The sequence below is a fragment of the Molothrus ater genome, chromosome 2, assembly GCF_012460135.2.
Source record: "Molothrus ater isolate BHLD 08-10-18 breed brown headed cowbird chromosome 2, BPBGC_Mater_1.1, whole genome shotgun sequence".
In the NCBI taxonomy this organism is placed as follows: Eukaryota; Metazoa; Chordata; class Aves; order Passeriformes; family Icteridae; genus Molothrus; species Molothrus ater.
This window is the reverse complement of record NC_050479.2, coordinates 32,525,789-32,597,877: the sequence shown is the minus strand read 5'-3', so window position 1 is coordinate 32,597,877 and position 72,089 is coordinate 32,525,789.

Sequence of the window (72,089 nt, the reverse complement as noted above, 5' to 3'; positions counted from 1 at the left end):
AGAAGAAAGGAATTGATTTAAGAAGAAGAAGGAGAGGATCTACAATAACTCTAGAGGACTCAGCATTATGTGAGGAAGGGCTTGCATTTGATTTCTTGTTTCTAGTGGCATTTGCAAAGCCTAAGCGGTCTGCTGCATCACGAGCAGTTATTCATCCCAATGGTGAAGACCTGGGCTCTTGATATTTTGAAGCAGATGAAGTCTTAAAAAATAGAGCTACAGGTCCTTAATCTGTTGCATATTTCTTCATTACTTTCTGAGGAAGAAAAGGGTTTCCAGGTTAATTTATTATAGCCATGAAAGAAAAACAAAAAAAAAAAGATGATAATAATAGGGAGTAATTTCCCCTCAGTTCAGAAGGAGCTCTGACTTGGACTAAATGGAACATGTTTTATGAAATTCCCTTTCTTCTTTCTTTAAAGAAATCTGTTCTGATGCCCTAATGATGTACACCTGTTGAATTACTGAATTACTGCGTCGTCCTTGATGGTGTTGAGAGCAGGAGTTTGAAACAGGAGAACAGGAATTTGAAATAAGAGAAGGCAAAGAGTGACTAAGTGGGGCTGACACCAGAAGGGGCTCAGAGAAGAGCTGAGCCATAGGATCGTAAGTCCTGGTCCTAACTGATAAGCCAGGAAGCCCAGAAATTGGTCTAGCTTCTTTTGTTTGCCTCAAAATTTTGGAAGCATGACAAAAATCATATCTTTCAGACGTAAGGAGAGACAGGTTTCAAATTTCAGGGCAGACAGGGTATGTGTTCAGGACTATACTAATTACAGATTCCATGAATGAGACAAGTCCTGAGACTGAATTGAGAGATGCAGCAAGGCAGGTGGTATCTCTCACCACTGATGGCTGGGATGGAAGCCATCCTTGGGTTTTTAACCTCTTTAACCTGTAACAGTTGGAGGTCAGCTCTTTGCTCTGCATACTCCCTCAGGTTTTTCTAAGAAAAATACAATCACCTCCTTAAACTTAAACTGGAGAAATAAACCTTGACTGAATATATATCCAAATTTAGTCATTTTGTCTAGAAGTTGTTTCTTGTGAATGGTGCAACACTGAATTTCATGCTTATGTCAGCTCTCCAAAGTGGCTGTTTCCCACTGTCCAGTGCCATCATTTACTTGAGAGTAAGCAGACATACTGCACTTCTTATTACTAAAAATACCAGAGCAAGGATGGCTTGAAGGTCACATTAAATCTGAACACAAATGTTGGAGTCTGTCACTCTCTGGCCCAAGAAGGAGTAGTGTGGTAAAGGCAGAACAGTTTGGAGGACCTCAGAGAGAAGACAGAGGAGAAACCTGGACTCCTGTGTGTGTGTGTGTGTGTGTGTGTGTGTGTGTGTGAGACTCTGTCTGTGATGTGCAATGCTTTGGGAATTAGTGTTGTCTTTTTCTCAAATGTTTGCATTCTCCTCATACATGATAGAGCTCGCTCTTTCTTTCTCTTTCTTTCTTTCTTTCTTTCTTTCTTTCTTTCTTTCTTTCTTTCTTTCTTTCTTTCTTTCTTTCTTTCTTTCTTTCTTTCTTTCTTTCTTTCTTTCTTTCTTTCTTTCTTTCTCTCTTTCTTTCTTTCTCTCTTTCTTTCTCTCTTTCTTTCTCTCTTTCTCTCTTTCTTTTATTCCTCTTATTTTTGGGGTTTTTTTGTCACTCTTCTCTTTTTTTTACTTCTTTTCTCATGTCATTGAGTCCATGGTAGTCATGGACTTCAGTTTGAAATCACAAGAGTAGCCTTCAACTTCTGTCATTTTGATGTATGACTTTTCAGGGAGATTCAATTTAAGATTTTTCAAGGACTTTGAAGAAATGAATGCTTAAATCCTATAGATGTAGCAGCATGAAGCTTAATGCATCTCCTTATTAGTCTCTCTGCTCCTAACTTGTGGTTCTTGGAAGAGTATATTTAAATGTTTTCCTCTTTCATGCTACATCTTTCAGTGGACTTCTACTTTAGTTCAAAATGCTTCCTGTTAATACGAAATATGGCTATTTTTTTCAGCTTGTGGTGTACCTCATTCATTTAGTGAAACCTTATCAGCAGAACTGTAGATGAGTTTCCACTGAATGCCCAGAAATAGATGACCAATCTAAAGTATCAGACTCAGTCCTCAGCATAAAACACCTGACAGTCCTGAGACCCAGACAATAGAATGTGGTCTCATCTGAAATCTGATTAATAAGCTTGATGTCCCTGTGAGCTGGAGGCTTGCACTTAACAATGACTGGGAGAGGCAGCTAGAAGTGAAGCGAAGCAAAGCATGGTCTGACCCTGAAGGGCAATATTAAGTATTTTGGTTTGCTTCCATGAACATCAGAGTGACAGGATGAAATATTTTAATTAACCTAGCTTTTGGCTTTGCAAGCTTGGTCCAAACTTTTTCCCTCTTTTAGAATCAGACTTGCTCTTCATCCAGGCTCTTCCACCAGATGTCTCTCCCCTGGCCTTCCCCTGAAGTAACTTCAGCAAAGGTACAGAAATCTACCTTGGCAAACAACTTGCACTGCTAAAAATAGTCTCCCCTATGGACTTAGCAGACAGGCAAAGACTATACAGAATGTGTACATATTGATCCTATCATTCATATGCCAGAAGTAATTGCTCCCTCTGAGCATGTTTATAGATCTATACTAACTCCTGGTTTCCTCACAGCATGTCAGGACTGTACAAAGTCTTCCATAAATCCATGTGGTTTCTGGAGCACATGGAGAACCACCGAAGCTGCAGTGGCAGGTCTGGCAGAAGCTGATCACATAGGACAGACTCTTTGGATAATCAGTGTTGACACAAAGCTTCACAGGCAGCTGGAGGTGCAGGAGTGACCCTGCAGCTGACAGAGTGCATAATTTCTCTGGGCTCTCACAGGACTGCTGACATGCTAAGCACAGCAGTTTGTTTCAGCCAAGTTTTCATGTTCTGGACTTTTTTCTTCAGGGAACTGTGAGCCTAGCCTCTCTTCCCTCCATTACACTCCAGGCTCAACTACAGTTTCTGTGGGGTTTAGAAATACTTGGAAAACTGGAAACTGATTTTTTTTTTCAGATTTTGCAGAGACCTGATAAACTTCAGTCTCATCCTGGCCGACTTATGTGGAAGGCAAAAGCTCACCCCAGGACACTTGGTCTCTCCATTCCCCACACTGGACAGAAACACATTTTTCTGATGTCTCTCTCTGTGGCTGACAAGATCAGTCCATGGCCTGTTGCAATTCACTGGTTGTGTTATAGTGCATAAGGAGCCAGCTGCTCTTATCAGTGCAATGTGAGGCTTCCCAGGGATTATAATTCTCAAATCTCCTCCATCCCTTCTCCAATGTCTCCACAAGTCAGAGCTACCCAAGCCTATTACTGGTGGAAATGTGCAGCAAATAGTATCAAAGCCCAGCTCACCCTGGATATGTCTGCAGAGCTAGAGAAAAGCTGGAAAAAGGTTGACTTCTGGTACCATAGCCAAATGGGAGGCTTATAGCACCCTTACAGGAAACTTGTATTAAAGACAGACAGTCTGAGGACATCAGAATAGAGTTAGGGAGTCAGCAAATAGTTAAACAAAAAGATTTAGAAAATATTATTTTTAATTGATCCCTGGTTCAAGAACCTGTCACCAAAAGAATCAAGTTTTCCAGCTCTGGCAAAACACCTAGCTCTCTTGGGTAATGCAAAACTCTCCTTCTCCCTCCCCCCAAATGCCTAAAGACAGAATAACAAAGCCTCTTTTGAATGAAATGAAAACTTGTCCCTTGGCATGTTTGTTCTAACCTTCTGAATCAGCCTTTCTCATAGGACATGGTACCTGACACTCTGATGTGACAGGCAGCAATAAGACAGCAGCAGGACAACTGCCAAAATAGCTGCCTACAGCTGTGTGGCCAATGAGGATGCACATTGTTTAATGAGCAGTCCCAAAGCAGGAGCACCTTGAACATTTGAAATCTTCTCAGGTGTCTCTTTACTACCAGAAGTGCTTGTATGCCATGATCTAACTTCAAGTCTCAGCTGAGCTCCTGGGAGAGGTTTGGCTGCAGCTTATAAGGCAGGAATGAGAATAAAGAACTGACTTGGTTTTGAAATATAAAACATTTACTGTTGAATTCGTTGCTGCCATGGCTGACTGAGAGCACTGATGAGTGGGGAACCACAGGACATGAGGAGGTGACAGATGACACTTTGGTTCTGTAGCAGCCCATTCCCTTTCCCGGAAGCGTTGGAGTTGGAAAGGATTTCTGGTCCCCTGGTTCCTCCCTGGCTAGTTGGATCCTCTGGTCCAACCCTCCTGCCAAAGCAGGATCACATAGAGCAGGTTACACAGGAACACATCCAGGTGGGACTTTCTGCCATTGCTTTTAAATTGTCTGTAGGGAAGCCACAGAACCAGGAAGACACAAAATAAAAATCAAGAGAGAGCAAGAGGCCCAGGTTCAAGAGCAGGTAACTCAAGAAATTACCTCTGGCTGGGTCTGTTGAAGAACTAATTAACCTTAAGCCATTCTAGTCAGAGTGTGTGAACAGGAGGGATTTGCAATTTGGTATATGCCTGAGGCTCTGTGAATGTAAAATAAATGTAAGTGAAAAGGTCAGAGTATTAACTGGCATTTAGATGGGAGAGATTTAGAGGTGTTTCTACCATTGCTGTTCCAAGAGCCAAAGAGATCATTTGTCTAAAAACAAAAACTTGCTGACCCCAAACCTAGCAAACTTTGCCCATATCCAAAAGATTGGTGATAAAAAAATTGTTCCCTCAAAAATACAGAATTAGTGTGATTAATTAGCATCAAAATACTCGTTAAACACCCTTCAGTAAGGGAGGGTTTTTTGCTAAAATTTTGTATGAAGAATTATATCAAATTAATTATTGCCAAATATAGAAGAAAAACAAAAGAACTTCTATATACGTATTAAATTATCATCCTCTGTTTCCTTGGGGATTTGGAATGCCAACAGTATGATAAGGATGAAGGTGGCTCTTTCAAGTATCCCTCAGTTTCAATCACAGAACAGATCCTAACCTGGCAAGGATGTCCTTGCCATGTGAGGTACGTGGTCAAGAGACAAACTGGTGAGAGTGTGTGTGTGTGTGCCAAGTAAATAACTGCTTTGAAGAGCTGTTGTGCAAGCAGGTGCTGTGAAAAATACACTGAGGCTGACATGGAGCAGCCATTTTGCTGAAAAGTTAGACTGACATGCTTCCACTCAAGACCAGAAAAAGATCCTTCCTGCACATGGTATGAAGACCCCCATTCATGTATCCCACTCTAAGGAGGGGTTGGTTGTGAAATGTGCTTTTAACCAGTTCTGGCCCACAGGTCAACTACAAGAAGGTAGGAATTTACTTACTAATTTACTTATAGACATTCATCTTCTCCATGTCTCTTATCCTGGGGGACTACTAGGTGACCATGTTGATACAACAGTCCTGAGTCTTTCTCTCTATCTCCATACAATTTGTCAATCAACTCACACTGTGGTAAAATTGAGATCTTCAGCGGTAAATGGAGTACACACAGTACTCTTGGGAAAACACACCTTCGTGTGTATAATCATTTAAACTCTCTCTTTCTGCAGTCATGAGATAGTTTATCTTTGTTAAGGGAAATACAAACACCAAACAGCTTTGGCACTTGTCTTGTGTGGTAGAGGGATTTTTACATATCCCTTTAGTTTTGATGGGGAATAGGAAAGGAGATCCTTCTGGCTCATTGTGATGGTTTTATTTTTAATTGCCACAGATTTAAAAATGAAATAAATGCTGTGATATTATATTATGATTTTTGGGTGATATGCTTGAATTAGATATGTAAAAGGACCTGCCTGTCTGGGGAAGGAACACAGGTTCAGTAACTGGTATTCTGGTAGAGCTTATGCTGTCCTAGACACTACAGTGATTTAGTCCTGCAAGGTTTACAACTGGAATTCAATGCCCACTTGAAACAGTAATTTATTTCATATGCCAGTCTTCTGGGGTTTGACTTTCATTTGATTTCTGTTGTGTTTTAGTGCAGATTTACTTCCAGAAAGCATACAACAATCAAATGCCCACACCAAGAATCACATAGACTGGGACCAGTAACAGGTTTGTGAGTAGACCCTCTAGGGCATAGAGTGAAGAACCCCAGATTCCTCCTATAAAACTCCTATACAAGTCAAATCTCATTCTGAAAGGTCTGGAGACACCTGATGTTTACACTTCTGAAAGTTGTTGCAGGTCATTGGTGAAGGTCTTTATGTAAGGTTATGTTTATAACTGTCTATTTTCCTTTAGAAAGGCAAAATACTAGAAGCTTTTGTAATTTTTTTTGTAAAAGTTTTGAAAACAGCTCAAGGTTACCTTACACCTGCAGTTCCAATGAAGATGCAACATTATGGATAAATGATAGTAAGTGGTAAACTTCTTTACAATCACAGTTTACAGTTTATTAATTTTGCTGTTAATAATGAAGTACAACTAAATAGAGTATCTGATAATTTTTTGCCCATGAATGAAGTAGTTTTGTGATCTACACCCAGGAAAATTTTCAAAGTGTACTTATTAACCACCTTTGAAGACAAAAATCAATTAAAATAAACTAAAAATAATTTAAAGAGAATGTAAAAGCAGGTGTCATCACTCTCTACTGGGAAATTAAAAACAGATGCTTTACCTACTCTTAAAATATTTCACATAGACCTCAACTATACCACATGATACTAAACCCCATACTTAGTGTTGGCTGGTTTAAGAGAATCAAGTATGTTAAAATGGCATGATTATATTAACAAATCTATTTTTGGATAGTTACTAGTTTATTCTGATGTTGTGTAAAAATGCACATATCCTGAAGGTCAGGCTGTATTACATGTGTTCCAAACAGGCTGAATCCACCCTGGCAATATCACGATCCAGACAGTTCACTGAATTAGGCTTGTAGATACAGATAGATTCCAAATTTAAATTAGGAAAAGTTACTACAGAAATACAAACACAAACTTTTTTGAGTTAAAGCCACTTGTGAAATTTTTTTTTCTTGCATCTAACAGAGCAAGTTAAAAGTCACTGTGATAAATAGAATATGTAGTCCTTAAAAAATCCAAATGGTCCTTATTACCTCTACATCATTAACATTTCCTTCTTATAGGCTATTTCGTAAGCACTGTGGGCTCTCATCTTCTGATCAGTGAAGCCAGCTACATTCAGTGAAATACCATCATGCTCACACTTGGGATAAATTCTCCTCAGGTCATGAATAAAATATATTAGGCTGCTACTGTACTGATTCCCCAGAGAACACTCATGGCAAAGCCAGCATCTAATTCTCCACTCTAAACTTCTTACTGCAGCTTGTAGGGTTTTTTTCTAGTTCAGTTTTAACTTTCATTTTCCAGTACCTTAGGGGTCAGATGCTCCCCCCAAATAATTCTTCCAAGAGATGATTCACATAGGGACAGGACCATTGCTATCCCAGCTTTTGATACCATTGCTCCAGCATCAGTGTGCCCCCTTAACATATTCCCACAGGATGATCCAGCCACCTGCACGTAGACAATCCAGTAAGAGTGAAGGTTGTAACAAGGCAGGGGCGGGAAAAGGGATTTAGTGTCACATACATTTGGATTTATGTTTCTGCTAAGACTGATGGCAGGGTCTTTATTTGCCCCCAAAGTCCACTCAGTAGTCAGAGTTCATTTATAGAAATACATTATTGCAGGGACAAGTGTAGTAATGTCCTACATAACCAGGGGAACTCTGTAAGCTTGACTGGATAGCATGTGATGGACATGACCTCAGAAAACTTGCTTAACTCATACGGCAATAAATTCTGCCACTGAAGGGAGCCTAAAGTGATCAACCAACCTGCTGGCTTGGTGAGTCTTGAAAGATGAGCTTGCCCACACACTCTTTTCTGATTTCCTACAGACACCAGTTAATCTATTGGGAGGTAGAAAGCACTTTAGCCAGCATTTTATTTCATTCAGCTCTCACTCATTTGGGGTAGCCACATTGGTCTAACCAATAAGGCCAGAACCACACTCTATTCTAGGTATTAGCTGCAAGAGCAGGGCTGAAGTAATTCTTGCTGATATCCACAGATTCCTCTTCCATTCAGCAGAACCTCAGGCTCACAGGAGATTGTGCAGCAGTTTCTGGGAGCTTCAATTCCATTGGAGTGGCTTTGAACAGTGTTGGAAGAGAAAAAAGGGAGTGATGGCGTCAAATAGGCATACAACTGTGGTGGCAAGTTAATTTCTGGGTGTCCTTGGGCTGATGCATATTGCAGGATTTTTTTAACAGAAGCAGTTTCCCACGTTATGGTACCCTAAATGCTGCTATATTTAAAATGCAACATGTCACAGCCCTACAAATATTATCTGAGAAGGAAAGAAGCAGCTTGTGAATCACCAAACTTTATTTGCAATCTGACCATGGTTTTAATGTAAATGGCATTCTCTTAGCATTTATTAGTTTGGATAAAGCTGAGAGAAAATTTTCTTGCCAAGCTTTCTCAGCATGCCCTCTCCCCACTTACCTCAGTTGTCTGCCTCGTGCACCTCTTTATCACACAGTTTGTTCATTGTGCAAACTGGATGGAAAATGACAGAGCCTCAGCCACAAGCTTGCTTGGCTGAAGTGACATTTCTTGTGAATGACCATAATGCAAGTGGCATTTACACGACAGCATTTTGAAAAGGCAACTACAAATGATGTAGTGCTGCCAAACAACTTTTTTTCCTGCATTAAAGAAGGATGGACAGTTGCCATTCACTTCATGACTATCAAAATATTTCTATTTAGAGTCAAAACATCTGCTGCTTTTATCTTGCTTGATTTTCTGATCTACTTAGCCCCATCTGATTAAGTGCTTGTCGGAAACTGATGTTGAAAGTGATGTGTTTAACACATCATTCCCCACTCTGAGATTCAGAGAGATAATTTCCTTATTTTCTGATAGGAAGAAGGAATGAGGCATGTTGATCTGAGCTGGATTCAGAACTGTACCCAACCCAGATGTGTTTGGTCTCTTGGTCTCATAGACCACAGTCAAGAACAGTTTGCCAAGGCTCCTGTGGCTCAGACCACAGACCAAGCAAATACACGTTGCCTGTAGTTTTCCATTTAGAGGGATGGCTACCTTAATGAACTAGGGGAAAACATGAATTCTTGCTGAAAGTGTGCATTTTAGCAGGGTCCTGGATTCACCCTGGGTGTGACTTGGCCTACATCAACCCTTTTGGCCAACTTCTTCTCAACCTTCTACAGAAAAGAAGTCCAAATTCTCACTCAGGCTGGAAAAAAAAAAAAAAAAGGAAAAGGGAAAAAAATCAGCTGTGTCCCAAACCATATCTTGATGTAAAGATTTGGGATTGAGGACTAGTCTGCCTCAGGCCATGAGTGTCTGGGAGAAAAATGGCATTCTAGGATCTAACTAACCTTTGGATCCACCTTTTTTGCCTTAATTCTTCCTCCTGTGATTTAGCCAAGTTTTATGCAGATATGTCACTGTTAGACCTGAAGTAATTAGAGGGCTTGGAGCTGCTGCTGTGAATAGAATTTTATTCCAATCATTGTTCCCCATTACACCAACCCCTGTAAAAGGCTTTATCAATCATTTCCTATGACAGTGTCTAATTCTCAGCTTCCTTGACCACTGCTGTATGTCATTTCTTGTCATGTAACTAATTAGGACATGACATTAGCAAGACAGAGGCCTATAACTTCAACACATTTAGCAGAACAGAGTATTTGCTCAATTAGGGCCTTAGCTTCTTCACTGCTTTATGTAAACTAGAGGGACTATTGCCCCAGCTATATTTCTAGGTGAGGTTGTGTGCTGGGACTGCTCTCTGTGGAAACAAAGACTCACAAATTCAGCCACACCTGAGCTCTTTCTAAATTTTATTGCTGTACCAGTTCAGTTCCACAGGATGACATCTGGTAAAAGGATTTATTTTCAGGTACATCAAGGTACATCAGGTACTTCACTCTTTTCAGCTAAAGCATTTAGAAGAGATCAAAATGCTATACCTCTTACTTCTAACTTGCTAGTTGCAACTCTTAATCCAGGTTTTTAAAGAAATTTGACTGACTGGGTTATTTCATTTTATAAAACTTGAGGGGTGGGCATATGCTCAAACAAACTTAGTTCATGGCAGGCTAAACTTCCTGCAGCTGTGAGAAAAAAGGCTTTAGCATTTTGTTATCATGGCAAAGAAGCTGTGACAACAAAGAAGCTGTAATGTTGCTTTAAGATACTGGTGTCAGGAAAATAAGGTAGGTACTGCTTCTTTGGAAAACAATCCAATGGAACAGGGTGAAGAACAACTAGAAGCCTGAATAATAGTTAAAACATAGAAGAAGACAAGATTATATCTCTGGCTTTTTTTTGCAATAAGGATAATTCTCTACAAGTACCAATCCATGCATGTGCTGGGAAGCTGGGGAGGAGGATTTGATACACATCACAACTGAAAGAGATGAGTGATGATGTGGTCACTAAAGATCTTGGCATCCCCCTGAAAAACATCCTTAGTCCTGCCAGATAGTTTTACATCTGTGTTTCTTATATAATATTGCATACCAAATATCTACCTGTGTATTTCTAGTCCTTGTTGTCATAATATTGGTGCCTCTCATAGCAGAAAATTCCCATCTCAATCCTTATAGTGTCTCATTGTTGAGTCAGAGAGACAGACAGGTTTTCTAAATAAGGATGCTTTGCAGCTGTAATAAAAGATTCAATTGCAGCTGTCCCAAGGGCTCATCCCAACACTGCTTATACCATTCAAGAAAGTACACAGTAGGGTTGTATTCTCTTTTGGGCTTATGTCAGCATATCTATATGTTGATTCAAAAGAGTCCCACAGCTGTCTGGCACTGGTTAGGAAGTCCAGTTAGGGAAGAGGACCATGTCTATCAGGACTGGGAAATAAAATCACAAAACTAAAACCTAATCCTTTCCCCAGACAGTTTTCACACTATATGCAGAAAAGCAACAAACATATCAGGTAAATGAGAGAGTTGTACTGCAAAGGCACTGGATGTACTGGCTCCAGCACACCAGCAGGGTAGATGTTGCCAAGGTCTTTGCTTTCTTCACAAGAAAGAGGAGGAACTGAGGGATGTAACTTTGCAAAGGTTTAGAGGACTGTGAAAAAATGCAGGTGATGCCATAGACTGAAAAGAGTTGCAAGAAATCATTTTGATAATGAACAGAACTGAAATGAAAAGTCAAAGATGTTAAGCTCCTTGCATAAGATCACAAGTGGCCTGTGTCTGACAGAAAAGAACAGAAAAAAAAAGCCAGTCAAAAGTTTCCAAACCAAGACTATTATGATCAAAATTAATGACTCATAGAACAGCACTTTGCAGCAGCAGTCTGAATGGATATGCAAAGAGAGGGATCTCTTAAAGCAGAAGAAAATAATTTTGTACTATTAAAGATGTAAGATAGTGAAAGGCTGGATAAATCATACAGTGTAAAGGAACTTCAGCAGAAGTGTGCCATGGCCAGAATGTGAAAACAATAAACTGAAAACACTACAACTGAACAATGACCTGGATAGGGTTGGCCACAATAAATCAGAGGAACATTGTTGTGAAGGAAAAAAAGTGTGGATCCATAAATTGGTTTTCACTCTAATCAACAGCCTAATGGTTGGATTTTCCAGATGCAAACTTCAGTCTGCAAATAATGTGCTAACCACATGCAACCACACAGCTCCTTCCATAGAGGAGAGGCCAGCTGTGCACTCGTGGACAAGCTGTAAAGGTATTTATGCTGGGTGTTGTGTAAGAGACAACAGCACCACAAGATCATATTTTGATAAAATATATTCATATTCCCATTACTGTGTTTGTGCCTGGGATATCATCATAGTCTATTAGACCTTATTCACAATGAAGCAGGCTGAGACATCAAATTATCCTAATGTTCGGTGAAGGGTAGATTTGTGCTTCCCTGTGCAGAAATACAGCAAACAGGCCAACTTCAGAAATTAAAGGGAAATTGAAAGCAGAGTAATTGCCTCAGATGGAGTTCATATTATTGCTCTAGCAATAGTGTGGATGGAATGAGGTAGAAGGAGGGCATTTAGTAGAGCAAGAATTCAGCATATGTGAGAGTCACTGCGCAGCATTGGCCTCAGTTGAGGCACACATATTGCTCACCCATGGAAATTTTACTGCAGGGAGCAAACTACCCAGCTGGTGCTGAACTGAGAAATGTGTCAGTAGGCAGGAATGGATGAAGAGCAAAGTGAGTGCAACAGATATCAAGGGGACAAGAACAATGGGAGCTTGGGCAAACCTGTCTGCTCTGAACAGTAGGCAGCTGTGCCATCCAGAGCATGATCTAGGGAGCTGCCTGAAACACACAGCTGGGAAAACTACTAACTTGTGAACAGGAGCTGGGGAAAAGTCTTTTTCTCTGACATTGTTATGGGTGGTTACTGGCACCGTTACCGCTGTCAGCAAAATGAGCAGTTAAAAAATCCCTCTTCTGGGAGAATAGGAGTTGCTAAGGATTGAAGGCCTTTTGATCAAATCTCTGTCTCAATAGTTAAAATTGATAAACAATGGATAGAAAGATTATTTATTAGTTTTTGTGCCTTCTCTTCCTCCTTACAGAGTGGTAAGTCTCAACATGTCATACTCACCAAATACGTTAGTGGAAGGCAAGTCTGCAAATATATGTAATCTTTTTCCTTAGGGTTGAGCCCAAATGTCCTGGACTCCCTGTAATAAGGAGATAAAATCTCAAAAATTACTCAATTTACTGAGACATGAACAACCAAATGTGACACAGGCTTGTGCATAGGGTTAGTCTTTAAATCAGATCACATTCCTGCAGGCACCATTGACTCAAATCCATACTGAACTGTGGTTATCAGAGACCATACAGATACAATTACAGTGCCCTTGCTTGCTCATGGAAAGGCACTGCAGTATCTCCTATTAAATGGCAGTGATATAGCTAAAGAGATCATGGGGTCACCAGGACAGTCTCTGCCACCAAAATGGCCTTAGGACATGCAGCTCTTCAGCCTTGAAACTTTCCTAAGTCATCCAAGGAGGCAAACAGCAGGTGGAGACACAAAATTCGCATTTACAGATTACATCTGTAGATGAGAACAAGAACTGCTATGCTCAGATGAGTATGAATTGATGAGATTCTCTGTTCTGCTATCACTCCAAAGAAGTGGAAATAGCTATTTTCATTCAATTTTACCTTTATTTTGATAGAACAGCCTTTTCAATAGATTGCACTGAGCCTCAAAAATCTTTTCTAAGGGATGATGCTGAATCCAATGGCTAGGTTTTTCCTTACCATTTAGCTCTAAGGTATTTTGATAAACAAGCAAAAGAAAAAGCAAAAGGAAAAGTCTAAAAGTATTATTAAACACTGATGGAAATCAAAGCACTCAAATTTTAATTTAATCAGATTGTAGCCTGTAGTTTAGGGAAATAACTTATCTCAGTTTTATTTTTTTGATAGACTTGTGAAGTAAAACCTGTAATTTAGTGAATGCTAAGCAAGTAATGAGTGCTAAAATTTAGCGCAGCAAATTTATTTAAAATATCAATCATGCAAAGCCTGAACTTACAAACATAAACTCATCATTAACACAATTACAGTTGTGCAAGCCGTAAACATTGACATTTAGCATTAAATTCCTAACAGTCAAGAGATGGAAATGTAAAAATTAGCTTCCAAGTTGTCACTCACAGAATTACCTTTGATTCCAAGTTTTTTGTAGATATCTTAAATCATGTTTCAGTATTGATTATATAATATTTATACCCTTATTGGGACACCCTTCTATGCATTTCTTTCTAATGTGTTTATAAACTGCTTCAAGTCTAAGCCACATTTTTACTCCCATAAGCGAGGGTCTAAGGTATTCTTGCAGGTGTAATTGTAAACAAATCAGAGATGTGTTAAATACCTTGTCATCTCCAAGCTGCAGAAAGTCATTATGCAGTAACCACCTCTTCCTAGTTTCCCCTCCACTCTGTTCTCTGGAGCACATTATCTGTCTTTCACCTCAAAACACAGGCACTCAGCTTTGGTACACCATTGCTGTGTTTGCTCCTCTGCGTGGTCTCTGAAAGGAGTAGATGTTGTAGGGAGGATCTGGTCCCTTCTGCACAGCTGTGGAGAGTTCCCAGAGCAGCAGAACCCTCTGCAAAGGGAAGCTGGATTTGGAGATATTGAAATATGGGGGATGTTCTCTTCAAGTCTACCCTGCCTCCTAGTCTCACATGGATATCCTTACAGTGGGTACCCAGCTGGGGTAAAGGCTGAATGAAAGCTGATATGTGACTGTGCAAAGGCTTGCTCTGAAAACCACTTCTTCTCTAGTTCCTATGATGTAGATTTTCTGTTAAATCAGTGTTTCATGGCAGAAGTCTCTCTGCTGAGTCTCTGTCATTTGGTACAGGATTCTTACTGAATGAGACTTTGTCACTTCAGTATTGGTCTCTGTGTTCATGTCATTTGAAAGCAATAACAATCTCTAGAAAATTTTTCTGCCCAAACTCTATGACATCTTTCTTCTAATGTGATTCATTGTTTTAGACATCTGACTGAGAAAGTTACAGATACCTTTTTATTTACAATAAATATTTTTTGGTGTTTTTTTTTGTAAACAAAGCAGACTCTAGGAAAGTGAATATCTCATACAACCAAACCAAATCTGTATTGCTACTGAGAAAAGAAAAAAAAAAAGTTTCTGTGTACTTTCTACAGAGTTCTCTCTGTATTGTTGTACTTCCCTAGTCTATAGCTTATGGTGTGGAGTCTGTTCCCTACTGCTTTCTTTCTGCTGAAAAACTTAAATGGCAAATCTGCACCTTGTTGTAGGAGGAAGCTAAGAATTGCTGCTTTTTAAAATGACCCAAGTTATGAGTGTCTGCTCTCTGGACTGTTTAGATGCTATAATCCCTAAAGCTAAAGTAGAGTAAGAGCTGCTTTTCTTCAGGATTAGCGAAGCAAGAATAAATGCTTTCTTCTGGATGAGATGCATATGCTGCCTGGGACTAAGACACAAGCCTGGGCAGTGAATACATCTCTTTTCACAGTGCTGTGAATCTGGGGTGTGTCATGGTTTGACGCTGGCACAATGCCAGTGCCCCCATGAAGATACCTTCTCCCTGGTAGCTGCTGTGAGATGTGACCAGGAATAAGCAAAGCAGGCTCCTACTTAGGGAAAAAAGAACCAGAACTTTATTAACTACTCTACAACTACAGATAAAAAGGAACACACACACAGGGAAAATGAAAACCTCACAAATGCATTTCCTCCTCCCCCCACCAAATTTCCAACACAATACATTTGTTCCTCAAATCACCAACTCTCGGTCCAGCAGCACCTTTAGACAATCAATCCTCAGCTCATCAAGAGGAGAGGAGTCCTTCTTGTACCATGGGCTTCCCCTGGAAACACAGTCGAAGCCTCGTGTGCTTCCGTGTCACTCGTGGCACCGCCCGGAGTACATCTGCCAGTGTGACCTCTTCCTTTCATGTCCAGTGCTCTCACCACTGAACACGGACCAGAACTGCTTCTAGGGTTGTCTTTTAAGGATGCTCTGTCCCAATCCAAAAAAGGCACAGTCTCTCCTTTGGGACACCTGTCCTCACAGTCTCTCCTTTGGGACACCTGTCCCCCCCATATTTTTTCACCCCCTGGGGCCGAGGGGCATCAACACTGAACCCTCTTGGTTCTGAGGCATTGCCTCCCCCTAGAATGCAGTCTCTGTATCACAAGGAACATGGTTCTGTCCATGGCTGTACAAAAAGAGTCCAGCAAAAGCTACTCCATCATCTCTTCCCACTAGGATTCTTCTCTATTCTTCTACTATCTCTCACTCGCCCAGACCTCTCTCACACTGGCCCATTTCCTTCCTCATCTTCCACTCTATCTTCTAGGAAAGGTCAGTGTTCTGTAAAGTTCTCATTCTCCAAAAAGGGGTTAAAAGCTCCTACAAGTGGCCGGCTGAACCCCCCCCTCTTCTCCGTCCTAGCTGTGCTGCCGGCACAGGCCCATGTTTATCAAGCTTCAAGGTTACAGTCTCAGGCAGCGGCTCTCTCTCTCTCTCTCTCTCTTCCTCTCTCTCTCTGTGTCTCTCAGGGGGGGCTGCCCAATGGCTCCCGGTGTCTCTCTCTCTCTCTCTCTTCCACCCTTCCACCCCCAGGCTCAGGCCTACCTCTCTCGGCCACATGGCTTTCCCCTCCCCCTGCCCAGCCAGCAGCTGGGCCGGGGAGAGACCCGAACTCTTTCCCGCCGGAAACCCAAGAGAGCTTCCCAGGGGAGAGCTCTGCTTTTAACCCCGTGTTCTCAGAGGCGTGTCCATGTCCCAATGGCCAAGTTAAATGCCAATATTAAAGTCTGAATATCCATTGGCCAAAAACACAGCATCCCAAAAAACACATTTCCTGTCAAACCACCACAGAGCGTCAGAGAGGAACTTTTGTGTGAGACTCCTGAGGATTTGATGAAGAAAAAAGAAATGTGAAAGTAAACAACATTTCACTGAAAGTCAGTTTTCGAAATAGAAATATATCCAACAAAACAAAGGCTGTACTACTGTTCACTATTCTGAGAAAATAGAACAAGGGACATGACACTCCTTTTTCCTTGGCAACCTGATCTTTCCAGCATTGCCTTGACACCCTTGGAGGCCACAAAGCAGATGGCATCTAATGGATCCTAAAGGCATGAACTTTAGATGGCTAAGTTTGGGCTAGCCACAACAGTCTCCTTTTACAGTTATTAGGGAAAAATGGCCACCTCCAGAGATAGTTCACTCAATCTGTCTTGGACAACTGTTTTAGGGTAAGATGAGTCATTTATGGAGGCACTTTTTTCGTTTAAACCAACTTTAAACCAACCAACTACAGGTACTCAGTCTAGATCTTTAACTCCCTAAGTTGGGGTCTCAGTAACTCATGCAGTGTACATCACCGAAGATTCAGCCCACTTAAATGTCCTAGCATGAAATAAGGATATTAAATCAGGATAAAGTAGGTTTGTTACAAGCAGGAGTAATTGCCTATTAAGCCAAGATGCTGGGAACACCAGCAAAGAGAAACCCTTACCTTACACTGGGGAAGGGAATAAGAGGGCCTTTGAAGCTACAATCCTTCCAGTAACACTGAATAGGCATTACCAAACTCCCCGTCTTCCCCAAGTAATTTGATTCCCAAATGGAACTACAGTGCTATGTTTTTAACACCATAAGGCACTTACTGTATATTATGCATGACATTATTTTGACTTTTTGTCTTATGGTATTTCAAAATAAACTAATTTTCTTTATTTCAGCATTACTAGGAGGTTGCTCCCCAAGCTCACCAGAAAAAATTCTTCCCTGAAAAGGTTGTCAAGCATTGAAATAGGCTTCTCAGGGAAGTGGTTGAGTCACCATCCCTGGAGGTATGTAAAAGATGTGTAGATGTGGCACCTAAGGACATGGTTTAGTGGTGGACTTGTCAGTGTTAACAGTTGGACTCATAGATGTCAAAGGTCTTTTCCAACCTCAACAATTCCATGATTCTCTGTTTCCAAGTGTAACATTGGCTTTGTGTAAAGCTGACTGAGTCTCCAAACTCCACTAAATGTGTTGAGCTGGGCTTAGTGCTGTCATGTAACCATGAGGAATTCAGTGACATTTGGGAAAGAAATCCTTATGGGCTATCAGTTGTGACACCTCCCCTTCCTAGGTTCTCCATCCTAAAATACATTTATGACACTCTGAAGTGTCTCTGGAACACTTAAATAGCCCATGGGTACCTATTTTCAGGACACCACACTCCACCCCCATACTCTGTCATCCCCCTCTCTTCTGTTTCCACATGCTGAGCAGTTTCAGATGTTTTTCCTTGTTTCTGAGAAAAACATGTAAGGCAGCCAGGAGCAACCCAGCAGAGAACAGCATGTGGAAAGAAGGCAAAGCAGAGTACTATAGAGAAGATCTTACTTCATAGACTCTTGAGGTTTTCCCTGTTGGTAATGAGGTGCTGCTCTTCTACCTGTCCTAGAACACAACAGACTGCATTGATGATCATAGGCACACCTTACATTTGGGATGATATCAGTCCTGAAAGCACTGATTATCAGTTAAATGCATGCCATAAATTAAACTGCTTTGATCCCCATTTGATTTACACCAAGATGCGCTTTTTTATTCCATGACCAGGAGGCTCTGTCATGTTCTCTTCCTATTTGTATTCACTGTCTCAAGGATAGATTATGAAACAGATATATCTTTGAAAGGGAGACTCAGTACTGTATTCAGCCTTTCTGTGCCTGCTAATGCCATTTCTCTCATCTATGTTTTGAGCACAGAAACTTGTGGGAAGGTAATAGGACAATGCCAAACACAGACATCTCATTTAGTTGGTGAGAAATATTCACTGAGGCTGAAGGTCTTAAGAAGTTAGGAAATCCCTTCAGATTTGGCAAAGAGGGAGACTGACAAATTCTTTTTCCATTGCCTTGTAACTCTTAAACTCAGGGGCACAAGACAGACAAAAGGATAGAGCCAACAGACTTCTATTTTTTGGTGGTGATGTCCATGACCAGGATTTTCTGAAGACAGATATTTAATCCAGTGTTGCCCTTGAAATATCTTTCTGATTTTTTAAAAATTTTATGGGGCAAGAGCTATAAGATTATCTGTCTGAAAATAAACCCTTTGAGATGTTTCTAATGAGGTGTACTAATCAGGCACATGGCACAAAGGACCATTTAAAAATATTTGAAAATATATATGGCAAGCCAAGGGTAAGACAAGAATTTACTCTATTACTCCCAGGTGCTATTTTCTTTGTCTTTGAAATACTAGTTATCTATCAATGCAATAGAAAGGGATTGTCTTGGTAAGTAGAAACTTCAACCGGTTCCCTTACAGGATTGCTCTGTCTTTCAAGGAGTACATTCCCTGTTTGTATCACATTAGCCAGCATATCCTCAGCAAATATAAATCAATAGAGCTTGAATTACATTCCTGTATCTATGATGACTTTTTTCTCTTGAGGATATGCACTACCTCTGAAACTTTACGGCATAGAATAGAGGGACTTCTGGATTACTAAATTAATGGGAAATATAGATTCACTTTGGAAACAATACAATCCAGAACAAGAGCCAGAAACCAGAATTATAAGAGCTCCTGACTTTCAGAAATGATTCATAACCCAAAGAACATGACCAGTTCTCTTCAGTATGTTGAAAATTTTTTTCTTTCTTTACCTAGGAAACAGAGCCATTTTGTAAACCAAACTTATGGGGGGGTGGATGACTTCATCTCTTCATTGAGAGAAAATATTGTTCATAACTTTAGGAAGATTCTTGAAATGCAAGGTTTAGAATACATTGTTCTGATACAGTTTTTTGTTACAGAGGGTATTTTTTTGTCAAAATGCAATTTTCTGACCTGTAACAAGAGAGTAAAAAAAAATCTTGCATATTTTTAACCTTGTTTTATCTTTCATAGCTCAGTAGCAGAATTGGGTAAATTTACACATTAACTGGAAAGAAAAAGTAACTCTCTGGCAAGTCCCAAAATTGTTCTTAACTAGCAGAAAAGAACAGCAGAGGGACTGAATGCAAAAAGAGAATGTTGGTAAGGGACATAAGCAATGGCTATCAAATAGTCTGAAGAGAGAAATACTTTGGGTATTGATGCTTGCTAACATCATCCAGGCCACTTGAAATAAAGCCAACATCCTTGCCCAGAAATAGTGACAAATCCACTGTGCAATCTTTGCCAAATCACAAAAATTTTTGTATTTTAGGCCACAAAAACCCTAGAAGATATGTTTAGGAACAACCTGGAATTTTTATGTGTGGTGTTAAAATGTCTAACAACACTTTTAAAAGATTCTTTTAAATTATTTGCTTTAGTGGAATAATTTACCTTAACTAAAATGCAGACAGGCAGCCCACAGTAAATAAAGAAACCTTTCCCAATTTTCATTTCTTTGTCCCTATTTTGGCCCTAACTTCTTTAAAAGACCAGTGGGATCAAGACACACAGAGGTACAATAGAATATCTGATTAAGAAAGTGCCTCGTAATATTTTTTTCTGACTGATATGACTGCATTTGCAGTCTGGTCTATCCATAAACTTCTTCAGAGGCTAGATACGGGGCGGGCAGTGAAATCAATTTCCTGAACTGTTCCATGTCTTGAACTTTTTGCAAGGCCTGGAACACTAGAGTGTTGTTTTTCTGAATGTGGTTAAGACAAGGAAGAAACATTACAGAAACTTTATTCTAGGGTTTAGAAAGAAGAATAAAGTAGAAAACTCATGACTATTCAATACAAATCAGTTATGTGAGTTAATTGCCTGCTACAAATCCTGTTGTCAACAAGGAGCACTTCTGTAGGTAGGCTTAGATACAAAATCCCTAAGTCCCTCCCTGGATGTAGTCAGGCACAACCATTCCTTTTCCGCCAAGACAAAGCAGGAAAGCAGAAGGTCTGAAGACCTAGGATAATAGCAGCTAAATCCACCACTTGCTTGTAGCCTTGGGCACCCTAAAGGAAAAAAATCCCCTGACACCTGGGTCATATGACAGTGGGACATGAGTTGCCAGCCTCCTTCATCTCATCTGTGCATCCAGCATGGGGCTGCCTTTGTCCTTGGAGTTATGTACACATGTGCAGCACAGCAAGGAAAAACACCATGATAACTCTGCAAAACTACTGGGAGGTCTTTTCAGAAAAAGGCCCTCAGAGAGCAGAACAATGGCTTCTCCCTGACCTGAAGGGCTGGGATGGAGCTAATGAGGGCAGCAGAAATATCTGCACAATAGCCATTGTTAACAGGAAACAATATTTTGGTCCCTAAATGCTTGGCAGTCAAAGTTCATCCCACTCCCAGCCAGGAGCAAGGCCCTGGGAGCCACTGGCTCATCTCCAGCCCTGGGCTTTGGTACCTCCCTGGGGACAGGAATGGATTATGGTCCCGTGGGTGGGCCCAGCTGGGCAGGGCCCATGGATGGCTGAGCAAGGAAGGGCTACGAGGAGCTGGGGACCAGCACTGCTGGGGTGTGGAGAGGCAGGGGCTGACAGCCTCAGCAGGCTGATGTGTCATCCTGGGCCATGGGCAGAGCAGGGGAAATACTGGGAGTCCACTGGGGACAGTCCTTGGGGGTGACTCTCAGGCGTCTGGCAGTGGCCCAGGCAGTGCAATGATTAAAGAAACCAAGGTGGATGCTGGTAATGTTCTCTTTAATAATTGTTTTTTAACCTCAGTTTTCTACCTTGGTCAAAATGTCTGCTTGACAAGAACAGAAACACAAATAGGGCTTTAAAATAACATGCCTGCACATATTTTCAAGGAAATTGCATTGTGTTGTCCAGGTTTGGCACAAATTGTATTGCGCTGGGGTTTTTTTATTTATTTTTAAGAAATAGTCCTTGAAAAAAGAGTCCACCCAGGACTTCTCCTGGGTGCCTATCCACAGACAAGTTGCCTATCCATAGTTTTTGATTTATAACTTGCATAAAGTTGACATTTGGCTTATTTTCACCACTGTTTGTAGCTACCTTTTAGCATTGACAATGAAAACAAAAATAGTGCCCAAACAACTACTGCTATTTTAAGAAATATTTGAAATGAGGCTTAACATTGTTGACAGCTGTAAACGAGCCCAGAAAACAAGGCAGATCCAGCAAGTATCACTGGTCAGAGATGAGTAACACCCTCTGATAAAACATCTAGCAAATAATATCAACTAACTAAAATGAAAATTTGCTTAACTGAAGACTATTGCATGCCTGGGTTGTAGATAACAAGAGCTGTCCTTTAAAATAACTCTCTAAAAATCTGTATAATTGCCTTTTTTTGCAGTGGTCCAAAAGTCTGAAGAACTATCAGCTAGTCCATCTTGTGTTTAGTCAAGTAAACTACAGGGAAAGCATTCCCTCTGGAACAGCCAACTGCATTGTACAGGACAGGGAATACACATCTCTAGACACTGATTGGGTTTGAAAGGACCCAGTGGGGCATCCTGAGTTGCTGCCGGACCACAGCACTGACCAGCTGCCATAACGGGTTCAGGGTGCTTGGGGTGGCCATGGGATTCTGTCCTCCCCAGCCAGGGTCTCTTAGGATTCAGCAAGCCTGGGGATGGTGACCAGGTAAACCCAGAGCCATGTGGCTGCTCAGCATGGTCACAGGGCCAGGACAGGGCTGAGCCCCGGCCAGGTTAGGTCTGTAGGTGATGGTCAGTGAGGTCCCTGTCCAGGTGTGGCCATGCCTAAACCAACAGTCAGGCAGGCAATAGGCAAGGTCAAGCAGAGAGACCATGAGTTCAAATGCAGCTCCAGGGAAAGAGGAGCTCTTTCTGTGCCAGCTCCTTCACAACAATGTGATCACAGCTTATTCATCCAAGCCATAGCAAAGCTGGCCTGAGCATGTGTAGCCAGACCCCAAGGAAGGGGAAGTGGTTACAGAGCCTGTATGATGCACAGGCACAGCTGTCTATGCTAACAGGAGTTTTTGAATCTAAGGTACAGTACTAAGTCAAAGCTTTCCCTCTAGTTAGGGTTCAGTGCGAGTATTAGACAATGTTTGGTCAACATTCCCCATCCCCATCCCTGAAATTGTTCAAGGCCAGGCTGGATGGGACTTTGAGCAACCTGGGCTAGTGAAAGTTATCCCTGGCCATGTCAGCAGGGCTGGAACTGGATGATCTTTGAAGTCCCCTTGAACTCAAATCATTCTATTATTCTATTAGCACCTTCAAAAAAAAAAAAAAAAAGGGGAGAAAAAATGCTCAGTAAGAAGCTAAGAAGCAAAAGTGAACAGATGTGTAGAAAACCTGTTGTATGAAGAACAAATCCATGAATGGCATTTTTTCAGTTCAGAAAAATAGTATTCTTACACACATAAGCAATGCTTGCCAAAAAATGAGAGGGAAATGAGCAGTCCTGAATGCCCAGGTGGTTGAATAACAGAAGGATGAAAAATTAGATACTAGATGAAAAATTATGTGAAGTGTTAAGAGAAATTTTGTCATCAGGTAAAGTTATGCCCTGGAACTATGCATTCCTCAGATGGGAAATTTTTTCTAGAACTGGATGTCCTCTTGAAAGATTTTCAATGCCTTGGTTCTGTATCTTCCCTAAAAGAGTCTGACTAAATGTTTTCACCTGGATTTGGTCTCTACTGGTTTTGGAGTTAACCATGTTTCTATAACTTCAAGACTGGGGATTTGACATCCTTTTTGGCAATTCCTGATTGAAATTCCTTCAGCAAATCATATTTTTAGATGCAAATCCCACTGGGGGAATGGAAGGAACATTTCATTCTTAATGGAAACATCTTGTACTATAAGCATTTTGACTCAAATGTAATTTTGAAATGGTTATCCTTGTATGCTGCAATTCAGCCCACAACAGTGCAAGGATCAATAGCTGTCTTCATTTGCTGTTTGACAACACAGAGCACGTCCCTGAGGGGCCTATGCTTAAAGCAAATGTGGTTGCTAAGAAACCCATTAAAGTGTGTTGTTAATTGACAATGAATGGCCTTCTAGTTCTTGGGAACATTTCTTACCAGCTCTGTTTCTTGTGGTGTACAAATGAGACATCATGTACTGGGAGCTGCTGATGTCAATGACACTGGTTTTATAGGAAGCGCACACAGCAGGGGATGAGAAAGGCCACAATTATCAGATAAGAGAAATGCCTTTATTTGCTTTGATGGTGGTTATTTTATTTGGGTGGTATCACAGAACTCTGTGTGACTGAAAGGAAGCGAGCAAGAAAACAGAAACAGATGGGTTTCTCAGCCATGTGAATGAGCTCATGTAAAGCATTCACGTTTGCACACGTTTTCCCTATGCCTGAAATACTTCTGCTTTTCACAAGCTTCCTCCTAGACTTCAGTTTTGTTATAAGAGCCAATCATACATATTAAAACATATAGTTCTAACATTTTTGTGCATGCAGCTACCTCATTCGCTTGGCCTTTCATCTGAGTATTCAACAAGCCCTGGGTTTGTCCTCCAAATTTTTCTAGCTTGTAAATTGCTACTTAATACAAAGTTCATCCAACAAATTGTGTTCTTAATCACTAATCATTGCTTTGACTTCCAAAAATCTGCCACAGTTACACAAATTAGAAGCAGAGAAGAGAATAGGATTTAAATGAAACAAGATATAAATCATATACAGACATGTACCAATGTTATCTCACATAGACTTTCCTGACAGAATACTGCATGTCTGTCTCAGGAGGTGTTAACCAATGATTTGTAAACAAAAATAATACATTTTTTAAGAATGTAGCAATTCAGTTTTTTTCATTTCTTTCTTCATATCCATATTCCTATTTTTAATTGATATAAATTGCTTATTCCAATTTAATCTTATACGTAGGAAGATACAATGAAATGGCCTGATAATATAACACAAAATATTTTATGTGAATCTTTTCAGACAGCAAATATTTTTTGAGGAACATAGGAGAGAATTTAGTTCTGAAATTTAAAAAAAAAAGAAGCATGTTCATGCAACATGCATTTTTAAAAAATAATTTCATTTTTTAGATATTTCTTTAAGTTTACAAAAGATCCATAAATAAATTGATCTAATCTTATTAAAAGACTTTTGATCATTCTTCTTTCAGAAATCGTAGAAAATTTCTAGATTGGCTTCATTTTAGTCTTGGAAAAATTTTGGTATTTGGGAAATTTGATTCTGAATGCTTAGGTGGCTGAAATAAATGCTGACTTATGGAAGCCAAATCAGCATTGGATGGAGAACAATCAAACCTTAATGCTAAGCAGACAGGATTTTGGAGGGTTATTAAAATCGTATCAGTCGCTTATAAAATCACACAATCATTGGAAGTAGAAAGAGACTTTAAAAACCACCCAGTTCCAACTCCCTGCTATGGGCAGGGACACCTTCCACTAGGCCAGGCTGCTCAATGCCCCATCCCAGAAAACTGTTAGTTTACAACAAAGAGGACATGTTTGGCAGCATTCTTTCAGCTCCCCTCCATGGTGCAAAGAAAAACACTACAAATAAAGTAAACTCTGTATTTTCAAATAAAAAATAATAATTGCTCAAGAATTTCTCAAGAAGAAGAGCCTTTCTAGCTCTTTCCTATGACAAATTTATTGGACCAGTGTGTTTGACAGGCCAGCATGGTCTATTTATCCAAAATAGATATTTCTGCATTCAGTAACCTCTAACACAGAAGAGGCAAAATCAGGGTGCACAACCTGGATCTCTGTACATTTCAATTTCTATGAGTTTTCAGGATAAGCTATGAGGAATAGTGGCACTGATATTGCTGAGTTTTTGCACAGTGCCCTGCTGAGTATATCAGACATGTAGGGATTTTTTTTGTATATATAGGGAAGTAAAATGATCCAAATTACTAATGGTTTTTTGCCATGGAAAAGACAATTTTTCAGATTGAGAACTGATCAAAAATTTGTCTCCAGAACCAATTGCTTTTGTTTCCACTTCATACAGAGCAGAATTCATATCACCTTCAAACTTAGCTCCTGGAAATCTCAAAAGAGAGACTGAATGTGCAAGACAATGGTCCCATTGCCATGCAACTTCATGAAGTTCCTTATGTTGTACCAACTCCAGAAAACTACTAAAGTGTACTTAGGAAGATTAACTGTAATTTTCTTCTTTGACAAAATAAATTAAACTTGGTCCCAAAGCTAACATTCAGTTTAGAATAAGAGCCTGTGGTAACTACTTACCACAATGAGAAATTTGTTTCACCAGGAACATATACAGAAAGGCTTTGCTAATGAAAGATAGTTCATCCTTTCCCATGGCCTCTTCCCTTGAAACAACTCTTACAATATGTATATCAGTCTAAGTATGTCATTGTCATGTTTAATCAAAGATTAAAAAAACAATTATTTTCATCATCCATCTCTCCTCAAAGATATCTCTGGGTCAACAGCGCAGCAAACTAAAGTTATTAACTAGATGATGAAGGAATTCTGCCAAGAACTGTACATGACTGCTTCCACAAGACCTCTAAGTAGCACTGATACTTTCTTCAGTAAAATTAATCCCTGTTCATTAATGCAAAACACTGAGCAAAATCTGCAAGCTTATCTTGACAGCAGAGCCAGTTCTGGCCACACAGCCTTTACCACATGCCAGGCTTGGAACTCTGAGGGCAAGGAAATTCAGCTTCTTATACAGGTTTTTGCATTCTTCCCAGTTGCTGCTTCCTGGATAATTGTTTTGGGAGCTGTGGAGATATAGACAGTTGCACACACACAGCTGCAATCTGGGGAGTGGTTGTGCATTCAAAGAGAAGCTGAGAAAAGGACTTCATCAGGAAACATAAATATTCAGTCAATGTGGTTGGCCAGCAAGATGCAATATGAAAGGTGCCAACCCATGTTTCTGTATTTCCTTCATTGCCTCTGAGGGCTGCTTGCTAACTGAGAATCTTCCCTTCCCTTCCCTTCCCTTCCCTTCCCTTCCCTTCCCTTCCCTTCCCTTCCCTTCCCTTCCCTTCCCTTCCCTTCCCTTCCTTCCCTTCCCTTCCCTTCCCTTCCCTTCCCTTCCCTTCCCTTCCCTTCCCATCTAATGCCTATTAAAATTAACTCTGACACTTAAAATAAAGCTGTATCTAAGTGGATATAATGAAGAGATGTACTAAAGGCATTTCTTTGCAATGAAAACTTTAATTTTTTCCGGACCTGGCAATATCTGTATGTCAGCGAGGAGACCTTAGCTGCCTGAGTCCACCATGAGCATTTAAGTACAGCTGTGAGGAACTGATAAAATGAAAAAGATTGAATTAGTGCTATTGCGATGTTAAAAAAAATATTAAAAATAATATAACTGCTGCTGCAAGTAACTTTTCTTTGCTATTTTTCCCTTTAGGGAAGCAAAACCTAAAACAGTACAAGTGAAACAGCAAAAAGTGTCAATCCACAGACACTTTTCGTTTCTGATTTGATTTCTGACGTGTGTTGGTTTGGCAGATTCTATTGACTTCACCAGAAACATTTGATAGTAACAGTTTCAAGGACAGCAACACAAGTTAGGGTGCTAAGTCTTAAGACTTTCAATAGTCTGTTGGGTCCTAAATACCCTTTTAAGTCAATTACACCTAAACTCCCAAGGTCTGACCCTAAAAAAGGGATTTAAATGCTACAGTAAAAGCTGAAATACAATTATGTGCACGTGACTTAGGTATAACACCCTTGAGATTGAAAAAGAACTACATGTTAAGAGAAGCAGCTCCTTCAGCAGGCATCGTCAGTGCTGAAGCCACAGCTCAGCAGTGCAATGGCTATATAGCACCTTCTCCAGGCTACCAGGCTGGAGAAAAATGTCCATTTAGGAAAGATCTGCTTTGAGATCCACCTGTGGTAACCAGTTTGCTTTTTAAGGTTCTGCCACAACAAAGCAGGAATTCAGTATAAGCCTGGGTAGGACAGGCCCAGCTGAGCCTTTCTCTATTAGAATTATGGGCTGCCAGCAGTGAGGAGATCAGCAGAGGATTCAGTCCCACTCACTTCAGCTGCTCACTGTCTCACTTTTGTGACCACACAAGGGTATGGAACAACTTCTGATGTCTTAGACACTAAAAAAATTTTACTAAGGGAGACATGTTAACAAAGCAGCATATGTGATCTTATTTGCCTAAAAAGGTCCAGTGAGTGATGACCATGCCAAAAAGTCAAAACTTGTAGCAATTAAAATGTCTCTGCCATTTTCCATTGACATTTCTTCTTCCCATGGTATCTGGTCTAAGATGGCCAAAGCAGTGTTCTATACACACCAAGGCTGGAAAACTGGGTATTTGCTGTGTACTTTACTACTTTTTTCCTTTCTTCCTTTTGTTAGTACCAGCATTTTTATGCCACTGGTAATTTTCCTCCAATTGTTTTCTTCACAGCTACTATGAAGGTTCCTGTGGGGCTGAGGCCTTTGTACAAGCAAGACACCCACTGACATTTCCACTCCAGTCTTCCATTCTCATGTCCTTTGCCTCACTGTCTGGCACATTGCAAGCTCTTACTTTCCATCTGTACCTCAGCAGCACCACTGACAGTCAGACATGTCACTTAGCACTGCTGTGACACTGCATCAATCAAGTGCACACAGATCTCTTGCTGGTGTGTGACTCGAATGAAAGAGCAAAACTTGTTCTTAACTCAGGTAATCCACTTTTGCTTTGGGGAAAGAGTCCATAGTTAAAAATGGACCTACCTACTTCTTCCATGGCTAGAATTTAACTGTTGAATGCATGTAGTTATATTCTGCTCCATTCAAGAAAGTTTATACGTGCAGTTTTTATATGATCTACCATGCAAGTATCTCCTGAAGCATCCCTTTGCACCTACATCAGCCCTCACACTAGGCTTTCCTCCTTGTATCAACCAACATCAGGAGACAAGTGGGCATACATATGCCTGATTCTGTCCTGCCAGCCAGCTGGATGACCTTAACCTGGACCTGGACCAGGAAAGAGCAATCCTGGTACTATGGATGTAGTCCAAGCAGTGTGATCCATAAAGGCCTACTAAGCATGGTTAATGAAAAATTTTAATTTCCACTACAGAATCCCTCATCTTTAATTATTCCTGTCTTCTGTTTGAGAATCCCATCTCAGAAAATGGCTTTTGGCATTTTGGGATGTAATGGTGTTGAAATAAGTACATAAATAAAAAGAATACATAAACAGTCTTTTTCCAGCTCCCAGATTTGGTTTTGGTTTGGGGCTTTTTTTTCCTACATAATGTTTGCTGTGGGTATAGCTAGTACATGACTACAAAATTTGTCAGAGAAAGTTAACTATTGCTGAATGAGTCTTTTACCCTTATTCTATTATTTCTCCTTTTTTAATCATAAGATATGGAGAAAAACAGGGCTGAAATAAAATACAAAAACTATAAACTAAAAACTTTTGAATCTGGTAATAAGATGGTAGTCAGGCCCCGCTGTTAGTTACATCAACAAAAAGCAATGAATTTTTCATTAGCCACAAGGCTAAATAATTCACTAGGAGGAAAGGGAACCAGGAGAACAACTTCAGCTCAGCTGAAACTTCGCCCCCACAGCACAAACCTTCCTTTCTCTTCTGCTCACTCTCCAGGAAAAGAGCCTTATCCTCAGACAGCTTGCTCCATAGAATAGAGCATGCTCTTCTCTTCTCTTCTGCTGAAACCCCTCAGCTGTGTGGAAAATGTGAAACTCTTCAGGGGCACTGAGACTGAAACCCAGGTGGTCTCTGTCCCCAGTGTCCCCTGCCCAAAGCAGCTGGCTGAAGATTTGCCACAATACAAGTCCTGGGTATATTCAGGATGGTCCTGGGTATATTCAATCCTTTGAACACAGAGGAAAGGCTGCAGTCAGAGGGTGAGAAGAAGTGGAAAACTACCCCGTGTTGTTGAGCCTGTTCACCCAAGAGATCAGCAGGGAGGATCTGAGACACTTGGCAGGGATCTGCAGGACTCAGGGTGTTGGAAAAACATCAAGTCAAACAGCAAAATCCAGATTAAATGGTTTGGAAAAAGGAACACCAACCTGACATTACATTAGCAAAATAATATATGTTTTGACAAAACAAACAAACAAGCAAACAAAAAACCCCAACCCTTCATGCTAAGAAAAAGAAAAAGATTTCACTGTAAATCTGTGGGGAAGTACCTCAGTAATACTTTGCCTTCATTTAAGTCAGCAGTGGAATACTTGTCAGACCACAGGGGGCTTTGTGGAAGTGAGGAAAATTAGCTGAGACTTCTATTTCACGAGACTTTTAGGAGACACTCAAACCTCATTCTAAGGAACTTGCAAATGTGCCTCAAGGTGAAACCTCTTGCAAGCATTTGTTGGACAGCCACTGTGATAATTGAGGCAGTGCTGTGACTCCTCTCATGTATCAAGAATTACACTCTTTCGCACTCCAGATGCAGCTATCTTACCCTACAGACTTACAGAAGGTTATTTATTTAGAACCTTTACTAGGGCCCTCAAGGAGTTAATATTAAATTCATATTCATTGAAAATAATGTTGTCATACAGATTTTTTAAAATTCCTGCATTCTGGGCATGCATTTGTCAACCAGAAATTGACAAAAATACAAAAAATTATAATGGAAACTAATTTCCCTGAAGGAATAATTAAATCTTTCTCCTCCCTTTTGTCTCCCCATTTGCTCCTTCCTCTTACTTCATGGACTCCACTACCGAAGCTTTTAATTGTCTGGATTGTCAGGTTTTGACATCCTAATTTCTCACTATGAGGAGACTTGCATCTTAGTAACTTAGCATCTGAATACTAAACATTTCTTGGTTCACAGCCCTCCTGCAGCTGAGCCCCAGTGCTCCAGTTTGCATGTCTTAGCCCCTCTCGTGCTCTCCATGGTGTGGATAAGTAGCTCAACAACCTTCCCCAAAGTCATCCTCTTCTTTTTTATCTGACAGTCAGGATTTCCTAATCTTTAAAAATTACCCGTAACAGAAAACCCAGACAGTCACAAAAGAAAATACTGCTATAAATTGTGCATTGTATTGCTGCCAAATTTTGCACCACTGATACCAAGAGACTTTGCTGGTTTCCACCATCAGAGCAGAGGTTGGTGTGCTTGTACAGACCGTACTGCCCAGACCTGGGAGCCTCCTCTTCCCACAGGGAACATGTAGAATCAAAGCCATAAATTTTTACTCTGGATGATAGCAATCAAACCTACAGGTGACATTCTGTTATAATGGTTGAAATGGACCTGGGAATCTCCAGGAGTAAGGAGTTTGGCAACAGCATAGCTATATGTATGAAAGGAGGCAGGCAGCCTTGGTCTTGCTTTAGTGGAAATGCTCATTGGAGAAGAATGGAGAAACATCCTCAGAAAAGAGAAACAAGCAACTGCTTCTATTTGACTGACTAAATGCAGGGATCAGTTACTAACTACTGTGCTTGTTTGGTGGGTACTTGTACTGCATTTGTGCAGTTAATTCTAATTAACTAATTACTGTGCTTGTTTGGTGGGTATTGTCTATACAGGGACTGTGCACCAGTTACTCTGCTGTGAAAGGGCTGCACTAGAAGAACAGGGACACCATGAGAGGCTGTTTTACTTTTTGTCTCTAAGGAAGTCTCTTTTAACAGCTCTTGCATGGTCTTGCAGGTTAGATATGTCAGAATAGTGCCAGACAAGACACAAGTCTTTCCCTCTGAAAATTGCAATTATGTAGTACTGAGCTTCTTCTCTCCTATAATTTTCCTGTATTTCCACACAGACACATATATATGTATATATTTATTCCATTAGGGATAGCATACCTTTTTCCTAGAAAAGGCTGTTACCAGTTAATGTATCTGTAAGGTGCTGAAGTAGCTGCTGGCAGTGCACTTATATCCATTACAGAGATACCTGGAGGACCAGGCAGGCCCTACTGACATTAATTTTTCTTTCAAAATCAATTACTGTCACAAAAGAAATGGAAAAAAAGGAAAATGTGAAAAAAATACAACTACAGTGTTAAAGCACTGGCAGTTAATGGTACTTTACTGGAAGAGAGACATTCTGCTTACAAATTATTCAGCCCAGGACAATGTGGCAACTGTACAGAAACACCAGAAATCTTCTGTGCCTGGGTCCTCCCTATCCCAAATGCTCATGAGTCTTCCAAACCAGACTCTTCCAATATAGCAAAAAAGCTGTGGTCAACCACTTTCAGTTGCTTTTGTAGGTGACAAGGTCATAGTGATAGCAGACCAGGCTTGCTGCAAGGGGGCATTCAAGCATGTCTGAGGAGAAATACTTGGAGTCTTTAGGAATCTGGGCAATGCTTGGTTGTACTAAAGACTCCTTGGCAAACCAACAGAGAAGCAGAAATCTGGATTAGAGTTACCTTCCTTCAGTCATTTGTAAATATGCCCTTGAATGCTTGCACTGCCAGGATCTGCAGCCCACTCTTGTTCTCTGTGAGCAGTGTCAGATGCAGGGTTAGTGAGCTTGGAAATATAATGATTTTTTTGGTTTTTTTTGTTATTTTTTTAAAGGACCTCATGCACTGTGAAGCAAAGAGTTTTATTTTTAAACAGCTCACCAAAACACCATAAGGATGGCAGTATAGACTGAAATGTTTACTTGCAGACCTTCCTGATGCCACAATGAAAAACTGTGAACATAATCTCCCATGATTTGAAGTAGTTCAGCATTGAAACCATTTTTTGATTTATTAATGACAGATTGACTCAAAATCCATGAACCATTTATGCAGAATCAATATGGGTAAAACTTTTGGTTTTCTTAAGAGAAAAGCAAAAATACTAGACAATTACGAAATATCAGTGTAACCTACAAGTTTCTAAAATTGCCCTTCTACAGCTGATCCCAAGCAGTTCTGATCTCAGATATGCTTGCACACGAGGGATGTGGCTGCTCTGGCTGAATGTCACCCTCACTACTCCCAGCACTGCGCAGTGAAGAAGCCCCCCATGGTCCACCAGGACATCCTGGGGGTGTCCCCCCAGGACAGTGGGTCCCCCTGCACTCCACCCACACGGTCACCCCTTCTGGGTGCTCTCTGCATCCCCATTCCCTGTGTCCAGGGAGTCTGCCTGGGCAGGCACTGTGGAGCCACAGGGCCACACTGGTGTTCTCTTCCCACTCCATGCCCTCTCTCCTAAGATACTTCATATATATATATATATATATATATATATATATAAAAACCTTATACTTCTTATTTGGTAATTTTCAAGCAAATTTCAAAAGTGTCTGTGCAACTCCCCACTGTCATTGAATCCAGCAGTCATTTTCCTCCTCAGCACTGCTCCCTCTGCACAGTGAGGATGTTAGACCCACACGCATCATTTACTGTCCCATTTCTGTCTTACCTGCTGATGTTGTCCAGACCATTTGACATGGGAAGCAGGGCCCATGTGAGCAGGATCATGACTGATGGCATAACTTACCTTTTTCTTCTGAGCAATACAAATTTTCGAAGATTCAAGCAATACAATTTTTGATGTATGCAATAATAAATGCTGGCAGTATGTTTTTTTCACTGATATCTATTGTTTTACAGTTTGCCTAGAACTAAACTGAATAATTCACGCTTGAATAGTCTGTTCTGGCTGTGTGGCTGCCTTCTGAATTATTTCAGAGACATTTTGGAAATACATAAAAGCCTTCTTGCACAGACAGAGAATTTGGATTTTAAATGTTAACATTTAAACAGATCAGTCAAAAGTTGGGGTTTTTTTATTCTGAACAGAAAACCAGCCCACACTTTTACCTGAAACAAAACATGCAGCTGAAAATGTTGCCTCTAAATTGAAACTGAAAACTGAACATCCTTTAGTTTCAGTAGCTGAGAGGACTTTTGCTATGACTTCAGTAATTTTCATTTCCCACTGAGAATGCATTAGTACTGGCTTGTTTTGACCCACTGCTGTATTTAGTTAGTCTTTCAAAGCAAAGCAGCCACTTCTGTGTTTTGCTTCCTGCCATCCCCATTATCACCAAGGGCAGGGGACTGTCTGGAGCCCTGCAGCCAGCACCAATTAGAGCCAGACCTGCTGTGTGGGGCTCACCTGACCAGATGTCCAGATTTACACTGTAGGTTTTCACATCCTGGGCTCACCATCCACAGAGAGAGGCAGGCTTTTCTGTGTGCCATTTAATCATGGATGTTTAAAATAAGTCAGAGCAACCAAGTTGCAGTGACTCCAGACTGAGCCTGGGAAGACACTGTCACGTGTGGGCACTGCCACAGCCAGCTTTGAACAGTGAGGTGAGGTGACTCCAGCCCACGGTGCCAACCCACTGCAGTTCCCATAAATTAGCACCAGGGTGGAAAGGATGAACGGAGGATTTAACAGATAGCAAGTGTAAGTCTCAGTGGTGCTCCAGGGGTGAGCAAGGTCAATTTGAACACCAGAGGAATGTAAGCAATGTTCAGATTAATCCACCCACTGCTGTCCTTTGATAGCACATAGATAAGTCACAGATATCTCAGTGACTTTGATGGGAAAGATGCAGGGTGTTCTCCTACCACTAAATTTGCCACCGTGGATTTCTTTATCTCTGTCTTTTTGAGGATGTGTGTTTTATACCAGTCACTAGGTTAAACATTGAAAGAGTCTTCAACTTTAAAACAGAGCCAGTTATTTTTGCTGCCTACCTAGGGATGTGGAGTTTGGAAGTTACTAGGCTCTGGTTTTATACTAGGAGTGTACTGGAGCACAGCAAATAAAAATCAGAGATAAGATTCAATGTTCTTTTGTATGGCATGCCAAGAAATTATATGGGCTTCCTCAGAAGCTTCAATTTAAGATGAATATAAAATTGTGTCTAGTCAAGAGTTCATATCAATTTCTAAAAGACAAAGATTACATTTCATGTCCAAAACATATTGGACACAACAAAAGCTCTTCCAGACCTTCTTTTAAAAGGTAAATTGAAGGGTAAAGGTAAATCAGTAGGGATTGGTATCTACTCGATTCGGGTATACATGACCTGATGACATTTGGTAGGAATAGAGGACAGTTCCAGCTACTAAACATCACATACTTGAATTTTCATGCTTCATCAGGAAGCAAGTATGTTATCACTGTCAATGCATTCTGTGGATGTTGTAGACTGTTGAGGGAATGAGTATAATTTTACATATGTTTATTATGTATATATATTATGTACTGTAGAAAGTAAGTGCTCTCAGAAGACTCCAGGGAGAGTAAGGGCAGTATCACTGTGCAATGTTATGAGTGAAGAATTATGTGATCTTCATACTGATACATAAAAAGAAATGAAGAAGAATACTGAAACAGTGTTCTTGGCATTTAATGTAAGACCAAAAGAAAAATCTCCTCTTCTGGTGTCAAATACAATGAGGAAATGAAGAATGCCAAACACAAAATGTTCAGGAGACTGAAAAAGAGGCCTGCTAGGGTGAGATTTTAGAAAGAAAAGAGTACAAAGTAATGACATAGAAAAGAAATTGCCATAAAGGAGATAAAAAGATGACTTGATTGTAATATTTAAGACCTGTCCCAGGAAGCAAAGTGTTATATATTAAAATATTGCCTAATCTAACAGGGAGTAGAAAATACTTGTATCCAGAAGCTGGTATCAGACGTATTTAAGAAGAAGTCATGTGCAAACTTTTAATAGAAAGATAAAATTATCAAAAGAAATTGACTTGAAGATCAAGCTCTTTCTCTTTGGAAGAGAAAGTAGTTAAATACAGACTGTAGTATTTAATTTGGGGACACGAGAATGGGATATAGGAGCCTTGTCTCCAAGACAAAGTGAGCCTAGTGGCACCTCCAGACTCTAAAATCTCTAAAGCTACAAAGTCAAATTATATTAATCTACAGTTTTCAACTTCTCTTGGGATGGCTGAGGGGAGAAAATAAGATTTTTAGAATAGAAAAATGCAACTCTTTACAAAAAATTACTACAGTTCACCTACACATCTGCAGAAGAGAGAAAGAAGCAGGAAATGTATGTGTGTACAGCCTGCAGATGATGATATCCAGCAGGAAAATGCTTCATTGCTAAAAATTTTGCTCTTGAATTTAAATTTTGATGGTGTATTATACAAAGGAATATTAAGAAGACAATGATCATTTAGAAAGTTTAAGATATTCATGGTAATGGCTTTGCAAGCTAAAATATCAGGAACAAAAAAGGCTCCAGGTTTTCTATGTCGCATCTTTTTTTGAGCCATGTTGAAATGTAAAATTAAAGGACCACTCATTTTTTCAGATTGTTCTGCTCTTCAATATAGAATTATTGTTCCTTTTCTGGGAATGAGAACATGCTCTGTTTTTTCAGTCTGCTTTTTCAGGTGGCATTCAGAACTTATCAATATAATAATACCTATGTTCCTTCTCATTTGCCTTATCTTTCTACACATAAGCCTTTCTTTGTTAGATCCGTTTGCACTTTGCAGATTATTTGGACCTTTAAGATGCTGGGTGAGAGAGGCCTAAAACTGAAAGTCATACCTTGGTAAACATTCTTGTTTTTATGGAAATGCAAAAATAACTGCACACAAAGAAAACGAGATAAAGCAAAGTGGGGAAAAAAGGAATTAATGCTAGAAGCACAGAAGCACTGAAACTAATTTTCATTTCAAACTGCTTTTTCACCAGAGAATCTGAATTGTCACAGAAGTGGATGCATTCTAAAAGTAGGCAAAATGATACAAGAGAGAGCTTACTCCATCCAGTATTATTCTCAGGGGAAGGATGTGCTCCAGATCTTTATTTTTATGCCCTTTTTTCATAACATCACAGAATAATTTAGAGTGGAGGGAAACCTTGGTGGTCCTCTAGTCCAATACCAAAGAAGATCCAGTCAGCCTGTATTGCTTAGCTTTGTGACCAGCTGCAGTTTAAATGTCAGCAGGGATGGAAATTCAACAACCTCTTTGGAAAATGTTGTCTCTACACCTTCCTAGTCAATCAGCAAAGCCAATAAGAAGTTTCATAAATCAGTCTCTTTTCCATAATGAACAGATTCCTCAGTCTCTTCTCATGTGTTTTGCGCTTCAGCCTCTGACCATCCTGATGGCCTCCACTGCATTAGTCCCAGTATGAAAGAATCTTTCTTGCACAGTGGAGCCCCAAACTGCACAGAGGTCTGCAGAAGTGCTCTCACAGGCACTGAAGAGAGGTGAAGGATCCCTTTCCTCCCTGGCTGTGTGGCTAACACAGCCCAGGTGTGGCTAGCCTTCGTGGGGCACAGCGGGGCAGCACAGCACAGTGGCCAAGGCAGGGGGCTGTGCTCAGAGCACCGCGCTCCTGGGACACCAGGCTCATGTGTGACGTGCAGCTTGGGGCACCCCAGTACAACAGGAATACAAAGCTCTTAGAGTGTGTCTAGAGTGCAACAAAGATGGTGAAAGGCCTCAAGGGGAAGACTTTGGAGGAGTAGCTGAGGTCACTTGGTTTGTTAAACTTTGAAGAGAAGACTGAGAGGTGACCTCATCACAGTCTGCAGCTTCCCTGAGGTGGTCAGTGGAGAGGGAGATGCTGATGTCCTCTCTCTGTGGATGATGACAGGACACACGGAAATGGTGTGAAGCTGCATGGGGACGTTCAAACAGGACATTAGGAGAAGGTTCTTCACACAGCATGGTTGGTCACTGGAACTGGCTCTAAGGGAAGTTGTCACAGCACCAAGACTGTCACAATTCAAGGACCACATGGGCCTTAGTCATATAATTTTAGTTTTAGGGGGTCCTGCAAGGAGCAAGGAGTTAGACTATTTTTTTTAGAGTCTTGTTTTGATTTCTGAAGTGTCTTTATGTTCTTTGTCATTACGTTTTGGTTTTCTGAATTCACTGAAGTTACCTCTTACAAATCCATCTCCAAAACTTTGAGAAAAACAAGGAATGGTCAGGGACATTCATTCCACATTAAAGAAGGTGACATTTTGAGGACATATGCAAAAAAAAAGTCTGAAGATTCAACATTAAAAGCAGTGCACAAGATGTTTTACACATGAAATATTTTAAAAATCAAATGAAAAAAAAAAAACCTGGAGATACCTGTAGACTACTTCTCCTTCTTTTTTTATCTAAAAAAATATCAGTCACAAAATTTCTGGCAGCTATGGGAGAGCAAGAAAAAGCTTCTTTTATGTCCTCAGAGACCAACCCATTCTCTTCACTTCTCTTAGCAGCATATAAACTTACTGGTGCTTTAACATCAAGGTACATAAAGGCAAATACCTTTCTAAGTGAAACCCTTTCATTATTTTTCTCTGTATAAGTGATTCATGTTCCTCTATAAAACATGACTGTAGAAGTTTAGTTCTTTCAAAACTTTTTTATAGACTTAACTCCTAGGCATGGAGACTGGCTTAGGGAGATTCATAACTAGAACTAGCATGTTTGTCAGCATGATTTGTCACTGCATCAGGTGAAAACTTTGAAGTTAATTGGTTCATATTTAAGCCATGCTTTGAAAATGCAAACTCAATGCAGCTTTTTTCCATAAGGAGGTCCATTTCTTATACTGACTGATAAGCAGTCAGTATAAAATGATGGGCTCTTAAATCTCTGGGAATTGTACTTAATGAGAATGACTTTGATTCTCATTATATTGATTTCAGTGGGAAAACTTCCATTCATTTTAATGGGTACAAGTCCGACCCTTGCTGAGGATTTGGAGACAGTCCAGTAAAGACCATAAGTTTATGAAAGGGAGGTACAACTGCACACTGGCTTCACTGCCTGAGCTCCTGTTATTGGACTCTGCTGTCAGCAAACAGTCCTGCCTGAGTTGATGGGATGAGCTCAGTATTTGAGACAGCAAAACATCTGGAGACCCTCTGAGCACATATACTTGCCTAAGCTTCACATTTTGAAACCTTGATAAGGAGTATTAAACTTGTTTATATAGAATCTAGAGCCTGAATTTCTTCCTAAGAGCTGGATCCTACAAGTTTTTTAATTAACTGAGTAAGACACACTGCTTCAAATGGCAGGGGCTACATATCCCCTTTCTTACCACACAGCCTAGTAATTATAGCAATTCATTATAAATCAGAAAACCCAAACCCAATGCCTTGTTCAAGCATGTTCTGTCCACTGGGCTCCAGGCTAAAATATACAATGAGATTTCTCAAATATTCCATGAATTACTTGCAAATATGAAGGAAATAGTACAAAATTAATGAGGGACGGTTGGCAAAAGAGAACACAAATCATTATAAAACATCCTTTATTAATGCTGTTTTTCTGTTCCTCAACATTTTAAAATAAAACCTGTGTTTTAGTTAAGATAAGATTAATAGGACAAAACAACATGTTCTTAAAAGTTGTCATTTCCCAGAATTATGATAATGACAGAAGTACAAAATCACAAGATAAAAAGTGCACCCTAATGGTGCTTTTATTTCCCCAATTCTTCTGCTAGTTCTGAGATCTATTTTGAAGCAAATCACTACTCTGAAGCACTCTGACACTTTGGGAAGAATTCCAAGATCCAGTCCTAGATCTTTAATGTCACTAAAGTGCCATGGAATAAGCCCCTTGTCCTCCAGCTGCCACTCCAAAGGCAAAGCATCTCTGGTGTTAGATTTCCCAAACCTGCACAGCCACAGCAGGGTATCTAGAGTGGCCAGCTGGAGGCCAGGCATGGCAAGGCAGGTAGAAAACCTAATCCCACTCTCTAATGCTGCCAGGTTGTCTGAACTTGCTCAAAGCTCTGTCAGGAATTGCAGCTGTGGCTGCATAGAAAGCCATCAAAACTGTGTTGCTGCATCTTCTCCTAACTCCTGATCCTTCCCAAGGACAAGAGAATGTGCAGCACAGTGCTGCGCACAGGAGTCAGCCCAAATGCCACGTCCAGTGTGGCTGCACTTGCATGTTGCTGTGCTTCCAAGCCAGCCATTGTCAAGCCAGATATCCAGATGGGTTTTCCCATGCTTCCCTCAAATCTTCCTTCACATAACCTGTGACTTAGCTGCAAATAAGACTACTTACAATGCTTACAAGTCATTGAAAAATCACTGCTTTGAAGCGCACTCCAGTGCATTATTTCCATCAAAGTAATTTGCTGCTCTGATTTCCATTTCATTTCCACCAAGACAAAAAAAAAAAAAAAAGATGTAAAGAGAACATGCAAATTGTGCAAATTGTACTTGATTCAATGAACCTTCTGCTTTAAATTAAATATCCAAATAAGCTTTGAGAAAGCTTGGTTGGGATGCAGGTCTGAACTATCTTTCCCCTACTCAACATCTAGCCTGCATTTTTCTGAAGACTGAGTTCCTTTTTATGGTTTTCTTTCTCTTGTGTAATTGCACTGATCTGGAACATCTGTCCTTTTCAAGAGAGAATTGTTTTAAGCGAACGTAGATTTTCAGCAGGAGGTATCTGAGATGGGTAGGAACATGATCTATTCACAAGATTTGATTTTTCCACCCCCCCAGGTGATTGTAATTAGTCAATATAACTGTGTCAGCATTTATTTAAGATGCTAATTCACATTTGCTGATAAATGTCCCCTTGTAATTTCTTTCCCACTGGTATGTTTCAAGAGTTCTATATTTATGCAAAGAGAATATATGGAGAGACATTTGCTGCTTTACTGTAAGCACCCATAATAACTGAATCAAAAGAAGTTTATATTTTTTAATTTTGGTTAGAAGAGCTCCAGAGAAAAACGTGGCCTGCATTTTTTCTCATCATTCTGTGACTCTGTCTTTGCTAGAGCCTGTAGAAATAGATTCTAGAGTGGAGCCCCCTAATTTCAGTGCTTGTGAGTAACTTGATAATTCCCCCCATGCAGGTATGCCCTTTGAATTTGGCTTTTTGATTGTCATTGACACCATTTGAATAAGTTACAAGGAATCAGTTTTAAATAGTATTTATTTGGTTCCATATCCTTTTTTTTCCCCTTGGTACAAAACACAAGGAAAAGTTCTTTCTGATATATGTCCATTATTTTCAAATATGGAACCTCTGAGCACAAACACTGAAGAAATGTGACCAAATCAGCCTGCACAGAATCTTTAAATAACCCTTTTTTAGGAGACCAGGGAGACAGACAAGATTTTTTGGTAATGAAGTCTCACTCTTGCAAATATGTGCTTTTGCCCTTTTTGTCATACAGGTTATATACTGTGAAGGTATCATTCTTGGTTTGGTGACATTCAGCTGTAGATCATAGTAATCACTCCTTCAAATAGCAGTCTGACGATCTTTTCAAGACCTAGGGTTGGTGGTGCTTAATTTTCTCATTAATCCAATAGTCAAGCTGAAAAAGCTGTAAGTCACACACTAGGAAATCTGACAAATATGGGACAGACGACTTAGCACTGAGGGAATTTTTTCCTCCTTAATCACCTAGAGTTAAAAATGAAAACACAAAGGTACACCTGTAGTGCCAGTAAACAAGAACAGTTGCAGTACAAATTATGAAGAATAGTGTGTTGCCAAAAATTCATGCAGAGAAATGAATGTCTTCCTGATGGGCATCATTTTCCAAATGGGCTCTTGCATTCTGTTGTGGTTTGAATTATGAGTTTCATGCAGACAAAATCTGCAGTTCAAGTGCACAGGCTGGTGAACAATAGCTGCTTGTCTAGAAAAATGAAAACAACTGATAGCCTAGCAAATGAGTATGGTAAATTTAAATTAACAGAGAGGTTGTCTGTTTTAATCTCTGAGTGAAGGGCACATTGCTTTCCAAAATATCTCAGTGAGAGAAACAATTCCAGCAGAATTAAGTTTTTGACTTGTATGATCTGTAAATGTAACTTTGATAAATCAAGAAATTAAATCCTGCTTGTTGTTGATTTATCATCTGCAAGGAAACTCTCTTAAATATCTTATTATTCACAGAACCTGTAAAATAATGTCTGTCCCTTGCTCCTCTGTGAGCTGTTCAAACTGTTGCAATTGTTAGCTAGGGCTGAGTGCTATATTTCCATGTAGGAGAAAGTACATCAGCCATTTGGAAGAAAGTGAACTGGAAATTTATTTTCCACAAATTAGACCTTACTGACAATTTTCAGCCTTTCCTATGAAAACACCCTTCTTGCAATGCCTAAATAAGCAGTTTTCTGGGCTATGGTCTCATGGCTGTTGCCATGGGCAATAATCAGCATGTGTATGTCGGACTTCCAGATCTGCCAGCCCAGAGGTCTCAGCAGGCACAGCAGAAGAGTAGAATGGCCTCACATTGGTGTTGCTCAAAGCTGGTCCCTCATGCAGCTCTTCCCTGTGATCTGCAACACAGCAAACCCTGCTCTGCATCCTTGCATATGGCTTTCCCCTCAGGTAATTTACCCTTAGGTCTTTTTTTTTTTTCCTGGCTCATTAGTCCTGGAATGTTTCAGTGGAAAGGCTTTAAAAAATGATTTTTAAAAAAGCATTTCCTGTACTGTTAGAAAAATTAGTCTAACTTTATTTTTCATCATCATAGCCTCTTAAGTACTTCACAATCTTTTTCCTCATCTTCACAATTTCCCTTGAACAGGGAGATGTATCATCAAATTCACCTTACACCTGAGGAATGGAGGCTGCTTAAAGCAGACTCTGACAACAGGTAGAAGTCTGAGCTCAAACCTATGACCTGTAAAGTCCCATCCAACCTCTCTGACATCTGTAGGGGCTGAGGCACTCACTGGCCTAGTTTGTTCTTGGTGTAACACTTGTCTTTTTTGGGAATATCTATATTGGCATATAAGCTCAGTCAGGGGTGTGCTTTGGAAGCTGATCTCCTGGCTGTCCTTCTCACTGTGTGTCATGGACAAATCTCACAAGCCTGAAGACAGATTCCTTTCAGATGGCTTAAACAGGAGATGAACTCCCAAAATGTACCAAATGCTTTTCAGCTGGTGATGGTCACTGAGTCTGGGCTGAGGCTAGAGTGACTCTGTGGAGGAAAGTGTACAGCATGGATATCAGATACTCCACACCCCCATCTCATTCTACAAATTGGATCCTTTTCAACAACACTATTTTCTAGCTTAGACAGAGTTTGGAATGGTGATAAATACCGAGGTCTTCGCCTGGCAGATCTGACTCATTTGTAGTCCTCATCCCATGATAACAGAATTTGATACATGGACACACAATTCACTCTGACAACAGGCAGGACAGTAGAAAAATTAAAAACTGTGCTACAACATAATTTTAAAAAATATGTGATCTTTTTAACCTTAACCAGGCTAAATTGTGGTGTCTGCAGAGAACTTGTGAATTACTAATCCCTGGAAGTGTTCAACACCAGGATGAATGGGCTTTGAGCAACCAGGTCTAGTGGATGGAACTAGGTGATCTCTAAGGGCCCTTCTAACCCACTGTATGATTCTATGATTCACAGAATTTCCAGGAAAATTATTTGTCATCAACCAGACACCTGGGGATGTCTGAATTTGGTTTATGAAATCTCAAGTTATAACAAGCAAACGTTATCTTTAGAATATAAGTTGCCTTCATAATACTCATCTACTCTGCAACCTAATGGTGCAATTATGATTTATTTAATTTTATTAAGTCATTCAAAAGCCTATTTCCTTTTTGAATAGCTACAAAAAATGCATAAAGTCTTAATGTGTTGGGATACTAAAAAAGCAAATCAAATGAAGAACAGTTCCTGAGATTTATGAAGCTGTGGTACTACTTCAATTTTAATAAAATATAGCCAATGACAAAAAAGAAATATAAAATTATCTAATTATAATTATATAAAATGTAATTGTGCACATTATATAAATGTAAAATTGTATTAAAAAAATTGATGGCTAAACTAGCCATATAATCACATCTTTATTGAAATTGGTGGGTAAAATGGAATTGGCATTCCAGACAGTTGTCAAATGGAGAGGCACATTTATTTTCCACCAGCACAGTTAATTTTGGGTATGCTTTTTACATTTTGATTCTTTCGAAATTTTTATACTATAACTACTTTTATAATATAACTATCTTTGTAGTATAAGTTTATCAGCCCATGCATTTTCCTTTCTTCTTTATTTTCATATTCTCCTAACCTGGTGAGCTACAAGGTGTGTCGTGAACGGCGGAAGAATTGCAGCACACAATATGAGTGAACAGCAAATCTCAAAGTTTATTGATAACTCACACATATTTATATTGGTGTTAATGAAGCTTACACATATTGCAAAAGCTGAGCTCATTATTGGTTAAAACACACCTAAATCAACCACACCTACTTCTATGCTCTAATGATTATTTTGTTTCTATGTTTACATTCTTGTGGCTATTCTACCTAGGCTATCTTCATTTTTCTGGCAAAAGATTTTCTCCCCCATCTTCATGTTGCAGCAAAGGTCACCATGACCCTTGTCAGTGATTGGACACTGATTACTTTATCCCCAGCTTGTTTCCCCTATCCTTATCCAACGGTATCACATCAAAGTGGCCTTTCTCAACTAGCCAATTATCCAAAAACCTCTCCACATTGGTGAATGCCTGCATGTGAGCAATGGGCCTGACTCCACCCTGGTCAATGGCAAACTATAAGTGGCAAGAGCAACTCTGTGGTCTGAAACAGCCACTGTATAAACCACCCTGTATACACCACTGCTTGTTTACTAGATCTCTGTCAGCACCAACAGGAACTAAGGGAGATCCAAATTAGACAACAAAATTAAACCAGATTAATCCAATCCAAGACATCTCTTCTCTTGGTCCTTTTCATTCACCAGCATTTATATGCATATGCTGCTGTGATTTCCCTTTCTGTAACAAGTTTTTTCTTGTTCTTACCAGTGCAATTCATCAGTTCTGTGTTAGCAATACTTCTGAAGTGATTGTCTGGTCATATGTTTTATGTGACTTCCTTTCACAGTTTACCATAAACCATACTACATGACATTTATATAAATGAGTGCATTATAATGATTTGGTAATTCTTTACACCAATAATCATATTTAAGTCTAGGCATATCTTCCAAGACACTTAAGTCTTAAATGCTCATATAGACACTCCATTTGCTGTATTGAGAAAAAGGTCAATGACTTCAGATTGCTAAGATGCCTACCCGTTTTTGTAAATATTTGCAGGCGGTGTTTCTGGCTTTTTTCCAGTATGGGTCCTGTTTGGGAAATATTTATGTTCTGTAGCAATATGCAAGAAACTGTTCTCAGAAACTTGATTTTCAGTTTTCTTCCAGAGCAGTTGTTTATTCTTCTCTTCTTTCACTACTTATCAACCCCACCCAATTGTCAATCTCAGGTTTTCAGCCTGGAGAATACGTCGGCTTCTTCAGCTCTAGAAAAACAAAACAAAACAAAACAAAACAAAACAAACAAACAAACAACATTCTCTAACCCCCCCACCCCAAAACCTCACCAAATCCAGATGTAAAAATACAAAATAATATTGATGTTATCATAATATTAGTTCATCAATAAAAGCGTGGGTTTCAAATTAGACCATCAGACTATTGTGTTGACTTCAGCTTGCTAAGTTAGGCAATTTATCCTCAAGTCATTCAAGGTTTCTGGTCTTCACTTAGTGAAGTCTTAGTCTGCCTCCAGGAAATCCACCGCAACTTTGCCCTGCCCATTATAGTTCAGACTGTGTTTGTGCCTTTTGGGCAAGGTTATGATTTTAACTACGGTGATGCTAAAAGGTGATGATGTACTATTCATTTGCTAGCAAAGAGGTTAGCCAGCTGCTGATGCATGTCTCATATAGGTAGAGAAACTGGAGGAACAAAATGGGCAGAAAGCCCCAAGTCCATTCCAGTGGAGTAAACAAGAAAGTCATAAAAACTGCTACCTCGTTGACAGCAGGAAATCACATTAGGCAGCAGATAACAGCAGTAGCTGGTAGCCCAGAGAAGGATTTGGGTTGTCCTAATTTATAGAAGAGGCATGTTATTGCCTGTTCATGCTAATTTTCAGGAGTGGAATGCCCCAGGGAAAAATATGCATGATAGGGCACTTAATACTAGATCAGATGGATGTCTCGTGCAGCTTGTGACACCTTTCTTCCTTAGATTTCTACTATTGTCTTCCCTAGTTTTCCACACTGCTCTCAATTCCTTAGCACCCTTTTTTAGCCTTTTTTCTTTGAAACCCCTCCAGTCTGACAACACTTACAATTTTTTATATTTGGTAAGAAAGCAGTCAAGGTGCAGTAGATAAAGGCCACTTCTTTCCTGTTTCACAAGTTTTCTGCGTACCCATCCACAACATTATGCTGGATTTTTATTCCATCATATTGCATTTGACACATGAGTGTAAATCTCTGCTCACTATTGCCTTCCATCTTTCAGCATTGGGGCAGTCCAGCATCTTTTCTCACTCAGAGAATGTTTATGATGGAATTTATTGTTATACTATTCACTGTATTTCAGAATTACATTTTAAAGCATGGGTAAATAGGAAGATATGAATGAGGGAAAGAGATCTAATGTGATTATGTTTATAACCATGTAGGTTATAAAAGAAAATAACATTCACTTCATATTTAGTAAAGTTTTGCAATAGTGTAAAACTATTAATTTGAACATGCAAATTTTTTAAATGTAGAAGTCCCAAGAAAAACACAAAGCCTTAGATTCTGTTATAAACATATATAGAGAAAAAATAATGTGTCCAGCTTCCCTTGGAGTCCTGTCACTTCTTTTAGCTATGCAACATGTAGGCTTCCATTTTAAACCTGGTTTTGGGGTCATAGTTTTAGCATATGGGGGAAAAAAACACCTTCCTAAGTTGATGAGATAATTATCTTCTGGAGGTGCCTGTTTTTCCTCATTGACCATAGAAATAGGATGTTGAGATGTGTCATCATTGAATTCAAGCATCTGAAGCCTGATCTACAGATGATCTCTGTCCTTTTATAGTCACTAGACAAACAGGCCTCCTCCATGTTGCAGTCCATCTCATCCTTAATGTTGGAAGGTGAACCACTCTCTCCAGATGTCTTTTACTTTCAACTTAAAAGAAGGAGGTACTTATTGTGAAATAGACCTCTTGACTTTAGACACCTCAAATTTGGTGTGATGAATTTTGTTTGGGTCAGAAAACCTCAGACTCTTCCCCAGTGCTTACAAGACAAGGAGACATCAGTGTTCAGAGGAGTCAGAGACATCTGTGCCCACTGTTATGCATAGAAATGGCACTTTGCTCTCCCTCAAACGAGTGGGCTTCAGAATGCAAATGCACAGCACTGCTGGGAATCTAGATTAATTATCCAAGCAGGATAACACTATCTGTAAGCACAAACACACTGCTTCCAGCCCAGCCAGTGTCTGACTGGCGTTGTGGCAGATGAACAATGCAGGCACACCAGCTCCTGCTGAAGCAGCTCAGGTGCCTCCATCATGGAGCAAGACCAGGGATGAAGATGGTTTCTAAATCTGCTGCCAGAAGTGAGAAGTGCATGTGGAGCAATGGGTAAACAAGTGAGAATTCATTGCGCTGAAAAAGGGCCTTCAGAGGGTAGTCATTGTTATATTACCCTTTTCAGAATAGGCCAAGAAGTAATTTATGAGAAGGACTGTGTAAGAATATCTAACTATGAAACTGCACACCTTGTAGTGCTCACATTCTGAGATCAAGCACACAAAAGACCTCTAAATAATTTTGGAAAATTTTCCATGCAGCTACAGGAGTTCTTTATAGTACAATTTATTTCTATCTCTTTGTGGTCAACCCCTTGGAAAGACCAACTAAGACATTCCTTTCAAGAAACTCTTTTCAATTTTGGTCTTTTGTGACTCAGTTCTATTGTAATTTTGCTCCACCATATGGGTTTTTTTCTCAGTATTTTCCTTTTTTAAAAGAGATCTATATTTTTCTTAACTGTATGATATCCTTCTCTTTCCAGTCTTGCTCCATATGATTAAAATCACACAGCTTGTTTCAGAGGCTGGATCCAGTAATTAGTCTCTCATGTCATCAGAATCCTTTCCTGCTCCTTCATGCAGTCTGATCCTCCTGCACAATGGGTATCTCTGTGTCATTGCACTTCTTTCATAGTCTCTCCCCTGTTATGGTTCAGTCTGAATTTCATCTTTGAGAACGTTCTGAAGCTGTAAAATAACTGTTGGCTTAAAAATTATATTGTTCTTCAAGATGGGAACTTCTCAAGTTTATCTTTGCAGTGAGAACCAATACCTAGCTGCTGCTTTCCGGGTTTTGCAGAGATGGAGAATGGGATGCACCTGAAGTCCTACTCGGAAATCCTCTAGCCTCAGCAGTGTAACCAAGGTGTAGTGCTGCACCACAGGTGAGGAGCTGTGCTACCTCTGACCATGACAAGGTGTGATGGGAAGAGAGATTGACAGCCCACCAAGAAGAGGCTCAGGACCCTTGATAGCACAAGAAGAAGATGAGCTGCCAAACATTTATTCTATATCTGCATGAAAATCTATTTCAAAATATTCCTATTTATCATTCTGAGCAAACCAAAGAAATGGCACAAATAAAAGCAGTAATATCTGTTCAAATCATCTATCTTTTGTTTTTACAAGACCAAAGCCAAATTATAAGACTTGCAATAGGGCGTAAAACTCAGTTGTTCTAAACAGGGGAAAGAAAATAATCAGAAAGCACTGAACTGATACCCTGCATGTCTTGGAGCATGTCAGAACAGAATTCTACTCAGTGAAAGATCCAAACCATACGCATACCATCTATATAGAATTTAATAAAGTCAAGCATTAATTCCCCACAGTATAAGCTGTCCTATAATGTTGTCTCAGTATGAAGTGTGAATGTTTTTTAGGTTTTTGTTACTCTGTGTGATACTGAACTCATTAACCTTTTAATGCTGGGGTTTTTTTGGTCTCCTTATCTCCCTGATGATTTTATTGTAGCATTATTGATTAGCAAAAAAATAAACAAAACAACAACAAAACACTGTAAAACACTTTTGTTTTTATAGCTGCAGTCATCCTTCTACAATATTTTAGTCTTGATAAGAGTAGCTGTAATTTTTTGACAATTAAAAGCTCTGCTGGATATCTGTTTTCCCTTTACAGAGCTATTGATTTCAATGTGTAGTTCTGCCTCTCCTCTCTCCTCCAGTTTGTCTTTGCTCTGTCCTCAGGCTTTACTACTTCTACCTAATGCTGTATTTTCCAGTGCAATTCTCTGGAAGAACTTGCATCTGCCAACAACAGGGGAAAGGCTCATGACTGTTCCATGATCTGACTTAAGAAACTCCTTGGATTTCAAAAATCTTTTGAGGGGGGTGGTAAAATCCTTGTCCCCTTGGAACTGCCCACATGAACTTAGTCATTCAGTAATAGTCTGGTTTTAGAAAATTAATTCTGAAGGAACATTTTGTACACTATTTATTATGACTGCAGACAAGGAGCCAGAAACTGATGAGAGAAAATCATATTTTTACTTCTGTAAATAAACTCTCTGATCATTATAATGTAAGCTGTGCCCTATATCCTTGCTTAGTCTACTCAATGACTCGCCCTCTGCATTAGCCTGTTGCTGTAGGGCAGGGGCAGTTAGGAGCCTCCCAAGGACAATTCTGAGTGGTATCCCATTGTTGTCTCTTCCACTACTTTCCAAGACCTGCAGATAAAAAAATCAAGCTGATTTTTATATTTTTACACAATTCTCACTATCCAAGAGAGATAACTTTTTTTTATATGTTTGGTTACTGCTGTTGGATCATGTTTTTACACATACATGTACCTGCTTGCCTTCCTCATATGACATTAAAACCACCAACTAAATCAATGAACCATTTACTTTTTCCTGAATTAAAAAAAAATTGACAGGCCCCCATGAGATTTCTGAAAAGCAGTTATAAATGAACTTTAGAAATGTGAGAATACAGTTCAATGAAATAATGTTTTTAGCCTTTTACACTTCTAAAGCCACTCTCAATGGTTAGCATTTCTACAGGTTTTCTCTAAATATAGCAACCCTGTGGTAAACAGAATAAATGTGTCTCCCATAAACCTTATAGTTCCTGTTGACGTATCTTCTTTTTTAGGAAATGGAGGGTGGGGAGAATGTTACAGTGGCACATCTCCACCAGAAGCTCAGGAATTAGTTACAAATATGTTCTAATTTTCCAGTAGTCATCTGTTCCATTTTTGAGTCCCTCAGCAGACAAAACGTTCATAAGGGAGCCATATGGTATCACAAGAAAAAAGGAGGTGAACATGTGTCATCTGTGTACAAATAAGTTGAACTTCTTTCTAGAAAGACAGTCAGCAATAAAAAAAGGTAATAAAACTTTAAACCAAAATACTAATATCCCATTTATTATTCCTTTTTCCTATTTTGCTAATTCTAAACAGGGATTATTGTCCCTTTACTTGGAGCACAATCTCTTATTTCAAGCAGAGATGGAAATTTAAATTTAATTTTCAACATTAAAAAATATTTTCATACTGGAAATTTAACATTTATCTAGTTTTAGAAAACAATGTAATCATCAACGGACACTGAATTTACACAGAGAATGTGTATTAGGCCTCTTTGCAGCCCTGTTCTATTGTATGTGAGAATTCAGCTCTGTTCCTTTTAAAATAAGAGAACAGCATATTGCATGTACCTCCATAATGATTAATGGTCTTTTTCCTTCATCATGATTAATGATGGGGGAAAGTGATTCTATTCAGTCAAGTGTGATGATTATATTGAAATGCTTAAAATCAGAAGTGCATAAACTATCCACCCATCTTCTTGGTCTCTTATTACTAAACTCAAGGAAAAACCTGATGAAATTCCAAAGGCAAGCTTTTATTTTGAATGGAGGTGAAGAAGGTCTTCTGGCACTGATGATATCTCAGTACTGCTGCTTGTGCCTTTGTTCACAGGAATGGAAAGAACATCAAGCACACTTGGTTTCTGGCTGATCCTGGTACTTAAATGAGGTTCTACTGCAGTTCCTTTGGTTGAACAAAATGAAAAAGATCTTTTTTCCCAACTAAGTAATGCGCTGTACTGCCAAGAGGACTCTATCATAATAACAGAACAGTCCTGGTATAACTCTAGGATACATTTTGCAGATGAAATGTTAGGTTGAAACCCAATCTGCTTTAACAATTCTGTACATAATTGACCTTCTATTTATCTGATTCTTTTACTTCCAAGAGCATTTTCTACCACAACAACAAAATTTTGGAGCGGCACTTTGGAATTGTGTACACTTGTGCACAGTAATGAGTTCTGACCCAAAAATGCACAAGGTTTTTCGTAATTTTCACATATCTCTTATTAAATACAGTCAAAAATTGTATAAGACAGGATGTGGCAGTCATATTTTCTGAAAAATCCCTTGGTCCAAGATTTTCTCCTGGGAAGTTGAAAAGCCTCAGAGGAAAAGGAAAAATTCTTATCTCATATGCTTCTCCTGTGTTCTGCTCACATGTGGAAAGTGTTTGGAGATTGTTTATCCAACAGGTCATTGTTTCATTGGTTTCATGTGAATTGTTTTGACTTATTGGCCAATCACGATCAAGCTGTGGTGGGGCTCTGGAAAGAGTCAAGAGTTTTCTTTATTATCTTGTAGTCTTCTTAAGTATCCTTCCTCTATTCTTCAGTATAGTTAAGTTTAGTATTCTTTAATATACTATAGTATCATAAAATAATAAATTAGCCTTCTAAGAACCTGGAGTCAGATTCATCATTCCTTACTTTGTCTGGGAACCCCACAAATACAAGAATAGGGACATAAAGAAAGATTTGATATAGAATTTGCCTCTTCCAATGGAGACTGTGCAGGCCTTACAGAAACGTACGAGGAAGAGTAAGGAAAAAATCTAAGGTTCAGTAGATGCTGGAAAGCTGCTGCTCACACAGTCTATCACTCCTCTTACACTGATGTAACTGAAGGAGGAAATGCAGATTTGCAATGAAGCTGAGTCAAATCTATAACACAATACTGAGACTCATTTCCTAATGCAGGTATACTGGTTGCTTCTCTAGGATTATGCAAAGATATTAGCATATGTTTGTGCCAACAGCAGGACCAATCCAGCTGGGCACTAGCTAAATGCAATTAAAATTTGCTGTGTATGCTTTTGTTTTGCACCATGTCTTCTGTTTAGAAAATGTCATGTTGCAGTAGGTATGAAAAAAAATTCCCAAAAAAGGTGATGTATTTCTTGAAGGTGCTTATCCCTTGTTTTTGAATAACTATCAATCTCTAATGCCCAAAGAAGCCGGAGGGAAGAGGAGGAAGAGGAGTGGTAGCTGAGCAGTGGAAAGAGAGAAGTAGCTTCTATGGACTGAAGAAGCTGTTTCATGGATCTGCCTTCACTGGAGTGATGCATTCACAAGAACCATGGTTGGATACATACTCTAGGTTTACAAGTTGAAATTTCCATATATATGTGCATGGTGCACTGGAATACTTCCAGCAAAAATGAAGCCAGAAAACAACCCAAATCTAGACTGAAGGCCTTGGTGGATTTGGATGGTGAAGTACAGGTGCAAGCAAGGGGCTTTAGAAATCACATAGAAATTTTTAGTCAATCATGCAGCTTGACATATAGAGCACGAGGTGGGGTAGGTGTTACGTGCTAATTAAAAGCTCCCATAAAAATCATCTCTTGCAGCTACAGGCACAGAATAGTATAGAAATTTCTGGGAAGGATGCAGATTAATTACATCCAAATATCTGGAGCGTATTAAGAAAAAAAGAAACCATTCTGCAACAAATATTCAAAAATATTTTGTTCGGTAATGTTCTCATCTAGGACAAAAAGGGGATATAATATTATTGTAGAATCTTTGTCTTGCCTTTAGAGTACCATTGAGATTTTATGCTGGACCAAGATTGATAGTCTGTTTACAAGTGAGTTATAAGACAAATAAATACACTGCAGATCACATCTGGCTTAAGATTATGGAGGTGGCTACATCTAGGTGATAAATTATTTTTTGAACTGGAGAGCAATACATGATGCCATCCAGAAGCATAATTCATAATATATTAATATGTAAGTCTGAAAATTGAACTAACAAGAGATTTACAGGCTGAAGCCTCTCTTTTACTACAGCATGAGACAGCTTCCAGAGCAGCTTTTATAAACACAATAAATGGTAAAGGACTCCATATTGACTGATGGGGCCCAACAAAATCAGTTTCAAAAGGATGTGGAATACTGAAAAAGTTGTTTGACTTAACAAATAAGTCGCGGAAGCTTTTCTAGACATACAGCAAATAAAATAATTAAATTGCCTACCTGGTTGCATATATAGAGAGTGCTATGCTCAAATGTAATCCAGTAATGCTCCAGTATCATGCCCATTTTTTAAAAGGCACATAATGTTCTAGCTTTCACTGGTTTTATTTAGTTTCTGAGGCGATCTAACATTGCTGGATTTAATTCTTGAAGAAAGTGTTAATTTTTCAGAGATTATATGATGTGCTACATATAAGCATTTAAAAATAGTATTAATTAAAATACCAATTTCATCTAAAATACCAATTTAACACTGGGTCATATTAATATGCAGGAGCTGTAAAAAGTTTTAATAAGAATATTAAAAGTGAAAATTTCTTTATTTTAACATGTCACCGTTCCCTTTCCAGCCTCAGTGAAATCCAAGAGGATCTTCCTGTGAGTAATTCTCAATATTAGGAGAGATGAGTTCACAGTACAGTTTCGGTCAGATCTCATTTTTAAATAATGTGTAATCAGGAATCTCTGGATTGGTTTATGATCTAAGAAATTAATGATTTGGACAATTATTCTGATAGTAGGCTAAGGAAAATTTAAATAAAATAATTAGGTATGCTGCCTAGAAATCAACAGTGTAAAAACAAGTTGTGAGCTCTAACTCAATTTTCATTAACTGATTAAAGAGGCTAAGGAAGAGGAACTGGTGCTACTTAATTCATTGATTGCATCTTCTTTGGACTATGCAGGTACTGGTAAATAAATATTCCAATGATCACTCTCAGGCATTGAGGTCAAATGGCACAGAAGAGCCCAAGTGCACACTTTGAATGCTCTCACTCCCCAGAGCACAGTGGCTGCATGCGCATTGCCCTTCAGGAGTAATGATTTGTCCATGCTGTGGTCTGAGCTGCGCTCAGGAATTTGGCCCACACGGTGTCAGTACTCATTCCAGGCTGGAAAAGGAGACTCATTCCAGAGCCTCGAAGGGCTTTCTGGCAGTCATTAATTTGATGTTTTAGAACCAGACCAGACATAGTAAAGAAGGGAGTATACTGTTTGGAGAGGTCTTCTCTCCATTCCCATCTCTATCACTCCATCACCAATGGTCAGGATCTCCAGTTTCAGCCTCTCACCAAATTAGGCACCAGAAAGCCTTTTCCTCACCCTGGATATGGAAAGCTCATTTTCCTGGAGTTGCAGTGGGTTGAGTTCTGCCTAAAAACAGACACCTAAATGTTTTTAAAGGACAGAACCAAGTTCAATAATGTGACTAGTCACCCAACAAAGCTAGCGAAGCAGGATGCTTGTGATGGACAGAACTCCTGAGAAATGCAGAAATCAAAATAAACATTTTAAGGCCAGACAAGATCATGAGCTGGTCATCCTGAATGGGTTTGCCTCTGATGCTCTTTGCTGAAGGCTTTGAACAAATACCATGTACAGCTCTAACAGTGCTCATAGGTTGTGAAGTCATCAAGTAACAATGTACACACAAATATTTTGGTGTGAGTACTGCACTGAAGTTTTCCAGGTTCCCTATATTGTGCTTACATGTATTTTTGGAAACAAGAGGAGAAAAAAATAAGGTTTCACCTGTGAGTTTTATAATAAAGTGAAGAGCCTCTTCTGTTTTCACTCAACTGTATAATGAGATGATGCTGTGTCTAACCACAGAAGAAGAAAGAATGAAATGTACCTATGCACTGTTACGTAAGATGATTTATGGCTGATCAGATTTGTGAAAACAGCAAAATATGCTTTCATCTGCTAGAATAAGCCAGTGCTCATGTGTTTTTGAAATGATTCCTCAGTATTTTGTACAATGATGGATGTTTAATTATTAGGCAGATGTGTTCAGCTTTTGTGCAAAATCCTCCTTAAGGGCAACAAAATGTTTGTGCTTCAGCTTTTGCTAATTTTTTCTTCGAGCTTTTCAAATGTTTCCATGAAGACTGACAGATAACACAAGTAATAAACAGCCTTACTCATGAATTCAAGCTTATTTTCTATGTATGTATATTATAGATCTTATAATTTTCTCAATTATATAGGAACCAACCCATGAAGTTCAATGAAAGTACACCCATGAAATCAAAGGCATATTTCTGTAAGTATACTCCTACAATTAAATGCTCCTGAAAATTGCTTTAACTTAATGACCCTCAGCTATCTGCCAGTGGATTATGGGAAAAACAAATACATAAATAGAAACATATTGTTAAGTTTAAAAACATGTATATTTTAAAAAACTGATATAAACAAAAACCCTTCAAAGAGAAAAATATTAAGTCCTGGATCAGCAGGCAATGTTATTAAGGTAATGCAGTTAACTGCAGGTGCTAGTAAGACACAATGTGAGAGCAATAGCAGACTCAGTATAAACCACTATTTGAACAGTATGAAACTAGTCATAAACTGACAGCATCACAATTTTTTTTTTGCATATCTAATGATTTTGCAGATTGATTACATAAATGAGTGAAAATAATGATAAAAAATGGAATTAATATTCACTTAAAACTTCATGTATTTGACAGAAAGTTGAGACAAACACTTCATTTTCTGTATCTTTAAAAACTGAGTTCTAGTCAAAGTAATTTGACAGCTGTGAAAAAAATCATTATCCTCATAATTATTGGTTTACTGGATGACAGCATGGTATCCTATCACATTTTACAGAGATTTTAAGATGTGACACACACTGCCCTGAATTTTTTCCTATCTAAAGAGGGTCTAAAGGAAATACACCAAAGAAAGGCAAAGGAATGTAGGAGATATAACATTTATAATAGTTGTGGCCAGTATACCTAGAAAAGCTTGAAAGAAGTGGCATAAAGGTGGAGTTCATGTTACTAGAATAAAAAGGGATCTCCTTCCTGGTATGCAGCAAAATAAAGGGATGAGGAAAGAGGACCCAAAACCCCCAAGAATTCAAGAAGAACAGCCAGAAACAAGGACAAAGCAGGGAGAGAGTATCCAGGTGCAGAGGCAGCTGGCTTGAAGTTCCTAGGTCTTGCAACTAACTGCTGCCTGGAGCAGCTGCGCTAAAGTGGAAAGGAGGACTTCTCCAAATGGAGGCTGGACCTGATGGCCTTGGCAAATCTCTTCCAGCCTAAATTTCCCAGTGATTTTGGTAACCTGCCTGGTAATTCTGCCTGCCTAGTCTGTCACAGGCAAAGCCTTGGGCAGGTGATGTGGTGTAGGTACAATCTCTCTTTCATTTGTCAGATGATATGGAGTTGACTCTCTTACCATTATGTACTTTTGATATTTCTGAAAAGCATTTGTACACCTGATAACAACAAAACATAGATGATCTGGTCTGAGAACAAGTGGATTTCAAAATGTTGGCACTTTGACATGATTTTTACTCTTTCCCCAAAACCACACTTGGGTCATGAGTAGAGGGAAGAATATTTATCCATTGATTGATATATGTCTGGATGAAAAGAGAAGGATACTAGAGGGAGAAAAGAAGAGAGCAAGCCCATCTTTATCAGTTTTGTGAAAGAAAGTATTGTAGAAGTCTATATAAACAATTCTTAATAATTAATTATCTCAGATTCCCAAATAATATACAAAAGCCTCACACATAACTAAAGAAGGCAAACCTGACATAGAAATTTCCTTCTACCATCTCTGCACTGCATCTGCAGGCCTGTGAGGGTTTTAGTAGCTGTGTCTTATAACAAAGAAAATTAATCTCCATTTTGCAGCTAAACAGAGTAGGATTTTACCAACAACTTGCTCATTAGTTCTGCACTGCAGGCTGCATCTGCCTGATGCTGTCCTCCCTATGAGTTTTTATTGTTGTGGTTTTTATTTGGTCATAATTATCTCATCTCTACCTACACCAACCTGTCAGAGAGAGTGTTAGTTTTTCTTTACTGGTTTGTAATTCTATTACACAGCCCATCAGCAGCTTGTTTCTGATTATTGCAAGCATAACACCCTTCTGGTGGCAGCTGTTAATATTTGCCCTTGCTTTATTATGCAACAAGTGCATGTTGCTGGCCTATAATAATGTGGAACAAACAATGATGTCCCAGCCTGCTTCGTGGGAAATTATGCTCTCCCTTCACCTTTCTTTCTTTATAGAATACCAACCAGATATTTAAACAGCTATTTAATATGCCTATCATCTTGGAAAGTCACAGGAACAAAGAAGGCCCAGCAGAAATGGCAAGAAGAAAAGACTGCATTAAAAACTTTCTGGCTGGACTCACAGCATGGAGCCAGCAGGGAGATACCAGAGTATCTGGGGGAAGTCAAATCTTGTGCTAACAGAGGGATGTTGTCATCATGGTGCAGCCATGACCAGGGCTGTGCAAGACTAGTTCAGGGAGGATATTTTTTTTTTTTTTTGACAGGGACAGTGCCAGGCAAAGCAATTTGTCATTTTCTTTTTGCACTGCAAAAGACTGAGGGGAAAAGTTTTACAGAAATTTATCAAATATTTGCAAGCTACCAGTTCCTTTTAAAGACCTGGGTTTGGTTTTTTCCTCTTTGTTGATCAATGCCATTCTTTGGACTGTTGGAGGATCTCACCCCCCAATCCAGAGAAGAACTATTTTTCTTTGAGATACTAGTAACTGTTAAAGGAATAGTGCTGGTGGTTGCAGACAGGATTTCATCTCTACATATTCATTCACAGTTGCTGTTCTCACTTTTGAAGAGTATTTTTTACCAGAAGTTTCAAATTCCTGACTTTTTAAAAATATCTCTTCACACTCCAGATGTCTACAGATGAGGGATTTCGAGCTAAGCTACTGAGATTGTTTCTAAACATCTTTATTCCTGGGATGCAGAAACCTTTCAAGTTACACTGTGCAAAACTATCTTTTAAAGTTATGCTTTGATAACATTCAAGCCAGTGGAACTGAGGTAAGTGTTGATTTTAAAATACTCAATGCTGGGAACTTCAAAGCTGTCTTCTATCTGAGTGTCCCTTTTCTTTCTCACCCTGTCTGCCCCTCAGTCCAAGAGGGGCTTGTTCAGATTTACACAGAGGTCAAAATCTGTTTGTACTAAGATTTATCTTTTAATTTTACACATATTTTTGTACACTTTTTAACTTCCAGGTGTTTGCATGTCAAGATTTTAAAGAAGAAAAAATTCTTATCTTAAAATTTTATCCTCTTTCACTGATGAAGGAGTTAAGATATGGATAAATCTATTACATTAATCTTAGTGTATATATATGAACTTGTCTTAAGCACCTCTCACACCTCAAGAAGTATTGTTGTGACTCTCCCTTTCAGACTGTGGCAGAAAATTCTCAAAAGCAGGAGGGACACCCACAAAAACTCGACTGAAATTCATCAGAACTTGAAAATGAAAAAATTAATGAAAAATGGCCTTTTTTCTTGTCTTCTGGCTATGAACAACATCAGTTGGAAGAAAAGTACCAGTTCTGGAAAGAAATTAGCAACCAGGTCAAGTGAATTTTTATCATATGTAATTAAGGTATTATTCAAATTGATGTGCTGTCTTCAAGAGATATCTAAAAGTTTGGGATGCATGAAGAAACTGAAGAAAGTGATGACAGTGTCCTCACCCTCTGCTTCCTTAGGTAGGAGACTTGCCTCTGATGTCCATTTTTGTAGTGTCAGTCCCTGGAGATGTGATTGAGAGAAAGCTGAAAGTGTTGCAGCTGCCTAAAAATAATTCATAGCCAAAGGCTGACCAATGAGTTTATTCGAGTGGTGAGACCCAAGCAATGCCTGCAGTACTTCTTAGCACTTAGGAGAATATCAGCTTCCTATCTCAAAATCCTGTCTTAGCTTATCCCATTCAGAAAATTTTGTCTTAAATATATGTAGCTTTGGACAAGTGGAAATCAACACTTTCTGTTTTGAACTGGGGCTGTGTAAAGACAGTAAGTCTGAAGAGAGATTCTGTAAAGCTATGGAGCTTTATAGCCAAGGAAGTGGGATGAAATTAGAGTGACAAAAACTAAGCTGCAGACCACAGAAGTATCAGACTGAGACTTGTGTGCCTATGTGAAATGGTGGAAGGTCTGCTCTCTGTGATCCTTGGTACTGTAGTTAGCTAAACTTGAATTTTCTAGGAATTGCCTTTTATTGTAGGGAATGCAGGATCAGCAAGACATTGGGTGAGATGACTGAATAAGCTTTTGCAGTATCTAATTGCAATACTTATATGAAATAAGCCATAGAATAAATGAGGAGAGGAAAGAAAAGAAGAAATTGTGTGATTGGAAAGAGGAATCTCTCTCATGCAGTATTTCCAGACTTGGTGCAAAGATGTGTCAGTAGGATATTTACATTTTTTCTAGCTAGATTAAAAAGTTTTTCCTCATTGCAAGCTAGCAAAGGACAGGTCCATCCCAATAAGTTGTCTTTCCCTACATCTTACAAGAAAATTCAGGAATATTTTGTTGCTCCACTCCCTTTGTTATATTATGCAATCTCCAGGATTGCAACATACCTGGAGGTACTTCTAGCACTTGTTAATAAGAGATCTTAAAATCGGGTCTGGAGCCAGCACTTTTGTCACATTCCTTCAAGTGTCACACAAAATATTCACTAAATAATTTATTCAGCAGTTGGCATCATGTCACAAACAGTTGCGAATATGCAACAAAATGTTGGCAAAGTGATAATTTGGATTTCAAAATCTCACTGTAAATATTTCTGAAAAGAGGTCTTTATGCAATAAATAGGAGTAGAAAAAAATTAAAAGTTTGTAGTTGTGAATGGGTGTCTATTACACCACCATGAAAGAGATAGCAACACTCAAAATATTCTCAATATTCTTAAATTGCAGGAAACGTTTGTTGGCATATTTTTGTACTGTAGTCACCTATGGGATCTACTGACCAGTCTATCTGAAGCAGGCATTTGTTAACAGCACTGGTAAAGTTTTCCTGGGAGTGTTTGATAGGAGATTCACAGATAATCTACAGCCAGGACCCCAAAATATTTGATGCTTATATTGTGCTGGATCTTATTTCAGGGTCTAAGACCTAATCTTCTGTTCACATACTTTATGAAAATGCTAGACTTTGAAATGTATGTGCACAACCTGAGCTCTGGGTACTGCAACTTCTAGAGACTGGGAGATAAGGGAGATAAAAGGCTCATAGAAGCCTTATCAGAGAGATAGCTGGTTCAGAGGAACTACCTTCTCTACAGTATAACTCTATAGTCCCTGGACCCATTTGTAAAGGCAACTTTTTACAAAAACCTTGTGTGTTTTTAAATTCTTTTTCCTGCATCAACATTTGATAAAGTTTTTGTCCTCAGGCTCATTGGCTCAGATTCCTCACCCCACTTATTTTTGGGCATCTAATTTGTCTCCTCATTGAGGAGCCAAGGCTCCCAGTATTTTCAATTAAAAGAAATGAGCTCCTTCAGAAGCAAGTCAGCACTTGGGAGCTGAATCACCCCCCAACGAGCCCAGGTGAATGCCCATCTTACTCTGGCCATGCCAAAAGCCAAGGGAAATGAACTCAGAGGTGAAATTAATTCTTCTCTCTCCCTGTGTTCTTGCCTTGTGTGTGCTGTGTGAGATTTTGAGTGCCCTTAGAATCATAGAATTGCTAAGGTTGTAAAGACCCCTGAGATCATTCAGTCCAGCCATTAACCCAGCATTGCCAAATCCACCACTAAACCATGTCCTCCAAGTGCCACATCTTCATGTCTTTTAAATACCCCCAGGGATGCTGACACCACCACTTCCACAAGCAGCCCATTCCAGTGCTTGACAACCACTCCAGTGAATTAATTTTTTCCTAATATGTAATCTAAGCCTCCTCTGGTGCAATTTGAGGCCATTTCCTTTTGCCCTATTGTTTGTTTCCTGGGAGAAGAGACTGTCATCCACCTCACTAATTTGTCCTCTTAACTAAGAACAGGAAGACTGTGAAGGTAATTTATAGGATGCTGCATTTCCCCTGGAAATGTCCTCATGTCCCTGTGGAGTGTCTGAGATGTAAAGCCTAAACTAAAGCAGACAAATTCCCACAGAGATCTGAGCCACCATTCCTATGTTGCAATACATATACTTGGTTCATTCTAAGTGAGTATTTTTATGATACTCAGGTAATTTGTTGGAAGGTGATGTAAGTAGCATCCAGGGAAATCAGCACAGCAGGTGCCTCAAGTGCAGAGGCACAATACTCGTGACAGAGCTTGCAAACAGGTCCCCAAAAAACTACAAGACCTGTTTAACCCACTATGAAGTGGTACAACCTGGTGCTGGAAAGCTACCAAAGATTTCTCAGGGGATGAGTGCAATCAAGGGCATGTGGTATTTCCAATTAGCTGAAATCTTGCAGTATCCTTGTCCAAAGCTGACCAAAGCAGATTCACAGAAACCCTTTTCCTTACCTTTTTTCCCTCCATGTTCAGCTGCACTCATGAGGTGGGAAAATAAGGTGGACAGAATGCATCAGTGGGATTTAATGAAGTCCATCCAAGAGGTAGAAATCAACCCTCCTCCTTTTCAGGCTTCAAGCAAAGACAAGGTCTACAGATTGCAGACAATAAAGCAAAACCCCTAAACCTCATGAGCTAATGGACTCTGCCCTCACTTTTTCCATCATTTTGCAGTTTCATTTATGATATCTTCTCCTGGGCTACCTGCAAAATAGATAGTCCTTAATCCTTCACCAACAGACTTATCTACGACAGACAATTTGCACAGTTTGAACTCATGATGATCACAGCCCACATTGCTTTTTTTTATTCCAAAAGCACAGTCCATCTGATAGTGGCTTTGTTCCTGACACTTCAGTGGATGGCAGATGGGCTTCAGAGGTGTTCTGCTTGCACTGGGTTGTTGGTAGCCCTCAAATAACCTGTTGTGATAAGTGCTTATGCTGCACAAGGTGCACCACAGCTTTAGATATAGCCATGGCTATATGGTAATGGCTTTAGATATAGTCTGCTGAGGTGTCCTGAGCCTCCTTCCACCTCTTCCAGGAGGTCTGGGTTTCAGTTGCTACCAAGTAGAGTCCAGGGGAAGTGGGAAACGGTGGGAGATTGAAGCAGCAGGTAATTTCTGAAGAGCGACATAGGTTAATAATTATGTTTGGAAGGAACCTGTGGCTGCAAATAGCAATAATCAAACAAAATGGTCTGTGATAGTGAATGGTTTTATCTCAGGGAGGAAATGCGATAGGGGAAGAAGTGCAAGAGGACAGCAAAGCAGGAAGGTGCCCAGCTCTTTTAGAGCAAGGCAGCCCACATGGGGGCTTGCACAGCTGGCCTGGATAATTTTTAAGATAACATGACACTGTGGCACAAAGGGAGGACCCCTCTCAGCACTACCACCCATTCTACTCACCAGCTCTCAGCTGAGACAGGCAGCAGTACTGCTGAGCCCATACCCTTCCTGTGTATTTCTCCCCCTCTCTAGAAATGTGTCAAGGGAAGAGAGTAATATATATGAACCCTAATTCTCTATTTATTTTCTTGATAGTATAAAGATGACAGAAGGTCTCTGGATAAACAATGTGAGAAGGAAAACAGAGTGATGAATACATTAGACCTACATTTCTATTATTCCATCTCCTTCTCACTATGGAAATAGGTGATAGTTGTTTTGAAAAGTCAGGTAAATGGTGCAGCACTTCATCTTTTTTAAAATCCAATCTTCAAGATAGCTATGAAATAGATGCAGGATGTTTAGCTATATATATACCAGGTGTGAATGCTTATTCTGAAATGACTCTCTCCCTCCTCTTAAGGTGCATAGAAGTCAGAAACAAATGATACATTTTACCAAATATGAAATTCTAATTAAAGGAAGTAGGAAAAGGGTCAGTTAACAATTGCATCAAAGTGCTTCATGCAAATTTGTTTTCTCTCCCTGACAAGAGTGTTAGACATTAATTTATGTCTATGGTAAATGATTTGTATAAAAATCTTCATCCATTATGGAAAAAGAAAATATGCTATTGAGGTTGCTCTTTTTTTCAAAATTCATCTTATTTCAGACAAATTTCCATGACATACAGTGTTTGTAACATGGCAATGCTTAAATCCAAGCAACAGACTACAACCCATCATACTGGGTGCTGTCAGAAAAAGTTAAGATTGTTCCTGACCCATTGGTCTATGTTTTGCAACTTGAACAGGTAGACTCTCCCCTTGACTGTTTAGATAGGGGAGAATGGAAACTGTGTGCAAAAAATGTCTCCATTTTAACCAGCACAATGGTCAAATGATTAATGATGTCTTGATTCATACCTAATTTCTGGCACTGAGGAAAGGCTGCAGGAAGTGTAAGCCAGAAGGAGGAAAGGAGCAGAAGCACTTTTTCACTATTTCCAGACAAAAACAATAAAGCACCAAGAGTGGTACTCTCTTTCCACTGAGCTGAATCTGTGGAATGGACCCTTGAAAGGCAAAAACCCAGCTCTAGGGAACCCACTTATGCTTTCAAACACAGAAGCCTTCATTTCCTACAACAAGAAGAATCTCTTCCAGGCCACGAGGGAGCAGAGCGCATCAATGCATTCACTAGTCCTGCCGCACTAGCACTCACAGATTTGCTCAATAAAAATGCTAAATCCAATGCCCAAGCATCTTCAGTATTTCCCTTTGTAACTTTAAATGTTTTTTCTGTTTCCTTTCAGTCCTGGACAGAGAGATCTCTACATTTAAGGCAAAATTTTCAGGGCTACTCCCATGCTGGATATCAAGAGGCAGAATTTCTGTCAGTCCCTGGCATGTCCAGGACGTTCCGGGATTTAGGGTAATGTTAGCGTGACAGGTTGTGATCAGTGCCACTACTGAGCTAAGACCTTTAGAAGAGCTGTGCATTTTGGTAGAGACTGACATGTTTTAACTCTGAATATGAGCTCCATCCTGGTTAATGACAGCATTGCCAGTGGTTTGAGACTGGCCATCATTTCACATCCAGTGTTATTATCCAGCACCTGAAAAAGGGAATGTAAACTCTTCCTTAGGGACACATGAAGATTTGGAGAGTAGTTGGATTCTTGATTGGAGCACCCACACTTTTGGAGATGATGTAGGTTATGCAGTAAAAATAGATAGTAAAACTATATTGCAGATGTTTGGAAGAAGTCTAGTCACAAAACACCTACTTCCCTTTGTTTCCAGATAGTTCTGCAGATGTCTGAAGTGTCTTCAGAAAAAAAAAATGGAAATAGCTATATCTTGGAATTAAAAAAAAAATCCAGCAGCAAGTTCAATTAAAAATTCTTTCTACAGAAATGTGACATGCTGGATGAAAATATGGCACAGAGCATTCCCAGGTTCAGCATGAACAAATGCTAGATGATTTTCAAAAATGTAGTAGTCCCAATGCAGGAACTGCAAGATTTTTTTCAATAGCCTAATGCTCCATAAAAGGTTAAATATAATTATTTAATAGATAAACTGTTTCTAGTGAGAGCCCTAATGACAAGACTGTTGGCAATTGTCTCTACCCATCAAAAACTTCTGGAACAAAAACCCATGTCAGACTTTTGATGTAAAGCTTTTTCTCCAGTGCAAAGTTAGCTATTTTGGAAGGAGAGCTGTTTTTGATGCCTTCAGACAAGCCAGGAAAGAAAAGTCTCCATAAAGGATAGCAGTCAAGAGAGAGCTGGAAATACTCAGGAAATAAATACCAGAAAGGTGCCTAACTCGATTGTACTTAAAACAAGTCTAAAAAAACCAAACCCTTTAATACCGACTAAAGTAAAAATAATAATAGTATTAATTCATCTAACACATATAATTTGTCACAGCATAAGCTGCAAGACTGCAATGTAAATTTCAGATTTCTTGATTTGTCATACTTTGATGTCTTAGGTCCCCAGGAACTGGACCTAATCTCTCAATCAGCTCAGATAAACTTTCTAAGTAACGCATCTACTGGCCAACTCTTTGCAAATCTTCAGAAAAGGTCTGATTTCTCCAACATTTTTCTCCTGGCCTTATGCCTTTCTTTCCTAGGAATAGTGACCCCTCTGCCATTTCACATTCTCACTTGGCCAAACTACATGCCACATACATTTTCCCATTCATTTCCTCCTTGTCACTCAGACTAAAATCAGAGCATCCATTTTGCTGAGGGCTTCCTACCCCTGGGTTTTGTATATGAAGATTCTTCAGCACTTCTTGCCTCTTTTTTTTTTTTATCTAATAAAGTTAGGACAGAAGTGAGATTTCATAATAGAGAGAGGATTCTATGTCAGAGCTATGCTGGAAAACACTCCTGTTAGATGTTGTCCATACCATATATGATTGAAAATCCAGGACAATTAAGTGAAGCAGAGAAAAGCAAAGTTCTTCTAAATGGAGAATTGATCAAAATATAAATAAAAATTATTTATCTTCATGCCTCAAGTAAAAACATTAACAGAAATGTGAAGACTTCTGAAATGAGCATTGCATAAAATTCCAGGATACTGAAAGTCAAGTGTAATAGAAATTTGATTTTCTAACACTATTTCTGTTTAATAACTACATTTTCTTTGGATCAGCCCTCCCATCTAATGAAGACTGGCTCATGAAGAAAAGAAACACATCAATTAATGGAATAACGCTCTTTAGAAACTGCAGTCATCTGATTTCTGCAGGATTATCTTTTTAATTATGTTTAATCTGCATAATAAGCAGAGAAATGAAACCTCGAAAGCCTGATTAAAAGAGAGAAGCTGTGCTGCAGATACAATCACTGATTGTTGAGGTCCACAGTGGAATGAAAATATTGATGCCCTGGAATGGGTACTTTTGCATAAGCACAAGCAATCGAATTAGTACTTCCGGAAAAGTTGCTTTCTTCACAAGTTTGTTTTTCCCCAACTAGATTGTGGTAAACACCTTTCTTCCTTGGGTGTAACACTGTGAAGTAAAATGTTTTGCTGTTCATGATCTCATGTCACAACATCTATTTCACTTACCACATCATTTTAATGTGATTCAAAATGCAAAATGTTGGATGTCACAGATGGCTGAAATCTGATATTCCACTAACGGTTCCATTAAGACTCTTGTTGATCTAAATAATTGATTGTACTTCATGTTCCAATGGGCTTTGAAAGCCAACATGGTCAGTTGCTTTATCTCAGCTGGAGAGCAGTGCCTTCCAGCTATGGGGTTGTAACTTAATTACTTTTTAGCAGGTCTCTATATACTGAGACTTCACTTATTCTTCTAAAAGGAAAAGGAAGCCCAACCAGTGACACTATGAGATTGCAGAGCTAATCCCTGGCAGAAACCCCCTTGGAATCAATCCAAAGGCTTGCTAACCTCAGAGAGCTTCAGTCCTGACTAAACACAAAAACATGTTTATCAAAAAAAAAAAAAAAAAGGAAAGAACCTCACTCCACTGCAATATAAGTAATTTTTTCCCCTTGCCCCCTTGTACAATGATTCAGCACTATCCTCTTAGCCTGCAAAGACAGAAATAAGCAGGAAAAGTAACATCTCAGGCAGATACATAGTCTTTCTTCAAAAATTAAAACATTTTCTTTCCCTAATTAGTCCTATGTATTTCGTGGGTTATTATTTGGTTAGTTCCATTAAGCATCACTGCCAATTAACTGAGGAAATGCCCTTCTACAGCTGGATAGAATGCTTCATAATTTTGTGTATTACTGGCTAATTTGCATAAAGATATCATGAGTCTCAAAACCTGTAGATGAAATTATTTGCTGACCAAAAGCATACAAACTGTACTCTATAAATCCGGTGCACTTTTTTATGTTATTTACTTTTTGCTTCATGAAAACCTACTGAAAAATATGGGCTCACAAGCTCCTGAACTGAACTATTATCATACAAGTCTCCAAAATAAAAGTGACTGAAAACGCTTAAACAAGGCTGTTACTGAATTAAATTCTCCTTACATTGGGGATTATTTTTTTCCCTGTAATTTATGTATCTGCTTCCACTGTATTTGCTAAAGCCATTAAATATTTAATTTGTACTTGATTCCTCTTTCATGGCTGGAGTTCATCAGCTACCCTTACCTGGAGTAGGTACTAATGCTGACACACAACATGCATTTAAAGGAACACTCCTATAGGCTTGTTACTGGAATGTGAGAAATTATTAACAAACTGTAAGGCCAGTTTTCTTTCTGTTTAAATGTCATTTGGACTCAATTACATGATACTAAGATGAACAGGTCATTAAATTCTTTATTGATTCTAGTTTTAGCTGAGCTCTGTTCATTTTTTATTTGAGCTCATTTTCTTTGGTTTGAACTTTGACTGTGTCATTTGATTCAAAGTTATCTTCCATGGAAATTCTTGAGAGGATGTGGCCTTACACCCCTGCATACATCCCTGTATTCAATCTGCTGTTAACTTTTCCAGGGCATTTTTTCTCTTTCAAGATATTGTGCTGTGGCTGCAGTGTTCACAAAGTCTCATAAGTCTCTAGGACCCTACTCTTCTATATTTATGCTTATGGCATGAAAAGGGGCTGCAGTGAGGAGGAAAGACTCCAAGAACAGGCACATACACAGGATGATGGGAATGGGGAGGCTGAGCCTCTTTCAGAGAGGGGGGACTGCCTAGGGACAATCCTCTGGTGGGGCAGCAGCAGCGGGAGCAGGGGCTGGCATGCAGCAGCCAGCCACTCCCAAATAATTCAGCTGAGGGCAATGTCCCTGACGTGGGGCTCTGCCCCAGAGTGGGGCTTCTTTGGTTCTGTGTGACTGTGAGAAGAGCCACTGCCACTTCCAGTACAGCCCCAGAGGTTTCAGGAGGTGCAGAGAGACAAGAGTTTATTGGGGAGGCAAAGCTTTGGTGCTGTGCCCATCCACAGCCTGCTAGATAAAACTTGCTAGAAAGGCTCCCGAAGCCACCAAGTCCAGTCTCCAGATTCATGTGTGACATTGCTGAGAAGTTACGTGGTATGGATAAAAAAATTTGAGAAATAAAGTGTCTCTAACAAGGTACAAAACTATTGCATTATATTTCCTGGAACTGCCTGGAACTGTTTCATGCAACAATGTCGAGCAACTGAAAAGAAATCATGGTCCAAATGCATTTTTCAGCTGGCTTTCTCAAGTAAGAAGATTCTTACATGAGCTACACCATTTTTACCATGAAAAGGAGTAGTGTTTCTGAACTGCCCTGTTTCAGAATTCATCCTTTCTCTAAATGGAGGTAATGACACGAACATGGACAAAGATAATTACACGGAGTGTCTTTCCCATTACCATGAAATATGATTGTTGATGATGTATGCGCCAGATAGGAACTTGTAAATAAACACTTCCCAAATAAATCACTCAGGGGCTATCCAAATCTCCCTCTTCATCACTGCAATGACAGGCTGGGTATGAACCTGCAAACCAGAAGGGAATAGTCTGGCCTTGTGAAACCCTTCAATGCTTTTCAACTTATCATACCCTCGGAGCTATGCAGGATGCATCAGCATCCTCTGATAGAGACCAGAAGACCTAGGCTGTACATCTTTGCTTGTCTAACCTAAAAAGTACTAGAATTCAACCAAACTTTAGCCTTCAAAAGTCACAGTGACACAGTAATTGCAAGAGGAAGGAAGGACTACATGTGCTCTTCTAGGATGCTACTAGAGGTAGAGCCAGAATGAAAATCCAATCCATGTCTGTTGTACCATAGTTGTGCAACTTGCAAGAAAAAGAAATCATAACTAGGGGAAGAAGGGATATGCAGGAATGTGATAGTGTCACTGTTGACTGACCATGCTGCAGCAACATGAAGCTGAATTCTTTCAGGCAGCAGAAAAAGGGAATTGATTTCTCCCAATTTCTTGCTGAGCTCTCTATTTGTCTGCTGCATAGATTGCTAGCTCAATTATTAAGCTGATATACCAAATTAGGCTCTCCCTTTCTAAACTATAAAAAGACACACACTCTCATCTCATTTAATACTTTAATACCAAAAAATATTACTGCTTTTGGGGGTCCATGTTTTCCTTCAGGGCTGGCAAAGATACCTAATTCTCAGAAGGGACAAGAGCTTCACCTTTTTCTTCTGGTTTGGCACAGGCACCTGAGGCATGCCATCCAGGCACCTGGCCTGCACTTCAGTGTGTGAGTACTGTCACTGCCCTCTTTCAAGACTCCAGGTGTTTTTGTGTCTTAACTCTGAGTTCCATAGCAAGAAGCAATGTTTACCAGACCATATCCAGCAGTTCTGTGTAAAGTGATGTTTACGTTGGAATCACCAAAGATAATAGGGCTGCATATGTAGGGGGATAGAATATACGTAAATAAAAGTAGTATAGAAAGTAATTGTACCCCCTAAAGAGTTGCAGCTGAGCCAATTTTTAGAGATTGGGAACAGGCCACAGCTGTAGCCAATAAGAAGAGAGTTATAAAAGAGTAGATTGGTTGATTGAGGGGAACTGGGGTCAGTTGGCTATGGCAAAGACAAGGAAGAGTCAGTGCCTAGAGGAGATGCCTACAAGCAACATCAAAGAGGTATGAAACTCTAGCCATATGGAACCCTTGCAATGTAATGACAATAGAACTCTTGCACTCTAATGACAACATGCATAGAGACTTCGCTTTGTAGAGAGCTTGGATTTTGTATGTTTTGTAGAGGGACAGGGAATAAAGGGAAAGTGAACAAGTGTTGACAACAGCCAAAAAAAGGACATTTCAGTCAAGAGGCACACCTGAGAGAGAAAGATGTAGAAAGGAACCTCTCCCAGTTTTCTATCCCTGTTTCAGGGATGCCTCTTCAGGGGAGTAAGCCAGAAGCACCTGCTTCCTTTTCAGGACTTAACAGTTTCCTGGTTTGTTTCTCTCACCCTACTGCACATTTTTTCTCTTTGCTTGGAGAACTAGAGCAGCATGTAATGAGCCATGTTTCTCATCTACTCCTAGCCCTAGGAACCCTATTGATTTCATCACTGTTAAATTAGCCTTGATAGTGATATGGTATTTTGAACACTACTAAGCTACAATGCTGCCACCTCCTAAACAAGCCACAGGCTTTGTTTCAAATGAATGCAGCAACTGATTAATCAATACTGAAAGGTTATCAAAAACTACCTCCTGATAGCAGGCTTTTATGATGCCCTAGGAATTTTTGTTTCCTCTCAGTTAAATGAGAAGACATGGGGTTTTTTTAGTGATTTTACTGTCTTTCTGTGGAGCCTTATTTTCTCCTTCAGGCAGTCCACCTTCTTCCCACACATTCTCCTGATTCTGGTGGAATTTCTCCTACCCTTCTGCCCAGAGGGATCACAAGCTGGTCCTGCTCTCCAAAGGAATCCATAGTGGGCTGGCTGTCGGCTGCTGTGGGTCTAACTCAAACATCTACATGTGGCTGGCATGAACAAAGTGTTCCCCATTCCCTGAAAGGGTCTCAGTCTCAGGGTTGCTGACTGCCTGTTTCCAGAGAGCAGAACATTGAGGCATACAGCTCCTTGAAGACCAGCCAAGACAAACATGGCCATAGTGTGCTTCTACGCTCTACTGGATCTACTCAAAAGTTTGTTGGGTTCTGTGATTAAAAAAAAAAAGGCTTGCAGAAGGAGCAGGGAGGCCCATGGTAGGAATGGGGTATGAAGTCAATTGGGGCCAGTGGATTCCCCTGCCCTGGCCCCTCTGGTTGTCAATGGGAGCAGCCACCCCATGAGCTGGGTGAGACCCCTCAAGATGAGTCCATGGGCGAGACTCTGCCCAGGTCACTTGAAAGATGGGGAAGAACTGCCTGCAGGAACAAGATTCTCTATTGGGAGAGAGTGTTTTGGATGGGATATTTAGAGAAAGGAGGAAAGGTGATGAAAGCAAGGGAGCGAGTGGTACTGAGGAGAAACAAGCACTGGAAAACAGAGGGAAAATGGAGCTGGTGCTGTTTGAGTCCTGCTCTGTCCACAAGTCCAGCCAGCACAGCCTGTCCTGTCTTCCCTTTAAACTCTGTTTCTGGTGATTTTCTCAGGTAAGTGCTCCCCATCTCCTGTGCCCAGGTGCCTGCCCTCCCACGGGGCTGGAACTGTGGGGCCACACCTCAGAGATGAGGGTTTGTAGGGTGGAAGGACAACCAGGGACAAGGGCAGGCCCACATGGAGGTGAGGAGATGATAGCCTCATGCTGTGGGGAGCCTGGAGAGAGCCAGGGCTCTGTCAGCTGGTGGCTGTGTGCGGTGCAGTGTGTGTGCCTGCCCTGCCTGTTGCAGTTCCTGCACTACCATACAGTATGAATCACTGACATGCTAAACTGAGAATGGGGGGAGGACTCTGCAGGCTAATTGTTGAAACAATCTGATATGGGGGAAGGCTCATGTTCTGGGCTTCACTCATAATGAGTGTTTAAGTATATGATATAAATCAAAGAGGCTTGGGGAAAAAAAAGTCTCCTCAGTCTAGTAACACAGCACTAATGGATAGCAGCTGGAGTATTGTTTGAAACATCCATCTCCCCACTTTTCAAGTAATCAAGGAGATGCTGATTTGAAAAGGAATCAGTAAAAATTAAATCTTACCTTTAAAAATCTCTGAAGGAAATGTTAACATTCTTCAAATAAATAAATATTTGACTGCCTTCATAATATATAAGAAAGGCATTAAGTACCAAATTGTGGAAGAGGTGTGACATTCTGCATCCCAAAAAGCACAAGGTGTGTTCTCATAGCCCAGAAGGATCTGACGTGGATTTCTTACCTCTCCTCAGCATCCTGGATACTCTCTCTGCCTTGAATTTTCCAGAGATTCCATGTTTTAGCACATCATGTTACCTCTGTCTTGATCCACAGCGCCAAAGGGGCATTTGTGAATGGCCAGGGAAGCACCTGTCTGCCAAGGTGCCTTTGCCTTGAGCTGCATGTGGGTTCAGTCCCCTCCTGAGGGGACAAATAGGTTTTTCCAGAAAACAATTTGAATCACCCATATTCATAGAACCTTAGAATGGCATGTTTATTTTCTACTGGATTGTTAATTCTTTAAGGTTCACTTTAAGAATAAAAATAACTTTTTCCAGAATTTGTGACTTAAAGGAAATATCAGAGAAAAAACTTTCAGCTCTCCCCCTGTTGGCACTTTTTGCTGAATTTTGGTTGATTCTTCCCTTGTTGAGTCTGGCCCTAAAATGTGCTGAAGGATTCCTTCCAGAATGTAGAAATTTAATATATAATACATATTATATACTATTAGAGTAATATATCTGACATGTACTATTAATATATTCAATACATTTTAAGAGATATATGGGGTAAGTAATATACTCATACATCATATAATAATGATATGAATTATACATTTTGTGTTGTATATCATGTTATATTTTATAGTTTTATTATATATTGTGTATTTAGGTGTTATTTATATTTCTAGAAGTGTAAGCTGTGGTGATTTCTACTTTGATATTTCCTTTAATTTTTGCTACTTGAAAAAGTAACCTCTTTATGAGAAGAAATTTTATTAGGGTGAAGAAAGAATTGATCTATTTAGCCATCCTGTGTCTGATTCTGCTCTGCTGTCCCCCTACAAAAATAACACCCTTTATTGCACTGTCTTCATCAGACCTTCCCTGTTTACACAAGCACATGGTTCTCTGCACAGAAATGTCATAGCCTGTCCCTACCTACTGCCTACGGTTTTAAGGTAAA